The sequence below is a fragment of the Kryptolebias marmoratus genome, linkage group LG15 (assembly GCF_001649575.2).
Source record: "Kryptolebias marmoratus isolate JLee-2015 linkage group LG15, ASM164957v2, whole genome shotgun sequence".
NCBI classification, from domain to species: Eukaryota; Metazoa; Chordata; class Actinopteri; order Cyprinodontiformes; family Rivulidae; genus Kryptolebias; species Kryptolebias marmoratus.
The window spans coordinates 4,496,467-4,561,413 of record NC_051444.1 but is presented as its reverse complement, the minus strand read 5'-3'; the positions used below and the strand labels follow the sequence as shown (position 1 = coordinate 4,561,413).

Below are 64,947 nucleotides of genomic sequence, written 5' to 3'. Positions count from 1 at the left end.
GCTCAGGGCTAGGGTTAGGGTTTCCACCTGGTTGAAGGGGTAAGGGCATTTTGGCTCAGGGCTAGGGTTAGAGTCTCCTCAGGGTTGAAGGGGTAAGGGCATTTTGGCTCAGGGCTAGGGTTAGGGTTTCTGCGTGGTTGAAGGGGTAAGGATAAGGCATTTATACTCTTATTGAATTATAATTAAAACAATAAATTTTGTTACTCATTTTACTCAAGACTTAATTACTTGTAAATTATTATAAAAAATATTTAAACTTGAGTTTCATTTTAACTTTGATCCATATTTTTCTCCTCTGATCAGTGTCTTGGTTTTATCAGTCTTTAGAGTTTAGAATCCATGCTCTTATGAATCATATATTTTATGTTTTAAAACCTTGTCACATCTTACAGTCATCACCATTTAATCCTTTTGTTGCTTTTTGTGATTTTAAATGATCTTGTACGTAGTTTTTGCCTACCTGTAGATGCCTTTCTGTTTTGTTTCTTTTCTAGCTGCTGTAAAGCACTTTGTGTTACACATCACTGTATGAAAAGTGCTTTATAAATAAAGTTTGATTGGAAAGCAGCACAGTTTGATCACAAGACAATAACATAAACATCATTTAATGGATAGATTTTCTTATGCACCCAGTTTGAGTTAAATATCCACTCATGTTAGTCTCAGGTTTAGACTGAATTCTGCTTGAAAAGACAAATTATATAACTAATTGTTTCAACTGCTGCACAACCTTTTGAGTTTTTCACTTTAATCAGCTTTGTTCATGCATAAAGGTATATATGTATGCATGTATGCATATATTGGTAGTAAATTATCACATACTGTCTATTCCCCTTTTATGTTAATTGTTCAGCTGCTGCATCAGAAACATCTGAGGTGCTGTTTGGACCGGTTCCATCCTCTGCTGACGGTGTGAGCGGAGGTGTCGGTGGTTTTCCTCGGCAGCACCAGAACCTGACGTGTGGACCTGAGATATGAATACAGCCTCTCTGCACTTCAAGACTGCGGATCAAAGGCAGCTTTGGCTTTAAGCTGAAATCATTTCAGCGTTAATACTTTCAGGGGGGACTAGCACAGACTACAACGGACAATAAGATCTGCAGAGAAGATTATCGGTGTCAGCCTGCCCCCCATCCAGGACCTGTACCTGTCCAGAGTCAGGAAANAGGCTTGTGAGTCTTTGAGGCTTAAAAGAATAGTAGTTCAGGACTCATTACTCATTACTCATTTTTTTTTTTTTTAACAAACTGCAAATACTGTATATTATGTTCATATATATCCAGTTATTCATATGTATATATGTATCTCTGAGCATATACATCTATATTGTACATATACATCTTCATCTTCCACAGACTAAGACTACTCAAAGAGTGTTGTGAACCGGAGACAAATTCCTCGTGTGTGCCTACACGCCTGGCAATAAATCTGATTCTGATTCTGATTCTGATTCTGATTCTGAGGGGTTTCTCTAAAAGTTTTAAGTCTTTTCAGGGATTTTGAAGACATCACAGAGCAGTCAGGTCTGTTTTTATCTCACCTTTAAAGTGGAGGTTTTTGATCACTTTGCCTTTTATATTCCTTTTTTTTAGGAGTGTAAACACAAATAAGCCCTGCACTGCCTCATCTTTGAAACAAGAGCCACCTTTCTAAGGTGCTATCTGGATCTGTTTGAGCTTCTAGGTCAAACAAAGAATAGTTTCACTAAAAACAGAGTTTGTGTCGATGATGACTTTTAATCTCCCATCCAGACACCGAAGAAAAAGATTCTCAGAACTATGTAATGTCTCTAAAACTCTGAAATTAACTGCCATATTTCCACATTTACCAGCTGAAGCTACAATTACAACTCATTTATGTCGTATTGTGACTTTCATAATGACAAACAAGTATTAAAGCAGTTAAACAAATGAAAAAATACAAATCAACATGACACTTTTATATTACAAGTCCTGTAATTATGACAAAACAGTGAGACTAGAAGCTATAAATGAGTTCTCAGTCACACCACAGTCCACCCACATACAGAGTTTTACTTCCCATTTAAAATTAGATGCTGCAAAATCTAAATATTATTTAGATATAGACAGTTATGTTTTCTTAGCGAGCCTGATGAAATGATTGTTTTGGTCACAGATTTTGGAGGATTTTTCAGAGACTGAAGCAGCATTTTGTGATTACTCACAGATGCCCTTTGTTTTCAGCAAAGTCTAGGATTTTTAGACAGAGTTTACTGATAAAATATTCAGCTAATTCTTTATGCAAAGTGTTAAACGTAATTAAAAAAATCTAAGGAATCTTGCTAAAAACATAAAATACAATAAAATGAAACAAAAAACTGCAGGATAACAATGAAACACCTTTAATTGGTCTTGCAGTGTTTCTTCAAACGGACGTGTTAAACTTTGTTTGAGCTTTAAAGGGATTTTTGATCCTTTTTGAGCCTCCTTTTGTGTGAAACCAGAGGAGACAGATTGTTGATCCTAACAGGACACTTAATGCGCCTGATGTTACATTAAATCTAATGCAGTCCTGTTCAACAATGCTGCCATAAAAGCTTTCACTTCTCAGCCTCTGTTGGTGTTGAAAACCTTTGAAAAAGTTTAGAGTCAGCACCACAGGACATATAGCATCTGGGGGTTTCCTCATACTCTGACAGTTTGATGAATAAATATATATATGTGTCTATATGTGATCTACATTTTACTTTTTATTACCCGTATAGTCTTTTACTCTGTGTTTTTGTCACAGTTATATAGCTTTTCATTGTATTAATAATAAATTAAATATAATATTATCAGCATTACACTGTGGATTTCCATAGGTGGCACTGCTGACAAACTTTTTTCGACTCTGTGATGAAGCCTTCTTATGAGCATGTAACCTTTGTGACTGTTAATAAATAACAGAGGTAAAAAGTGGAGTTTGGGAAGATGCTGGAACACAGTTACATCATACTGTTTGAAGCTGATCTCAACTAAAATGTTGCTGCAGCACAAAACATCTGATGAAAACAGGCTTTGTTGATTTAAAGGTATTGTTGAGGACGAGGAGACGAACACTTGAGATCAGATTTGGTCAGAAAGTCGGTGGGTAATAATAAATATTTCTGATAAACAGCTTGGGTGTCAGTGTTTTTATTATTTGTGCCACCTTTTGTTTGATTTCTTACATTTTTTGTTTGTTTTGTTATTGTAAAGGTTAAACATTAAGACTTAATGATGAATTTAAAACATTACTGAAGAGTGTGGACTCGTTAGGCTTCTACATTCAGCCGAGTTTTATCTGAACGCTGCAGTTTGAAATCGTGGCAGAGGAGGGGCTAACGTTGGCAGGAGGTCCTTGAAAAGCTTAAAAGGCCAAACCGGACAGTTCAGCAGATGAGGATTATGTATCATAAAGTTTTAGAACTTTCACTGCTTTCTATGAAAACGACCAACAACCCCCGTCTGCTTTTTATGACACTGGAGTGATTTGCCTAAACAAAATAACTGTGCAGTGTGCAGCTATGCTTGCTGTAACATGTTCTTCATTATATCCGCTTCAGCCTCAAGTCCAGAAAGAATGTGGTAACGCCTGAAAATGTCAATGCAAAAGTTTCTGCAGGAAAAAGAAAATGTTTTGCATATGTATTGTAGAATTTACTTTTTTTTCCTGTAATGCACGTTGCAGCAAAATCCTTCTTTTAGTGACTGCATCATATTACTCATATATATATATATATATATATAACAAAGTAACTTACAACACATGAAACTTCTGAAACATTGCAGACTTTACAGATGCTTCTATTTCAGACTTCAGTTTATCTGATAGTTATCAAACAGAAAGGTGTAGAGGCTAAAAATGTCCTCATCCATGTTGCTTCTCTTGTTTGTTTTTTGCTGTTTTTTTTTACTTAACTTTTCATTAATAAAACCCAAACAAAGAATGCTAGAGGACTTTCCTGTTGTACAAATAGGAATGGTAATAAAATAATGTAAGAAAAGACAGATGAAAGTGGATTAACTGATCACATTCATGTAAAATTGCACCTCACAGGTTTTACAGACTTCCTTCATTCTCTCTTTGTAATACGAGGGAAAATGTAACCTTATCTGTTATATAATGTACAATTTTGATCCATTCTTCAGTGATAGGTGGTTTTGAATTTTACCATCTTCTACTGAGGGCTTTTTTACTTGCTGCTAAAATCACTAAACTGTTCCAGTTTTCAGAACTTGTATCATCCTAGAGCAAAGTGGCACAGTCAAAAAGAAGTTTTATGAGTTTGTTTCCAACAGGTTGTAATAATATGTCCACGATTGACCTCATGGATATGAGTAAATGACCTTTTATGATGGTAATACAAATAATAACAAAATATTTAACAATCATTTATGATTCGTTTCTCTAAGTTTCCGTCAGCTGTCCTTGTCTTATATGTAGTTTGACTTGATTTCATTATTGCACAATGAAGACAATTCAGAAGATTTATAATAAGGTTTAGGAATAAGTTACAACTTTTATTTATTCAAGATGAATGCAGTCAGAACAAGTTAGTAATTCTTGCCCTTGACTGGACTTTTCTACCTCCTAATAAATGTTTTATAAAAGCTTCTAGACATGTTAGAAATGGAAGAAGAAAACAATAACCACTTTGTTAAAATCTAGTAGTTGTTCTGTAAAATAGGAGAAGACCTGGGTTCAGCACCAGCATAAAGCCGGAAGTGGAGCGCGCTGAAGTGGAGTGTTACAGAGAGCCCCTGAAAGCCTCATGATGGGTTTGGTTTGTTCCTCAGAGCCGCTGAACGGTTAATAGCCTTCTCCTCCCACACAGCCAGCCCAGTATAAACCTTTCTGGAGCTGAAGGAGACTCCCCAACCGTCCGCAGAGAGGGAGGGGGGAGGCAGAGATGGCTCAGAACACCAGCCAAACTTTTCCGGACATAGTGGAGCTGAACGTGGGCGGCCAGGTGTACGTGACCCGCCTGGAGACGCTCACCGCGGCGCCCAAGTCTCTGCTGTGGGCCAAGTTCACCCAGAGCTGCCCGGCCGACCTGCCCAAAGACGGCAAGGGCCGCTTCTTCTTCGACCGGGACGGCTTCCTGTTCCGCTACATCCTGGACTACCTGCGGGACTCGGAGCTCTCCCTGCCGGACTTCTTCAAGGAGCGGAAGAGGCTCCAGAAGGAGGCGGACTTCTTCCAGCTCCCGGAGCTGTCGAGGCGCCTGGCGGCCGTCAGTAAGGACAGCTCGTCCACGGAGGACAGCGGGGAGCCGGAGGAGGCTGAGCTCGGCAGCCCGGTCACCTCCTCCTCCTCCTCGGACCGAGCCCCGCGCTCCCCCGGGGCCGTCTCCGGCTACATCACCGTGGGCTACAGGGGCAGCTACACCATCGGCAGGGACATCCAGGCGGACGCCAAGTTCCGCAGGGTGGCCCGGATAACCGTCTGCGGGAAGATCTCTCTGACCAAGGAGGTCTTCGGGGAAACCCTGAACGAGAGCCGAGACCCGGACCGACCGCCGGACAAATACACGTCCCGGTACTACCTGAAGTATAACTTTCTGGAGCAGGCGTTCGACCGGCTGTCGGAGGCAGGCTTCCACATGGTGGCCTGTAACTCCACCGGGACCTGCTCGTACGGAAGCAACGACCCCGGGGAGGACAAGCAGTGGACCAGCTACACCGAGTACGTCTTCTGCCGGTGAGAGGGGGGGGGGTCATCCTCCTGACCTCCGGCAGACAGCACCTGGACAAACAATCAGTCAGCAGAAGTGATTAAAAGTCATTCTCATTCATCTTCCTGTGTCTTTCTTGTTCTGTTCTGTGAGATGATCTGCCAACTTAGATCTCATACAGGCAAAGACAATCTGACTTCTCAGAGTTATTTCTCTGCCCCTCTGGCCTCATAACCTTTATGGCTTTCCTTCTTTAAGTACATGAGGAGAATTGTTCCCCAGGGTGGCAGAAAGGTTAGGAGGTGCAGACGTCTGACTCCGGACTCCGGCTTGTTATTGTGGAGAGAGGCTACAGGAGTCCTCCTTTCACCTGCAGCCCCTATCACCCCCCATGATGCTTCAGTCTTACTGTTGTGATTGTTTTGTTGTTTTGGATTATATCCACTTCACTTTTCCTTCCACATACACTTTGTTGCTCTGTAAACGTTCTCTTGTTTGATCTGCAGCAAATAAAGTGTGACTTTGCATAACCATCCGTGTCATCGTTCTTCAGAGTCCTCCTTGTAGAAGATGCAGCTGCTGATTGTATCTTTTGCTGACGTCTCAGGCCTGATATTGTGTATTTCTGCGTGAAGGTAGAGTGGTAATGTTTTTGTCCGTGTGTGTGTGTGTGTGTGTGTGTGCGAATGAATTTCAATGAAACTTTCAGAAAGTAATCATTGGGTTGCGTTCTAAAAGTGATTAACTTTTGGAGTCAAATTGATTCAAGATGGCCACCAATCAATATAAGCGAACATATAAATGTCTTTAATTCAGTCGATATTTCAGACACAGAGCTAAAATTGAAACTGGTAGTAGCTGAGAGTCATTCACAACACATACTTTAAGCGTGGCAACATTACTCATAACATTGTTTTCAAGCTTAGACCGAAACGGCTCATTTCTCGTTAAAAGATCTTAGTTTAAAACTGTGGCATGAAAGGCGGCGGGCGATATGCATTCCTTTCACGCATGAATTATGATACCTTCAGCCGGGATTTTTTTCCCCAAAAGTGTTCATATATATTTCTGAGGGCATAATAAAAATGGTAGGGGAAAATAACTGTAAGAATCTCATTTTTATTTCCTTAAATTCATCTTGAATTTCAGAAATGTTGGTTGCACTTGCAGTGGATCGTCAGTATCTTGCATGATGCACTCGTGTGCAGTTTAGTGGTCTATGCACAGTTATAACATAAAGCGCCATACATGTACAATAAAATGGCTTTTAAATAGCTGTCCACTGTAGTGGCCACTATGCATGAAAGGGTTAAGGAATGTGAGGCCTTTTATTTGATCTTGTGCACGATATGCAAGCAAATATTTTTACAATAATAATCATTAGTGGTGAGGAGGATTTGACTTAAATTAAACAAAAGCAAAATGTTTTTAACCTTAAAAGTGACAACTTACATATCACAAATGTCGAAAAATGACCAAATCAAGAAGAAAGAAAGATGACGTCATGGAATAAAGTAAGGTCGACTCCGATGCAAATTGCTATCAGCTCATCTGCGTTTTGGTTTCCTGTGTAAAACTGACATCAGACAACACGAAACATGCAAACAGGTTTTTGAATTTTTTAACCCAAACCGAGGGAGTGAGTCAAATTTTCTCCCTGGCTCCAACTAAAATTAAAGTTTGATGCTGCCAATAAGAGAACGTGAATGCAGTTTTACAAGAGCAAAGTGACACACAAGAGGTCTGTTATCTCCCCTGGGCAGGATGGGAAGAAGAGCAGGAAAAGGCAAGGGGAGAATGGGGGGCCTTCTCTTTGGCTGACATGTTCAGTAATCAAATGTCTATTCCCTGATGGGATCTGAGTGCACAAATCCAAGCTGTACCAGGATCAAGCCAAATACAAAAAGGCTTTGTGTGAGTTGTATTGAAGTGTACTTTAGCACAAAAGTGCAAAAGATAAGAAAAGAAAATGCAAAGTGACTCATTAGCAGAGGTATTTGCAGCTGCTTCACTAAAACAAGTGAGAATATTCCCCACATGCAGGCTTACAAACACAAAAATACACACAAGCATTCTTTTTTTTCCTTTAAACCACTACCCCCTCACACCCACACACACACACACAATTCTGCTCCGAAAGAACTTTAAAGATTGACATATCAAAACAAGAGGCCGTATATCTGCTGTCAGCTGATGCTGCCATCTGGACAGGAAAAAGGAAGGAGCGACCGCAGCTCTTCCCCTAATGTCATCTCCAGAAACAGGATATAGTGAGTGCTGTCCTTAACCCAAACAGAACACATAAAACTCAGCAAAACAGCCTCATAATCCAACTTTCACTGCAATATGACGCAAAATTAGGCCTTTAAACTGCTCTGAGAGGCAAAAATGCTCATTTTCACTGTAATTATATAAAAACATAAAGACAAGCGTTGGTTAAAACGTACTTAACAGTTTTAATTTTATATAATTTACCTTTTATGTTCTCCTGAAGCAATGTTGAGGTTTTTTTTTTTCTGGCATGCGCCTTTTTTCTAATATTATCTCGAGAGAGATTTGTGTTGATGGCGATAAAACACCTCCCAAGCACATTTCACTCATGCCGCTATTTTCTCTCTCCAATAAAGCCCCTTTCACCAAATGCTGAAAAATGCGCGCACACACGCATGTATACACACTCCTGAACACACAAAGCGCAGGAGGCAGACAGATGAAGGGAGCCAAATTAGCCAAATTACAGAGCTGCAGATAACGCCGGCCTGCTGGCTTTCTTTATATCAGCCTTGGTGTGTTAAATCTCTCACACTTTCCTCTCACAGCCTTTATCTGCAGCTTGGTGTGATCTGCGTGTCTTTAATTCTGTTTCATGTTTTAATTCAGCTGCTTTAGTACAGACAGATCAAATTCACACAAAGAGCAAGGAAACAGTTCTAATGTTTTGTTTTTTTTAATCAGTGCGAAAGCAGAAAATAAAATAGCGTTGCTTATTGGTGAATCTAAAAATGTTCGGTGACTTCTTTTCGTCACTGTCAAGTCCTTTTGCGTCTGTCTGTATCTGTGTGAGTGTGTGTTAGTAAAATATCTCATAAACCAGCGACAACTGGTGACTGCTACAGCCATCGGACCTTAGCGAACACAAAAATGAGGTAAAATTTGTGTGTTAAACATCCAAAAATGATCCCCAACACAAACTCTGAGAGCCACAGATTGATGACATCCACTCTTTTTGTCAACAACATATATCATGAGTCACTAATCAGATTTAGATGAAACTCTTAGAAAGTAATTATTGAATGTGCATCTATAACCTTTGGAGTCAAATCAAGATGACTGCCACAACTAATTGACCTTAGCCACCACAAAAAATGTCAGTAACTCAGTCAAATTTACATATAAAGAACTAAAATTTGTTGTGGTAGTACCTGAGAGTTATTCACAACACACAGCCTGAGAGCTAGCAAATCACACAAGATTCTGGAGTAACACATGAGATTGTGCATAATGTTTTAAAGGTTTTAACCAAAATGGCTCAAATTCTGTCACTTCCCAACAAAAGATGATCTTAGTTTATAACTAGGTGTTTATTTAGAGACTAGACATTAGAAGTTGCTCAAATAAATGATTGTAGAATAAAAGCTTCAGCTTAAATTAAAGTTTTGTTGTCTATAAAAGTATTTATCAGCAATAAAAACCTTAATAAAGTATGGAACATACAGTAGTAGGAATATGTATTCCCAAAGGAAGAGAGAAAAAGGCAAAACTGTTGTGGTTTACTTTCTGATAATGTCAACTTTAAGACTTCTGTTATAAAAAACAAACAAACAAACAAAAACTGCAGACTTTCCCACCATTTCCAAAGTCATAATACTGTCATATAATACTTTAAAGTTGGTTCTGTTTGCACACTGAAACAGCGTGTGAGCTGTAAATCTGTCTGTAGGCAAAATAAATTAGCTACATAAAACAAACAGAAACCAAACCAAAACAAACAAACAAAAAAAACAAGTTTAATTTAAAGTAAACATGCATAAGCTTTGAAATATAAACTCTTAAAGTGCAAAGAAATAGAGCAGCTTGGATCCCCTCTGATATACAGGATATATTATGAATTATATTATTAGAATATTAATATTAGGGCATTAATTTATAAGCAGAATGTGACTCTTGAAGCTGGATTTAACTTAGCTGGTTTTACACAGAAGGATTCCTGATTAACTTTAGGAAATGTTAGAAAATGATCAAAAGAAAAACAAAACAAAGTAAAATTAGATTTCTTTTCTCTTATTTCTAGTTTCTGTTTCAACAGAGAATTTTATGAACATTTCTGGAAACTGATTCCTGACACGTCGCTGAAATTATTATCAGGTTATGCATTGATTTGATTAATGATGTCAGAACTGGAAAATCAGGCCTTGAAATTGTGTGACCTTTGACCTCTTTAATATCAGCACATGTTGCAAATCAAATTATTATTTGTATTGCTTAAAAAAACACAATAAACACTTGTCATTATCAAGAATAACATGAGGAGGATTTCACATTTACATTTGCTTTTTCTTCCTTCCTCAAAGATTACGTGAAACATATAAATCTGGATTAAGAAACTTCAAACTCCAAAATCTTTGTGGGATTATCTGTAAATTTTACAGTTTAGAGTTTGGAAGCGTTTCCTTCCAGTTGAAGACCTAAACCTCTTTCCCAATAAATATGGATCACTTTTAATTAAAAAAAACAACAAAAAAACATTGTATTTCATATTGTACCTCACAGCTTACTTTTTCACTTTTCATGATTTTGCTCAATCTTCACACCAACCCACAAAACAGCTAAATGCAGATTTGTTGTCGATTTACACAAGAAGCCAAAGTCCTGTTGAGAGAACCATTGCACTTAGTCTGATACACCCAGTAAATTTAAAGATGAAATGACTGCTTCTTTAGACGAGAAACTGAATAAAAAGAATGTTTTTCCAGTTTAATAATAACAGTTAAAATGCCACCATTTATTTATTGGAGGTTTTTATTGGAGGTGGGACACAGACCACACGTTGCTTTGGGTGAAACCATGAAACTGTTTGTCTGAATGAAACAAAAATGACTCAATAAAACCAATACAACTCAGGGAAGGGGATAAAATAAATCACAACATTTATTGTTTATGCTTTAGGTAGACAACTTTTTTTTTACTATGTGGCACTTTTTAATTAACCTGGTCTGATTGTAGGGTGTTAAAACTGGATTGAATTACCAGTGTGAACTGAATTTGAATCTGGATGGCCTATAATATAAACTAGACTTGTTACTTTTTTGCACCTTGAGATGACTTTTATTGTGATTCAGCACTATATGAAATAAAACCTGAATTGAACTGAATTTAGCTTTAGATAAGACGTGATCAGCTAACTATTGTCGCTACAAGCTGCAGCTTTATGGTCACCAATCAGAACACGGATCATGTCTATTTAAACTCTGGAATATAAAGTAAATTACTATATTTGTTTAATTGAAACTATCAGTCTGAGTGTACATCAGAAATCTAAATTAGGTTTAAAAATGTGAACATCTCAACAATATTTTAGATCGATGTACCTTTATAGCTCACTTATTCATAACATGAATAAATACCTTTATATTAACCTTTGCAGATTGAAACAACAGAATGCCGTTTTCAAATAAAAAAAGTTAGTGAATCGCTGTCAGAGCAGACAACAAAGAACCAGGAGGGAACATCAGGACATATCGAAGGGCGTTAACTGTTAGAACTCTTGGAAGCAGAAACTTAAAAAAACTCTCTGAAGGTCCACATTTTTTTGCTTCTTCTGGAGTTTTTCCATGTCTCTATAATCTCTTCATTTATCCTGGTTTTAGAGTAAACACTTCACTGTTTGAATAAAGCATGATAAGTACTTAGCCACTGATGGCTAATGTAAAGTAAACGTTCTGTAACAGACCATTGCTGGCTTACATTAGTGCCGACTGTCAGTGCTTGGTTACCACCCGAACAGATAATTAACCATTTGTGTTACCAAGCAGTGAAACCATTAAGGGCCCACGCCATTCTTCAATCATTAACACTTCTTGGAATTGTTTTTCTCCCTCTGAATTTCATTGTGCACATGATGCATCACTGAGCTTCTCTGGTTCTCCTGAGTCCACTGACACCTTCGCAGGAGAACATCCTCTTTCATAAATCTTCCCCTGAAGCAGCAATCTCACAGAAACACTTTTTAAGCCACAATCCATCATTTTTTGTAGCTCAGATATTCTCTTGAAATGTGACACTCTAATCCACAGCTATTCCGTTCTGATATCTGTAACCCTCAGCTGCATCATTCACTCTTCTTTTATCGTCAGAGTGAGTTGCTGCTATAATTCACCATTCGGTTTCCAGAACTGACTGATGAGCTGGGAACTTCACATGCTTATGTTTGTGAAGAGAATGTGGCTGAATGCAACAACAGGGTTCCAGTCAAAACTTCACTTGCCCTGCGGAGCCTGTTTTCATCTCTAAAACTCTCAGCTGACAACTCCACACAAGAAGCTTTGGTTTTTTTTTTACAACCCTGCTTCTCGACTCTACAATCAGAGCTTTGTAACACAAACCAAAAGTGACAGAAACTCCAAATCTAATCAGATTTCTGCCCGTAATATAACGAGACAATGATTTATTTACTTATGGCATTAAAAATATGAACACCTGTAATTATAAGGCTCTTAGGCCACAAGTTGAAGTCGGAGTCAAGTAAAGAAGTTACTGATGCCTTGAAATTTATGTTACATCAATTTGATCCAGTTTATTTAAACAGCACCAATTCACAGCAGAAGTTATCTCAGGACATTTTACAAACAAACAAACAAAAAAAATATCATATCATAAATCCAAACAGATCTACATGAAAATCAAATTACAGTTAATTCATTCCATCCATCCATTTTCTTTACCGGCTTTTTCTTCTCCGGGTCACAGGGAAGCTAGTGCCCGTCTCCATCGGTTATTGTAAGAGAGGCGGGGGTGGGGGACACCCTGGACAGGTCTCAAGTCCATCACAGGGACACACAGAGACAAGCAACCGTCCACACGCTCACTCACATCTAGGGACACCTAACGTGCATGTTTTTGTTCTGTCTGAAGACACAGGAGTACTCAGAGTAAACCCACATGTGCAAACTCCACACAGAAAGACTGGGAGGCAAACCTGCAACCTTCTTGCTGTGAGGCAGCAGCTTTAACCACTGCTGTGCCGTGCTGCACAGAACATTACAGAACATTATTAAATTCCAGTTAGTAAAGTCATTTGTCTAAGGAATCCAGCAGATTGTGTTGAATCTTCACAATGTTGCAATCCCTCATCTTGAGCAAGCACTTGGTGGCAACTGATAACAATGACTTCCTTTTAACTTGATGAAACCTCCAGCAGAACCAGAACCAGAACCAGGCCCAGGATGAGAGCAGCGATCTGCCTGGACCTGCTGGGGGGTTTGAGAGGGCAGGAACGAGACACAGACAAAGGATCGGTCCAGGTGCAGATTTTACGGGAAAGGAAAACAAAGAGTAACAGGTTTATGGCAGCAATAACTGCAAATGCAAACATGGAGAGCAGAGGAACTAAAGACAGCAGCAGAGTGAGGAAATGTGGTCAGCTGTCTCAGGAAACCCAAGCCAACCCTAACTATAGGATTTATCAAAACTGAAAGTCTTAAAGGTAGACAGGGTGTCAGCCTGACGGACAGAAACTGGAAGTTAGTTTTGATAACTTAAAGCTCTGACTCCTGCAGCCTGAGAGCAAAGTGCTCAGTTAGGAAAACATGCAACAGTAAGATCTTTAATATAAGATGGAAGTCATTTTTTTGAGAAATTTGCATGTTAGAATTAAGACTTAAAACTCTATTATGAATTTTACAGGGAGCCAATAAAGTAAAGGTAAAATTAGATCAATAATCTACGGTGAATTGTATTCAGAGCTGAATTATCTACATTTCAAAGTTGTGTACTTCAACAAAAGGTCATTTGATTGCTTTTGCAAGACACTTGAGAATTGATTCATAAATGAGCAACACAGCAGCTGGCTGATGAACATAAAACTGCCATGACGTGTTTAAGTATTCCTCTGGATGTTTCTTCGGTGTTTCGACAGTTGCATGGAACTTGTTTGCTTTTGAAACGTCATGGTAACAGCCAAAAGAAGGACAAAAGCCAGGTGCAGCTGTGAACATCCACCGACTTATTCGTCTCCTGTAAGTTCTTTACTTCGGCATCTCTGAACACAAAGGTTTTTCTTCTTGTCGGCCTGCTGCAGTTTTTTATTTATTTATTTATTTTTTTGAGGCTGAGGGAGAGCGTAAATGTCGCAAGTCTCTGCTGAGCTGCTCTCAGCTCCCAGCAGCAGACCGGAGATTGCCACTGCTCCCAGTGACAAAGCCGAGCCGTGCACTGTGCTGGTAAACTAAAAGGTAAAAGGCTGCCAGCATCAATCAGCTGCGGGGAATAGAGAGGAAGAGCGGGAGCATCCTCCTCCCCTGCTGATGCTGCAGCGGGTTTCCTTTCACAAGAAGTGCAACTCCCCTCTCCCTTCCTCTTAAGGCTGTTTGAAAGGGCAAGACGTGAAAGAAAACCTAATTCAGAGTCTACCCATGAACCATCCCATCATACTCATCGAGTGTGATTATAGGCCTTTAGGACTTCTATTAAGGTCACATTAATTTAAACTTTTTTTTTTCTCTCTTATGAATTATAAGATGCTGCATAACTTTTGTACCCTGTGTAATGCATTTTATTAAAGAACAGTAAGTGAACCTGTCGTAGCTCCTTCTAATAATGAGATTTCACATGTTTATACCAACTGAACAAAGATTTCTCTTGAACAGTGCAGTCTTATGTGAACTAATCCTGTTTAACTATAAGAAAACAGCTCAAAGTCACATGATCAGAAAACAAAATGTTTAAAAAAATGCATAAAGACTCGACTATTCAACCGAGGAAAAAATAATAATCAAGCACTCTGAAGCAAGCAGGACTCCTTGAATGAAAAAGCCAAAATGGGAAGCTGTTTGGAGGAGCATATTTTTTTAAAAAAGCCTAAAAAAAGGCCGTCTTGCAAAACAGAACAAAACCTTTAATATATATTATACTGCCAAAAGACTGCAGAGGAACAGTTTGTCCACAAGTAACAAAATGTATCTCAATGCAATATCCTATTATTAGTACAAATTAAAAGCAGGCTATTTTCCAGCTCTTGCAGTGAGAACAGAATATATCAAGCTGAAATTAAATGCCTAGAATTGCTTAAAGGAATGCATATCACCCACGTCTTTCACATCAGAAATTTTAGCTAAAATCATCTTATATTGAGAAAGCTACTACATTGCAAGATCTCACATAATCTGTTGGAGCTCAGTGTCTGTGTTGGGGATGACTCTCAGCTACTACCACATTAAACTGTAGCTCAATATCTGCAGAATGAACAAAGTTACAGCCTTTTTTACAAAGGTCGATTGGCTGTAGTGGCAAAAAAAAGTTTTTTGGTTATTTATATACAATCATTGATGACTTTCTGAGAATTTAATTAAAATGGTTAATAAAGTACTTTGCTGACAGAGTGATGACTCCAACAAATACCTAAGTCTTTAAGTATTTTTTCGAGAACTACATCAATTTTCGCTCAATGTCAGTAAAACTGGGTTATTCACCTGTAGATGTTGTCTGAATATTTCTTTAAAATCTGTCCAGGGGTTCATTTGGTATTTTGCTAACAGGCAGACAAACACCCACACAGGCAACAACATTATCACCCACCTTTTTCTTTATGGCAGGGGGTGATTTTTTTAATTTTTAAAAGGGAAAAAGTGCAGCAGACGTTTACAAAAGGACCTTTAGAACATCTTATTGCCCAAAGTTGTTTAACTAAACATTTGAGTCTCAGTAACTGAGTCTTTAAAACTGTTTGTATTTTATGTAACTATGTGCTTTTGGACAATTTATTTAGAAAAAATAATAATTCGGGTCACCAATAATTCTGCCAAAGACTATTAAAGTTATTTTATGTAAACAGGTCTGCTTTATGCCCATCAGTTTAACTAATGACTAACCATAAACCACTAGATGGAATTTCATTTTAGGGGGAAACATTAAATGCTTGCAAACCAACATGCAAAATAAAGACTGAGGCATAGATCAAATTTCCTCCCAAACTGCAGGCATGTTAGAATACCCCATACCTCCTTAAACAGAGTCGCATCAAAGACATTTTTCAAACTAATCTGCTGTATAAACCATAAAATGCAAAAGGAAACTTCACATTTAATTATGATTAGAGCTCCAGTGAGGAATGGTAAACACATTCCTGTCCCACACGCTGAACATCTACAGTCGTCTGTTTGGGCTCTGGGTAATGTCTCTCCCACAGGACCCTCAGAAAACTGTAAGGCTCAGAGCCGCTCAGTTTGTCTTCCTGGAGTCAGCTTATTAATCAAAAGAAGAATGACAAAAGGGGTTTGTGCCACACTTGTGGCCTAAAACCCATTTACTCATGTCATCACGCTTTCCTGTGAGGATTTCGTAACGCAGCAAAATGTCAGCTTGGCTGCGTTTTAAATTCAGTATCCTTTATTTTTTAAATACGTGGTTTAAAAACTGGTGGGAAACTGCCATTAAAGATTCATTTGTTGTATAATGTCACAGAAATGCAGAAGTATTTGTTCTCCTTGAATATATTTGCAATCATGATAACATGAACACATGAATGTGCGACAACAGAGCGGCTTATCAGGAAACTTTTAATCATTAATAAAGAGGACAAAGAGCCTCTCACACAAACTGAGGGAGGACTTTAAAGAGATGAATCGTTTCCTGTTGTCTAATAAACTGCTTGGGGGCATTTCTGGGCTCCTCTCATGTGGAAAATAAAAGACTTTCCCTAAAACCTAAAGAAAGTAATAGGCCTTAAAAATTCCTTTGATTCTTCGGGGAAGGGCAGGGTCGGGATTTTCCCCCCGAACTGCAGTTACGCTTAAACCAGACCTCTCACTAAAAGATTTAAGACATACTTCTGCTCAATTTCTTCTTCAAAAGCTGAACAACCGAACTGCTGTCAGCGTGTTTGTCCTCAATATATCCGTGTACTGGTTATGGTTTCAGGCTATTCACCGAATTCTGTTCACATAAGCTAAAAAGGACAAATGGAAACTTGATTAGTTATTGGAAAATCTCAAGATTTAAAAAGAAAATCTGAGGAAGATGGATGATCCATTACACTGAAAGGAATGTTTGATGTTTGCTGCTCTAGAAACTTTGTCCACACGATCAATCAGTTTCTGTAAATTTGAACAAACGTCTGCTTGTTCGGTTTGACCCGCTGCCGTTTCCAGCAAACGGTGCTTGTGGTATTTAAATGGGTTGAGCCAGAGTCACCGGTGTCATCCTAAACAGATGGAGGATGTCAGACTGAAAAATGCTTCTGCCTGCGCCTTTGGGGACGTGAACTCTCTGTCGCAAAAGACCAGGTCACAGTCAACAGCAAAAACATTTCCATCCAGTAGGCAGACCGCACCGAATGACCAATGTTTGACTCTCTGTGTGTCTATCCACCAATCAGCTGCTGCTGTGACCCAAATTATATCTTTCTAACTATAAACTGAAATGTTGCTGCATTTTCTCCCCTCATTGGACTGTGGTAAAACAAAACCGTCAAGAGTAAAAAAAAAAAAAAAGTTGGAAAGTTCCTTTAGATTTGCATCACATGTAGAATTTGAATTTAATAACTTCCTCATTTGGGCAAAATGCTGCCTTGGAGAGCTTTGACTTCTGAGTTTAACACAATGTAGATGCATCGAAGCAATTTAATACCATGACTCAAACATCACCCGTAAATTTGAACCAGTTTGGGTTTTTTTTCCCCCATTTCCACATTTTTGTAGTTTGCCCTCTAAGCCACAGAACTCCAACCACAGACAGATTGTTGGCTGTCGATGCGAAACAGTACTTCTCTACTGACTCTCTTCCCGTTTGTAGCTTTGACCTTTCAGCAACTTCCTGTAAGTAAGTCACTTAACCAAAATACTTTCTCTTAGCTTCCTGCAAAAGGGTTTTTTTCGTGTGCTATGTAAAACATTTTTTTTTTTTTTTCACCTGAAAGAAAAAAATGTAGAATTTAGCTACATATAGGTAACGGTTTTATTTAGGTACTGTCAGACCTACCCGGTAAGTTGGAAAAAATTATTCTTCCATACCAAGAATTAATAATAATAATAAAAAACAACACTCTTCCAGCAGCTCACATGATCCAACTTCACTCAGCATAAACACAAATCTTCTGATAGAAACTCCTCTCTACCTGAAAGCAGTTAATCTGATTTTTGTTGTAGGAAAAAAGAAATCCCTCATCAAATGACCAAACAGGCTTCACAAGTTTTACCTCTTGCTTATCAGTAAATTGACATTTGCAATTAATAGTTAACAGAATGTATTCCACTGTATTTGAGGTAAAAAGTGAACTGAGGCTTCTGACAGAACCGCTGTTCAGCTTTCAGTACTCGTTTCTTTCAAACTAAACAACAACAACAACAACCCCTGACATTTGTTACTGAAATCTGTCTATAAATTTGATTCTGTGCAAAGTTCACAAGACAATTTCTTATTTGCATATTAGGAGAAAATTTCAGAATTCATGTGATTAAAAAGTGAAAGCGGTTCTTCTTAATAATCTGTTGATCTTGGATTTTAAAGATGTTTGCAGTTTTATAAAAAAAAGTGGATTGATGCAGTCTTAAAACAACTAATCTTAAAAACGCCATGTCTGTCTTTATTTTTTTAACACCTTTACATGGCCCTCAATATCACATTACACAGTTATTTACATAGAACTATATGGTTATTTGCAGCAGTGAGTTGTAGCACTTCCTGTGCAGCCGGAGGCAATTATTACATAATTTCTGCTGGAATGACCAATCCAAGACAGACTGATGTAAAGGTTTAAAAAAATAAATAGTATTTGCATGAAAATGTTCAAGATTGCAGTTGTTTAAAGCTGGCAGCACCTTTTTTTGGTCTTGGCTCCAAGCAGACTAGTCATTAGCTCATCATAGGCTTCTTTATGCTTAAAAATGCTGTTTGCTGGAAGCAATTATGATTTTCCTCAACTACTAAAAATGGAACAGAAATAAAAAAAATTTAAGTTAACAAAATTAAACTAGCACTTTGAACCTGAATGTTCAGACCTCTGCCCTGACAATGAGTCGCTCTATAACTAGCAGGTAAAAAACAACATTTTAGAATCCCGTTATACAAAAAAAACATTTTCAAGCTGATCAGTTCAGAATGTTTTCCTGAGCCACCTGCAGCGTCGTGCCTCAACACCAATTCCAGGTGAAGCTCCTCACATGTTACAACGAACGAAACGAGCAGAAACCAATCCCGTTATAGTGCTGAGAAATGTTGATGCATTACACAACCACAGCGTTGTTGCATTACACAACAAACTGGAAGACCGACTAAATTGTGTAACCTCTTGGCTCAACCAGAGCAGGCAGTTCTGTTGGCATCTCTGTAATTACACACTTCCTTCTTTTGATCCAGACTATTCAGCTGGTTTTTCACTTGGTTTGGTGATGAGTGTTAAGAGTTCACTGCACTCACATAAAGTCATTAATACATACTACAAAAACGGTTCATTAAAATAAATTTTTTTTTTTTAACAATACAAACATCTGAAGATCATCCATTAGTCAAACAGTGACCTGAAATAATTTGCATATATTAAAAAAAGGCATTTCCACCAGCAGCATGAGGCAGTTTCACAATGAGGCCAAGGATGCCACCAAGTGGTGCACAAATGAATAAATGATCAATTTTATTGGATTTAGTTTAGTGCACTTTATTTACAAAAAAGAAAAAAAATAAAGTTGCTTTTCATATGAGGAAAAGAAAATGCATTCTATATATCATTGACTCATCCTAATGTGCACTTTGTGACTTTACAAGGGAACAGAAAGTGCCTTAGTGCATGTTAAAATGTCTGGATTATAATAAGACCCTCTCAAGATATGTCTGATATATTTAATGCACGACTGAGTAAAGACTGAAGATAGGACACAGATGTGATAAATAGCAACAGTACCTTCAAAAAGAGGCCATGAACAAACTTAACTTGTCTGCATTCCACATATTAAATAAACATAACCTAAATTATCAAGAAAAAAAAAGAGAAGCTAAACACCATGTACCTGATAAAATCAACTTTTAAGATTTACTTTGCTTGTGTCATCAAGTTGTATAGATTTTGTATCACATATCAAATCTGAACCAAGAAAAGGGAAACAAGTCACAGTTTGGCTGAATTGGTACAGTTTTCCACACTTTTCCTCAATAGTGACAATCAGTCGTTCTGTTTACTCTTCAATCTGGAGTACATCATGTTGGTCACATGGTACCAGTGGCTAAAATGAAGAGAAGAATTTATTAGATTTTATTTTTAAGATAAAACTGCAAACCAACAAATTTAAAAATCCAGCTGTTTTGCACACTAACTATGCAAAAAATAGCATCTGCACTACTTGGGAGGGGGATAAAAGATATAAAAAACAAAAGGATGTGGTCCGAAAATTGTGAAGTACACCATTTCCAAAGAATCTGTCAGGATCAGTGCTTCACAAAGACGGATACTTACACTTGAGTTGGAAATAACAGCGCTCACAATAGGGCTTCCTGTTTCTGACACGGACCTGGACTCCAGTCTCTGTTCCTCCGAGATGTCTGCAGCAGCCCACACACTGAGAGGAAGATGGAAAAGTGAGAAAATGATGAGAGTCAATTTAAAAAAAAAAAAAAAAAGTCTAGCTGACTTTTACAGGCTTTTAGTGTCAAAATCAGTCCAGCGGACTGTCCACCACCCAAGCACAAAATTCAGAAGAAGCTCCATTACCCACATGAAACCATTTCACAATAATTAATACATGCATGTTTGCCTGCGTGGAACTCATCTGGAACAAAGAGTAGTGACTTTTATGCCTACATGCTAATGAACCTGTGGCAGATTTATCCCCCATCAGAGAGGCTTTTGCAATTAGTATCTAAAAGCGAAGCATAACAGAGGTCCACATTCGCCCACTGAGCCAATAAAGCAGAAATTCAAACACCGAAACACATCTGTAAGCATTGCCACAAGTCCAGAAGCTTCACAGACCGAAAACCAGACTGATTAGCTAAGACTGAAGCTTAAGCCACAACAACTTTGCTGAGGCAAATTGTGAACAGCATTCACAAGAAACTTTCCAAAGTGTTCTCAAACTCTGTGTGAGGCGCAGGGCATCTGTGTCGCAAGGATGTTGAGCACGTTCCAACAAAACTGCAAGCCAAACATGGTCCTTTAATGGTCGCAGAGATGCTGCAGGTATCTGGAATGTGTCTTGAACACATTTCCATTTCATTTCTGTAATTCTAGAGCAACAGCTGTGTTTCTTTTTTTTTTGGTGAATTGCCACCCATTTGTTTGCAGCTATTTGGAAAATTTGCACTTTGTTGTTTGCACTTGCAAAATAAAATGTGCATTAAAATATTTGTGGAATTGCTTAGCTGCAGCGTAGAGCTTCCCTTCAGCTCCATGACACTGGTGTTATCACACTAACATTACATTTAGTTAACGTTCTCCAACTCCTGGGATCTGTGCAAACCAGACAAACTGAATCGCCAACTGCATCTCCGACAATTGCAGCCAAGTGAGATACTAGCTTTAGAAAGGTCAGAAATCCTCATGAAAGCAAACAAAAGCATTATTCAGAACAAATGCAAGGCTCCCATTGACCTCACTAAAAAGGTAAGAGTGAAGTTTCCCCAAATGAAGCACCAACAATAAAAAGCTGATGGAGCCAGATTGACTATGGTCACAGGAAATGTGAGCATAGTGACCACACCTCACCCTCTCACCTGGAAACAGGTCAGGTGGAAGTAGAGACTAAGGGCCTCTATGACCATTGCTGCCCCACTACCCAGGACACGCTCACACATACAGCAAGTCCTCGTGCCACTGACCATCCTGGGGCAGCAAACGTTAACACAGTGAGGCCAGAACGTTTAAAAATGATGTAGAAAACAGAGAGGAGAACTAAATACACCCGAGTCGTGTACCTGGCATAGTGAGAGGAATCTGTGTATGCATTTCTCTGCAATGACATCGATCCAGTGCTATAGCGGGAAGCAGCGTTTCTGCTTGGGACAACGTAACCTCCGGCAGCCGAATGAGGGCGAGGGTAAGAAAAAGCTGCAGCCATGTTGGAGGACAATGTGTCCAGGTTATCCAGGGACTCGTATCTGCAGACCAATAACAGTCATGATGTAATATGTCAAAGTTCAAACCCAGCCTAAGTGTGGGACAAATACTAAGCCCACCTCTTGATGGAAGCACCGACATCAACGGGCTCCTTGTGGAAACTGTTGCTGCGCTGACGTATCCAGCTGTTGTCGGTCAGGAGCTGAGTCCTTTTTTTCATCTCCTCCAAAATCTGCTGCCTCTCTCGTTCAGCTTTAGTCACGGATCGCCCTAGTCCTCTCCTCGGATCGCCTGAACCAAAAAAATATAAATATTATAGTTAACGCAGTGCATTCTCAGAAAAGAGAAAAAAATATTATGACAGGAGGGTAACCTAACCTCTGCTTTGCTTGTAGGGTCCAGATAAAGCTGGGGTAGATGAGGACAGTGCCCTGTTAGAGACAGACAGGAAATTACTTTTGTGAATCCAAATCAGAGTAAACTGTTAAGTATACTTAATTCATGCTTATGTTATTTTTACAGTCTAAAACTGAAACCTGATAATAAAATCCACCTCCTGTTAATCCGGTGGATGTTACACCGGGCTTTGTGAACATCTTAAACCTATTAAATCTGTAAGCAGCAGAATTAAATCAAAGCACAGAAAATGATTAGAAATGAAGCCCAGCTCGTTCTGACCTGTGTGCAGGGGACAGCCGAGCGAAACCAGAGGAGCCCTCGGCCCTGATGTTCAGCGTTAGCAGCAAGAAGGCCCAGCCCAAAGCAGAAGCACCACATCAGCAACGATTTCAACTGAGAACACTTTCAAACCATGCACCGTCTGTATGACATCAGGACACGAGGAAAAGCTGCACTTACCAATTCTTTTCAGACATCTTGTCATTCTGTGCTCCGGGGGCATCATTCTGATGTCTTATCCCCACTTCTTTCAGATTTTCTCCATCAGGTCTCTGCTTGTCTTCTTGGGTTTTCTTCGTCAGTCCATTATTATAAAACAGAGAGCTGCAGAACCTCTCAGGACCACTGCTTACCTCACATGCATTCTCCTTTGAATACATAAAAAATGTTGTTTATACAGAAAATAAACCATCCCCTCAACAATCTGGAAAACTAAACCAATTTCTAAGACAAAACCATTTATTCATTTTGTTATTTTAGTGAAATTCAGCAAAATCTTACATCCTTTCCAGATAACTAATTCTCAAGATTGAACCATTATCACTCAGACTTTTAACAGAATCTAAGTTTAAAATAAACTGGAGTGTTGACAATCAATTTAATGACAGATCTGAGTGGACATCTTGTTTTAATGAAAGAAAAAAAACATTTATCAAAGTCTTAAGTGTATATTTGTAGCAGCAGACCCATTTAAGGAACGTCAAAGTTTTGGCTCCTAAACAACATGAAAACTGTTTGAATTTCACTGATTTGCAGCTGCACGGGCTGTGCACAAAGGGCGGGAATTCATTAGTCAAGTTGCCCTCAAGAAGGATGGTTAGAAACAAAGTGGGGATGAATAAATAATTTCCAATAGTGACCCACGGTGGTGGCAGTATAATGGTTTGGCTGTTGTGTTCCACTTGGGCACAGGAAGCTTACAATAAAAGATGAAAGAACTGTTATGGACAAATTCTAAAGATGATTTCTGTGGTTTTGATTTCAACTAAATCAGGGTCACACAGAAATCTGAACAGAAACATCCTCTGCTGCTCCAAGGAACAAACCTGAGACCATGCTGACCTGTCGAATTAAATTCCTCACTATGTTAACATAATTATTCTGAAAGGACGGGAGGGAAGTCGTTTATGTTGAGGAAATCCACCAACATTCCTGAGTTTAAATTGTCCTTTCGACTGATTGAGTAAATGAAAACATTTAGTTGAAATTACACTGTCAATATAAAACAAGAAAGAAGGCTGAAGCTTTTTTACATCCATCCTGTACAATAAAAAATAATTTCACTGATAGACTTTAAAATCTTCACATTATAACCCATAAGTAGTTCAGAAATTACACAAGATACTGTTCTGAAAGCAAATGCATACAACCATCAATTAGATTTGTAATATTAGATTACTTTTTTCAGGTTACAACTTAATTCAAATGTTTACTTCATCTACACTTTTGATCCAGTGTGATCTTTTTAGTTTATATTTATGCAGAAATGAAGAAACATTTCAAAGTAATCAACTGTATATTTTGAAAATGCTTGAGTAAACCATGATCAAGTCCAACAGGTTATCCTGAATATGTAAATATGCACATCTTTGAGTTATAAAATACGCCATGTAAAACAAATCTGAATTCTTCAAGCACAGATTAAATTAAAAAACAGCTTTAAATTACCTGCAGCTTCCTGCCTTCCACTGCATCCTGTTGTGCCTGTCGCCACTCCGCCTCCAGCCTCTCCTGATCCCTCTGGTACTGCTCCTAAAAGACAAACACAACAAGTTCTCTGCATCTATCCACAAACATGTTGATCACCGTGTTATCCGGCGTCTGTGAGAAGGTACTCGCCTGTAGGAGGCGCTCCTGTTCTTCCTGCCACTTCTCCTGGCGCCTGCGATCCTCCTCGCGGTCCCACGACCAGCTGAAGGTGGATGGGCTCAGGGAGGGCACCTGGAGCTGGCAAACGCACAAAAAGGTTCACACAAACACAAACTCACAGATAAGTGGGGGCCTGAGCATAAATCCATGCACTGATTCGAGAATGTGACAACTTACATCTGATATGGCAGATTCTGAGCCTCCTGTGAGGAAACATCATCAGTCAGCAGAAATAAATACTTTTTAAAGATGAGAAACATCATTTGATCAAACAAGCTCCACACAAAGACCAGGGACACAGAACAATAAGACATCAAACTGAAAAAGCAAAACACTTCATGAACACCGTCACCTCGTTTTTGCAGCATCTTACTTTGTGGCACAAACAACAGTTGGAGCAGCAGTCAGAGCAGACTTGTAGGTGGTTATCGCCCACTGCTGATGTCTGGGTTCATTTGTCTGAATGGATTTAATGAAACTTAAAGAAAATAAATTAGGTCGACATCTACAGCTGATTCACTGTTGGAGTAATCCAATTTAAGATTGTCAGCACAACTAACTAACCTTTGAAATGGCAAAAAAAAAATAGCTGTAACCCAGCCAACTTTACAGGTACTGAGCTAAGATGGTGTGGTAGTAGCTGAGGGTTGTCCCCAACACATACTTTGAGAACATCACATTGTGTCACATCTTGGCAATAACTGTTGCTGTTGTTTGTTAGCAAAATGTCTCATGAATCAATGAAACTCTCAGAAAGTAGTTCTCTGTCCGTCTACAACCGATTACCTTTTGGAGTTAACCCAATTCAAGATGGCCACCACAGGAGATCAACCTTAGCATGCACAGAAATGACTATTTTACAGACACCGAGCTAAAATGTGGTGTGGTAGTAGCTGAGAGTCATTCATAAGAGATCACAATACTGCACAAGATTCTGCCTAATGTTATTTTCAAGGTTTGGAAACAGCTATAACTCCATCGGGCTTAAATTTAATGTGCAATCACAGGAGGCCAAAATACAACCATGCTGCATAAAATGAATTTTGCCCTTTGTTGATTTATACCTGAATTCACTTATTCTTGTGACTGAGGATCAGAAACTTATGAGTCAGGCTGAATGTGAATCAGCACGCTGGTTAACGTATCGCCCAGCTCAGAGGTGCCACAATGAAGATGCTGAAAAAGAAAGTCTTCAGCAAAGAGCAACAGCACACACAAAGAAAAGTATCCATGCGGTGTTTTGACAAATGCCAATCTCCTTTGTTCATTTGCTGATGCTCAACAAACCAAGGACTTTTGCAGACTTTAATATCCAGCAAGCTGCTCGAAGCAAACAAAAAACACGCCGAGCAAACATTTACCACACAAATAAACCCAGGAGCTGATTCCTGCAGAGCCTGCTGAGAGAAGCCATTGTAGGACAGACGTTAGATCCGTAAACAACCACAGAAGACAGCCACAAAAACCCATCATAAATAAATCATGTTTGCCTTGAACATTTGCAAACCACAGAACATAGGATGTGACAGTAAAAGAGGCAACTATTGCACACAAGCTTTTAGATCAGTGGCTTCCTATTAATTGTAATCAGTGCTGTCAGACCTGTAATTGTTCAGGGAGATCATTTAAAGTGCACAAAGGCAAGCGCTGTTTTTTTGCTTTAATTTGCATAAAATATCAGCATGTTGGATCTTCTGCCTCCTCCATTGTTTTTTAAATGCTTTATTTAAAAACAGCTTTAAAAGTGGCAGACCTGCAGGGATTTGTAATCACAGCAGCCATCACTGTACTCTAAAGGCGATCTAAGTTAAAGATGATATCTCACTGGGCTGAGAGTAGTTCATGAACGGCATTCAAAAAGAGGAGTCTCCGACTGTTTCTCAACTTTCAGTCGCAGGTTGCAGAGGTGCGGTTCTGTTGCTTGAGTTTTAAATATGCGAGGAACGGCTAGGATACTACTGTAGTCATCCAGAAGCTCTTTCTTCCCACCCAGAGTGATGTCCCGGTCTAAAAACTAAACAATTATTGAAAAAAACCCTTCATATCTGAAATCTACTCCAGCAGATTAAATCATAAATGTGGATGTGGGGGCAAGAATACAGTTTTGCAGGTCGTGCACAAAATAAGGTTGCAACTTTCAGAAGCTGGCTGCTCTGCTGGCTGGTCACAGGATTCAGGATTAAAGTTCAGTGAGATTGCAATGAAAAATTCACGCGTTTTCTCAAAATTTTTCATAGATTTTTTTTTCCCACCATCTAGTCTCCCAACAGAAGCAGCTTTGTGAAGCCAAGCCAAGCTCCTGCCAACAAAGCAAACAGACGAGGAGCCACCAGTAGTTCTGGTATTTTACCTTTCTCATTGAAAAATTCTTCTCTCCTTTTCTGATTTTGCATAGTAACACTATTAGATTCTACATAAAAAAAATTACGACAAATGACAAAACACGAGAAAATACTGGTTAAAAGGAGGAGTTTGCTCAGTTCTTACGTAGCGGATTTTATTAATTTTACCTTTACTCCTGGTTGTACTGAAGCTCTCAGGAAGGACCCCATCCTTGCTTTTATCTTGTGCTCCCTGCATACGTCAAAAACAAATATTTCAAAATAATTAACTCGGAGTAGTCATGTTGCATTGATTTAATTAAAACAAAACCACTCACATGTTCTTTCTCCCAGCTGGATTTAGATGTTTTTGTGTCTGCAGGAGCCACACCGTTGGCATGATGATCAGGGTAGCCTATCAGAACGGGCGCTGCAGACGTCAAATTGAGGGTCATCCTGCTCTGTCCAGGCTGGTTGGGAAGACTTTCCTTACTGTTGCTCCAATCTAATAACACACAAGTAACACTAAGACTAGTCCTCACTGTGAAGATGTTTGAGGAAAACAAATTAAATTTCAGAAGACGATAAAGACAAGATAGACATTTTTTTACCCTTGATACCATAACGTCGAATGTCCATGGTCAGGCTGCCAGTTTGCAGGGAAGATGCCATTTTATCCTTCCACTGGTTGGGGGTCATGTGTGCCACTGGAACGCCATCGACTGCCACGATCTCATCGTCCACACACAGCTGGCAATGCTCTGCTGGACTAGCTGTGGGACGGACCGTCAGGAAACATGAGAGAAGGGACGAGACGAGAGCAGCTTCAGGAATGTTTATCATCAAAAAAAACTACATTAATTCTTTGCTCTCGGCTGAGAAGTAGGCCAGTAAGGCAAACTACAAAGCAGCAAGTAAGCGACACCTCTGAAGCATCTAAATTATTTATGGGTGAGTTTTAGGTCACTGGCAACATTTTGTTGGTTTCTGTTTCACAGAAAGGCTGAATAGTGCTCACAAAAAGTCATTTGAACCTTAGATAATACTTCTAACCAGCTATGGTAAATCAGATTGTTGTGGGTTTTTTTCCCCCCCATTAGCCTCTTTTCAAAAACACAATCCACCTCTTTCAGAAACAAAGTCATTTTGTCTCAAACTGGTCCACAAACATTTCCCATGCCTCTGTACTCTGACTTCACCTTCAAGTTCCTGCTGAGAAACTGTAGGAGCAAATTAAAGCCCAAACTGCCACCTCTGTCACAATTTTCTCACCATTTCTGAAAAATTCTAATCTCATTTCCCTTCAACTGTGATGTATTGTTTTAGTGAATTAATAAAAAATAATAATCTTACCAGGTTGGATGGATTTTACTTTCAAGCCTGTGGAGTCCCAGTAAGTTTGAAAACCGAAGTCTGGTACACTGTTGGGTTTAAGAGTCAGGCTCACTCTCATGTCACTATGATCAACCTAAAACACACACACACACACACAGGTGACACCGCGTGATCCAATGTCCTCTGCTTCCTGGTGGAAATTAGAAACCTGCTACAGTAACAGACATGTTGAATTATCTGTCAGTTTCTTGTCAGTGTCGCTCATTCAGCACCTCATACATGGATTTACGTCACGATGGCACAGGAGATCTTTTTAGATGTCAAGGCTGCTCGATTATGGAAACATTATTTTGATCAATATTGTAATCACAACTCATCGATTTTAGAAATGTCGCTTTCTTTGCACTTAAAAAGTGAATTGCCTTTTCTTGAGTTCTTATTCACTTCCCCTGAAAACAACAGTATTTATTTAAATGTAAGTTTCTGCTTAAAATAAATACATTCAGCAATAAAGTGCACTTCCATTATATTGTAGGACTATGAAATCTATGTTCCTCCCATTTATTTATTTAAATGTTTTTTGATGCAACTAGGTTTTCCCACCTAAAAATGTCTCAGTGAATTAATGAAAACTTCAATAACCTAACCTGATGATATATAAAAATTCATAAATACTGACCAATTTGAACAAAAATACAGCAAAATGTTTCAACTCAACAGAACCTCCAATACTTAAAAATCTGCCTTTATTAAATCAATAATAAACAAACAGTTTGTTTGTTAAATAAAACTTCCTCATGTTTGTTTCCTAGGGGAGTAAAGCAGCACTCTCCCTCTTTTTCGAAATAAAACTGATTTTAAATATGAACCCAAAATCCCTTTTTATTTCATAATTACTGCAGTAAATGTAGTGTACAGCTATGATGACGCTTCAGTCAGACGTTTGTCGTTTTGCTCATAAAAACTTATTTTACTCTAAAGCTCAGCTGACATGTAGAAAAAAATATGAGCTGCTTTATCCTGGAGTTAAACTAACAGATAAATTGTGCCTCGGAAACGTTTCAGGTTTTTTTTTTTTTAATAAAGCAGAATATCTTATTCTGCAGGTACAGCTGCAAAGACTGTAATAAATAATTATAAATAAATAATTTGCTTCTCCTGTCGTGTTTTCAGAGGCAGAGAGCTGGAAGTCATGACTTCAACGTCTCACGCACAGGAGGATGGAGCGCACTCATAAAAGAAGCCTGAATGTCAATCTCGTTATATTTTAATGTTAATATTTTAAGCAAAACAGGAAAAATAATTAGTTTTGCATCTGTTGATATATTCATTTTGGCTGCTGTAAGGAGAGATGTGACGCCTGAAGCCAGGATGCTTGGCTTCTTTCAGGTGTCCAGCAGAGGCAGTTTGATCGTTAAAGTTAATCTGTCTGAATTTACGTACCCATTATAGGCTTTAAAAGGCTGTAGTCTAATATGTACAGTATATGACTTATGAGAAGTCGTTTGCAGGAAAGAACACTGGAACAATAAAAACGACTTTTCCTTTTGCCTTTGAGGCTTTATGAACAAAAACTGCTCGAGGAAGATAAGACAAAACTATAAACTGCAGCTCTGGCTGGAATTACTCTAAATACCAGTGAGGGGGGGTGTATTCCAAAGACACTTTTTTGAATATTTTTTAAAGATGAAAAGGTATTGCTGCCATATTTTTGCTGTAAAATTCCCCTGCAAGTTGTTGGGCTCTCCGTCTGCTTCGAGGCCAAAACCTAAATGTGACTACAGCAGCAGATAAATCCAAATGTTAAAGTCAGTGGACTCTCATCAAAATGTGGCTGTAAAAATAAAAAAAAAGGGGGGGGAGATGCCTCAAGATAAACAGCTGGTAGACCTTATTTTCCACTCAGGTGCCGTTAAAGCACAACAGTTAAAATGGGGCACAGCGAGGGGTCATTAAAAAGAGCTGCCATCAAGCCTCCAACTGTGGGAAATGATGTGGAAAATACATTTTAGCTTCATTCAGTTTATCTGTTTAGATTTATGAATACACAAAATGTTGTTGGGCAAAACATACCAATAATAATAATTAAAAAAGGGGGTTTAGAGAGCGACACCTGCTGGCTAAATTTAAAAATGACAAAGGAAAAAGTGCCTGAGACAGATTTTAATGTAATGTTTATATGATTGGGAGATATGAAGCATTGAGTCACTGTTAATGAGCACATTAACAGAAGAAGTTTGACAGCAGGACTGGAAAATTGGAGCTGAATTACTGTTAAAATTATTGACATTTTATTTAGAATCACTGCAGATTCTAAAAATAAATACAACCCTGCATCAGCACTGGATAAAAACTAATTCAGTTGAAAAACACTCATCTTCACAGTCTTCTTAATTACACTGCTATATCGTCTGCTGTGAATTTTGCAAAAAAAAAAAAAAAAAAGCTGATTGTTTTTGCTGCAATTACTGCAGACTCATTACATCAAGCAATAACCTTTTCTAAAAGTTTCTTTTATTACCGGTTTCTTTTACTGCACTTTTCAGATCCTTATTTCAAAAAGTGAAATCGATGTATCTGCTACAGAACACTTTACTCGGGGGATTAGTAATTAAATCTGAATATAAAAGCAGACAGCCAATTCCTCTCAATAAGTGTGAGCTCTGATTATTTTAAGTATTTTTTCCTGTTAGAAATGAGCAGAGATCTCAGTGAAAATGAGGTGATTTGATGATGCCCACAAGGACAGTTTGATCATCCAGAATAAAATCAAAACATTGCTCGTTTTAAAAGTTTTACAGTCCAGATTTGACACGTGTGGTGTTTGTAATAAATAAACCTACCTTTGAGGAGTCGGTTGGCGCTTTAGATGAGAGAATCGGGCTTTTATTGTGGTAGGACGGCAGGTTTGGGTAAGGTTGAGGTAGGATCTGGCTGCTGGACTGAAGGGAGAACCTGCGGACTTCCTGTCTCTGTTCCGAGCCGTTCTGCCTGGCTTGGTTGGCTTTTTTCTGCCGGACCGACGCCTGGTACTGATCCCTCAGATTGGCAGCTGCGGTCTGCCTTTTGATTGATGATTTGGAGGATGCAGAAAGAGAATCCTCTTTCTCAGCGTTCAACAGCAAACCCTGATTGTCATCAACCTGGGAGATTAACAAAAACGAGACTGATGTTTAATTTGCACACCTGCACTGATGCAAAACAGTTGTTTTTAAATTGTCAATCAGGGAAGCAAGAATGAGAAAGTCAAGTTTTTAATCTTATTGTGATTCCTCCCTGTAACCAGTGCTGGAGAAAATCTCTTATCCGTGAAGGGAATCAATTAAAAAAGGTAACACTAGCAAGACTCAAATAACAGAATCACACCTAAACTTCAACTCATTTGGAAGACTTTGCCAATTATACATCTACCTGAGCAATAAAATGTCACTCAGTAACATTTAAAACATTGTAAAATAAACTCAACAGGTAAAAGTTTATAAAACATAAAATAAAGAAATGTAGTAGACTATACCAAGTGTTTAACACTCAACCAATGCAGCAACATTTACCAGTTTTTATACGAGACTTTGTCAATACAACATTTTGTAAAGACTAACAGGATTCATGGTGACTTCAGCCCTGTCAGAATAATTACAGATATTTAACAAAATACATCGTTTAGCTGCTTCTGTTCCTTTCATCCAAGTGAAACAGACTTTTTTAGTGAGAAAACATGATTTTATTTTATACTAATGCTTTCTAAAGTGAACATTTTTCAGAAAACTCTTGCGTCAGTGCATCTGTGTGTCCTTGGCAAATAGAAATTTCAGTAAAATGATCGTTCATTAGACATGTTGTCAACTACCATTGAACAGTAACCAGAATAACGGAGGTGTTTTTACAGACTTTCCACATCCACCTCGCTCCATAATGACCCTTTTGCCATTAAAATTTAATTGTGTTGTGAAAACGTTAATTATTGAAAGGTAGTTATTCTAAAATAAATAGCATTCTTGTCAGTGCTTGTCTGGAACTGAGTAACGGGTCAGTATCTGTGGTAACCGTAAAACTCACGCTGTAGAGTCTCGGTACGGAGGACATCCTGGCCTGCTTGGTCCCGAAGGGTCTGGCTGTGATTGCAGAGGAGATGCTGGAGGAACCCTCAGACCGACGGAAACCACGGGGAAGGCTGGCTGACCTGGACCACGTCACGGTTCTAGACACGTATCTGGAGTTCCCTGCAGCCTGCTGGGTTCTGTTACCCACCGCTGAATCCCAATCCAAGCCCTGTCGTTCTTCTTGAGCTTTCGGGATCTGATCCTGCAAATGCTCAGTGGTACCACCTCCTGCTTCATGAACTGGATCTGGACAAAAAGGTTCCGCTTTCAAATCGACGACGACCGGAGGTTTTTCATGACTTATGGATGAGGCAGGAGTCAGGCTGCTGTTTGAGGACAGAAATGTGTTTGAATTTTCCAGAACAGCAGAAGAGACTTTATTTGTTAAGATGTTTTGAGGCTGGGTCTGTTCAGGTGGAGACTGGGAAGTAGACTGGCTGCTGAAGGACTTGACTTGGGTCTGGGAGGTGAAAGGGTGATCCAAAGAAGGTGTGGTAACTCCTGCTCTGTCTGAAGCTAAAGATGCAAAATATGTCTCTTCTTCAAAGAGGCTCCCTGCAGAGGTTGGCATGGCTCCCACTGGCAATCCCTGAGAAAACAAGTTTAAGACTAGCTAAAGATGAACAACGTAAAGCATTAAATTAAATTTCTATTTTTATTCTGCAAAACGACAAACAACTATCAGCTACTCGGAGCAGGGCCCATTTCGGAGCAAGTTTCGTTTTCTGTTTTTGTGCATGCCAACTCCCAAATTTCTGAGCAGCCTGTAATTGTTCAGACTGCCGTCTACTGCAGGTAAGAAACGGACTGCTCTTAAGAGATACTTCACAAAACTTCACTTACAAAAAAACTGAACTATCCACTGAAGGTCAAAGACGAAAACAGAAAATATCTAATTGTACCCGAGCATGGATTTTGGGCTCCTCAGTGGCGTAGCTGTGGGCCAGCGGAGCTCGAGAACGAGGTCTGAGATCAGAACTCGAGGGTTTTGATGGAGAAGAGGTGGAGTAAGGACGGGGAGCAGCGCTGTGCTGCCATGGCGACTGGTCTCTGGAGAATCTTTCAAGGAAAGAAAAAGGAGACATTATGTCTAAAACCAAAACCATGAGAGGATCCGTCCTTTACTACAGGAGATTTACTAAAAAGACTGACATAGCTTAATATTTTATAGCAACAGAATTCACACACCTCTTTATGGGACCACCCTGTGATTCATACGTCTCATAGCTTGTCATGGTCCCGTTGGCCATCTGATTAATGACATGCTCCCTGTCCTGGGACTTCCTGTAGAGTTCAGACTTGGTGCTCCTGCGGCGATTCTTCCACTTTGTCAAGTCCTGAAACAAATGTTTATTCTGAAAACACTGCAGCTTGCAAGAGTTTAACCCCAGTGTTTACATCACAATATCTTTTGACTCTTGTGAGATTCTCCAAATTTAGTCTCAATAGAGCAGGGGTGTCCAATCCTGGTCCTCGAGGGCCGCCATCCTGCATGTTTTACTTGTTTCTCTGCTCCAACACACCTGATTTGAATCAATGGGTGATTAACAGGCTTCTGCAGAACATGAAGAGGTGATTTAACCACTGAATCAGGTTTTAGAGCAGGGAAACAAGGAAAACTTGCAGGATGGTGGCCCTTGAGGACCAGGATTGGACACCCCTGCAATAGAGGTTTAAAAAAACAAAAATACAGGAAAAGAAATGCTCTTTGAATGCTCTATTTTCACAGATCTACACCACACTAATATTGGGTTTGTAATGAAGATTTTGATCACATATCCATCATGAGTCAGTAAATGTTAATTGTAAGAAAATTACACTACTTTTCTTTAGAACAGCTAAAACTTATGGACGGCTGTAGTTCTGATGTGCTGAGAGAGAGAGAAAGAGGAAAGGATACCCTCAAAGATGTCCTGAACTCCAAAAATAGACCTCATAATGAGATGTGGTGTCAGAACTGACTTACATCCTGCCACTGAGCTTCACTGTCCTTGGCAGCAATACTCCGCTTTCTTTCACTTTCTTGGCTCCAACCCCTCGCCAGGCCGGTGTCCTGTCCTTTATTATAAACCGTGTTTCCATTTGAAACTTTACGCACAGGGTACACCATTGGGATGTCGCTGAGGGATTTGCTCCTGGTTAAAAGAAAAAAAAAAAAAAAAAGAGGAAGGAGCATTGAAATACTGATGACATGGGGAGCAAAAGACACTGCTTGTTATGCTGGACTGGAAGTGCAAAGAATGTTTCTACGAAATGCAACAAAAAGCATAGAAAAGAAAATCAATTTAGAAAAAAAAAAAGCATGTCAAACCTTTACAAGACATGTTGTGAAACATGATACAAAAAAACATTTTTCGTTGTTTTTGAAAAGGTCTTTAAAAGGTCTAAGTTTGACTTTTTGTTGCACCTCAAAGCCACAGCTGTATGTGGACAACACTGCAGTTTAATACTGCCTGAAAAGTGACACTCCAACACAATGAAGCAAAGCAAGAATGATCCATAGTTTTCCTGCACAACAGTGCGCACAAGCATAACCAACATGCTTGATGCTCTGCATGCTCCATATCGCTCTCCCTCACACACACACACCAGGCTGCAATTTTACCAGCTCTGACAGCACATTCTGCATTCAAACACCACAATCCTCAGCTAAGTGCAAGCAGGGAGTAGCATGCCAGTCAAGCAGAGCGGCAGGATAAATGGCAACAGATGCTGCTGTCTGCACAACACAACAGCCATAACTTGTACAGTAACAGATAATAGCACGGCTGTGGGCAACAGATGATCTCAGGTGTGACATTTAAATAACTTACAGCAGCATTTAGCAGGTGGTATAATCAAAACAGTAACAAGTCCGTGTGAGAACATGACTGATTGCAAACAATGCTGAAGTCTGTTGGAACTTCTGCTGTCATTTCTCCAATCAGGAAAAAATAAATAAAAATAAAAAATGGGGGCATTTATTAAGCTCTCCCATCTCTAGAAAAAACAAACCAATGAAGTTTGAAGCAAAAAACCTTTTGTGCACAAACTGAATGCAAAGACAAGACTCAAAGGAAGCCAAAGGGGTATACTATAAAGAAAGATTTTCTGCTTAGCCAGCTATGTTGAGCTTAAAGTCAGAGTTTTCAGCCTCATAACAAAGGATCTCTTCTAACCTGGCTAGATCTCCACAAGCTGGTTATGAGTTCGGAGCTCATTCACTGGTTTAGTTTCGAATCATATCCCAGGCAAAGTCAAATTATGCACATAATACATCTTTTTATGTGAACGGGACCAAAGCAGAAAGTCTTGAGTTAAAGTACCATCAGAGCCACCATAGTAGTACCTGCAATATCTTAAGAGTTTTAAGCTTCATCAAGCCAGGCTAAAAGAAAGTCCCGTTTTACTCAGCTTCATAGTATACCCCTTAATAGAAGCAGCAACAAAGCATTTCCTTTAAAAAACAAACCCAAGCACTTTTTGGACTCACCAAATCCAGCCAGGGTTGACCTGAACCGGCCTCTCAGGTCTAACCTGGATTTCATATGTTCTACAGAACCAGAGAAATGAATAAATACACATGAACACCATTTTAAAACCAAAAGAGGAGGCAACTGAACCAAATGCATTAAATGCAAGACAGGTAGGAGAATATATTCTCCACACACCTTATGGTAGATGTGAAATGCTTCAAGGTCTCATCTTAATTTAAAACCAGAATATGAAGGCTGGTGGATGTGCTTAACATATTGTGCAGCATAAAAATTAGACTGTTTGACAGTTTATTAGCCTGCAGTGACAATTTATTTTTCAACACCCATGTCACAAAACAGCAAACTGGAAAACAACACTGACAGGAAAAAAAAAAAGCTGTTATAAATAACATGTTTCTGTTACGGCTACAGAGATTAGACAATTCATGAGTCATGTTTAACAATTAGGAACCAATGAGTCACTCAGCATGGCGCTGTTAAAATCTCTTCACATCATCAGCACAAGAGGTGAAAGTATAAATAATAAAATGCAGCATGAAAAAAAAAAAAAACCTAATCATAAAATACTTCAGACTGAAAAAAGAAAATAAAATTTGAGTAATTGCCAAAAATGAGACAGTGAGAAACGAGTCGGACAGAGTGTTGCAGCTTTCGGCAGCCGTCATGTGTGGCATGTAATTAGGAGTATGGGCCTCATGTGGGAGTCATAGTTCAGGCTTGGAGAGACGTTCTTCAGAGTTTGGAGATTCTCCAGATGTGGCAGTAGCCGGTCTCACATGTCGGGAAATCATGTCCAACTCTTCAAAGGCCAAAGCTTTCTTGCTACAGTCAAAGACAAGGAAAAGAAGGTGCATGAAAGGAGTGCAGCATAATTAGCAGTAAAAGACCAGATGTTACATTAACAAGAAACAAACTCAGATTCTAAGTTTCTTGTGCAATCCATTACTGGCTAATTGCCTGAGCTGAGCAAATTACAGTTTAGTTTGCATTGTTTAGCATAATAGTTAGCTCAAGTCCTAAAGTATTGTTTTAGATTACACCACAGCCATTAACGTGTTACTGTTTCATGGGTCATTTTAGCATAAACAGGAAAAATAAAAAAATGTCATGCTCCATCAGCTTTAAAACATTAGCTCACACTCAAGCCTGCAAATACAGCTACTTATGTCAGGTTGATCAGTATTACGATTTATTTAACAAGTCGTTAAGAACAAAACTGAAAGTCCAGTTTTATCTTGCATTAGCTTTAAGCAGGTCTGCGTTCATGCTTTAAAAATCAGAAAATACAAAACAGACCTTAGGCCAAGTAATTTACGATACCAGGGTCGTTTCTGGGAGCCAAGGTAGATCGTCCGAACTCGACTTTCCTCTTCCGGTGTCCAGTATCGAGGCAAAAAGCGGTTATACTCTGGGTTGGAGGAGGTCTGGTGGAGGGTCTGCTGCACTCGCCGGAAATACAGATCATCAAGGATTGGGTCGGCCTCCGTTTGATCGTCTTCTGAATCTTCTTCACACCGAGCTTGCAGAAAAAGCTCCTCATTGACGGGGCTCTCAGGAGGAGTCATGGGGAGTTGTGACGGTGGAGACAACGGGGAATCTACAGCTCTGCAGTATAAAGTTATAAACCTCATGTCTGATCATGAAGACATACATTTAATCTAACAATGATCCGAAAGAATGAGCTCGCACTTGGTCCAAATGTTAGGAGGCAGGGCGTCCAATTATTAACTGCGGGCCAAAATGTCTGTTAGAGATGGGTTTAGGGTTAAATAATGTTTCACTGCCTTAAAATAGAGTTGTTGTGATGTGGTTGAGCAATGGTAGTTAAGCAAGGTTAAAAGCCTGATATGCATCAGTTAATGTTAACATCCTTCTATGGACACCACACTTATTTTAAACAGGACGAAATGTGCAATTTTGTCATTTGATTAGTTCAAATTATGCTTGTTTACACACGCAGCCGATTTCAGATCTACAATTGTAGACATTTGTTTTCTCAAATTGTACATTGCTTTAGAATCTTCATTCCCAAATGCTTTAATACATTAAGGCCCAAACGCTCGTTAAGGTCAGCTGCACCCCAGTGTTCAATTCATCGATTAACAGGTCTATAGCTTCACAATCCACCCTAAGTGGCAATGATGCACTGATCTTTTAACCATTCGAAAGAATAGTAGAAGAAATTCCAACATTTTTTGTGGCATGGTGCCTGAATACCAGCAGTCTTTTCACACAGCATTTCCTCAGAACATACATATATCCTTGTTATTTTGCCTCAGTGTCACTAGATTGGGCACATTCCTTTTTATTCCAGCCAGGTTATGACATGGCTAGAAGCAGTGAAGAGCAACAGGGGAGAAGTTTCCTTCCTAAATGGAGGGTAAAGTGTTTGCTGGCATGAGATGGTGTCACCTTAAATCGAGGAGGACCTGTCAGAGCGATCAGAGTTTATTACGTCATTACTAGCTGACAACATAAATGTCCAACAGGAAAAAAGAGAATACTCGAAATGTAACCGACTGGTCAACACAAAGACTAGTTCAACATATTCAGAAGATTCACTGATTTTAAATCATGTTTGGTCAAAGTAAGCATGTGGAGGGACCTGGTAGACCTGCACAGACAAATACAGATGACTATAAATTATGCAGAAGACTCACAGCCAAACAATTAATAAATTGAGCTTTAAAGTCACCTTTGAAAAGCCCAGCCAACTACTGATCAAAAACTGAGTCCAAGTTGCTCCCTTGTTAAATTAGATTCAAAGCAGCAACTAAAATTGGCTGTAAAAACAGCTAATGTACTTTAACAACGAGGAAAAACAGGCCCCAAGTGATCCAGAACCAGGTCTCTATAAATACTACTGCAACTTAGTGACTAAAGGGTAAAAGGATAAAATTAAATAAGCAGAAAAATTAAGTAGAATTGTAATCGGGATTAGTATTAAAACTTGTTTATGTCCAACATAAACTGAAGATTTTTGTTTTTAACTAAAACTATAGTCCATCAAAAAGCAAGTTAGATACCAAAGATCCATGAAGATTGGATGCAATAAAACTTAAATAGTGCAGCTTGAAATCAAAAGATTTTTTACAGCACATTTTATTCCCCAAACAAGAAAAAAATAATCATTTTGATCTTAACTCTGTTCACTTTAGCTTTGTCCTGCTGTAAAAAAAAAAAGTTTTAAAGGCCCAAAAACAGACCAACACATCATAATTAGCTTGTATATTAGACAGATTTTTATAATAATCCCAAAGTAGCAACAAGTTAGGACAGGTCACTGAGTTTGCATAAACTGGAAATTAACTAGATCTTCAAATTACTCAGACAGATGTAATAATCAGATTTAAGTTGTTGAAAACAAAATAAAAATAAACCAAGAGCACATTCTCCAGTAAAGCTAATGCCTCAATTTTACCATTTCTATATCAAGACCAAAGAGGATTAGGTTTCCCAAATCCCAAACAGTTTTCATATCTAAAAATGAAAACACTCCGAACTAAACAATTTACTTTGCTGTAAAAAAAAGTTACTTTCCGACACCTTTAGTCACAGATTGATGCCCAACAGGTGTGTTTTTGTACCCGTTTGGTTCTGTTGCTAAAGGCTCAATTTGTCAACAGGATTAAGCACCACGAAAACCGAATGTTAATCATTGAACTGAAAGCCACGCTTTGTTACAAACACAAGTTTAAATATGCCGTAAAAACAGCAGCAAATCCAATCCTGACAGTGGGAAGGAATGCAAACAGCAGGCAGTTCTCTCGTGCAAGGTCAGCTCTGGATAAGCGAGTTCGCAGCAGCGTGTGAACACGTTTTCTGTACCTGGGGAGCGGACTCGCAGAGGCCCCTGCATTCCCCTCCCGTCCTTGTTTTCGGCGAAGCGGTGGTGGGATGCCGCCTTTGTTTTGGTGGGCTGAGAGCCTCGTATTGTCCATCTTGAACATCTGCTCAGCTTCAGCGTCGCTTCCACAAGCTAGAGATGACACAGACATATGAAAAATAAACTGGAGGGAAACCAAAAGCTAAAAAAGGGGAACTAAAATAAATAAGAGTTCATGAAAGCTGAAGCAAAAAGAGGCTGCACATCAGACTGGAGAGAGAAACCTTTACTGGATGACAGTCTTCACACAGCTGAGCCTCCGGGGAGCATCAAGCCAAGTATTATACCTTCTCCCATCACACACACACACACACACACACACACACACACACACACTTCTATCACCACAGTGTGGAACTTGCCACATGGAAACTCTGACGTACACCGAGCCTAGCACAGCTATATGCAGACAAATGATAAACTAAAAGGATTACCATATGAAAAATTGATGCAACTAAATTAAATTAAGCACAATATGCAAGACTGGCGTCATTTGCCTAAAACTGACGAATGTGTCACCCAAACCACATTATGGGTTTAATAAGTGGTTTCACAAACTGCAAACACAATAAGGAGTTCACCCCTCTTGTGGAAGGACAGGTCTGACAGGCGTGATGTGGCCACTTCTTTAGTAGGACAGTGAACACACACACACGTACCTTCTTCATTTGGGCGGAGAGCTCGGGTGTCCAGAGACTCGAAGCCGTCCTCCAAGTTTCCTCCAACAGAAATCTGTGTTATATCCTGACATAACTCTCCCTCTGAGGAGCGGTACTCTTTATATCCTCCATCTTTCACAAACACATTACTTCCTTCTTCTAGAGCCTGGTTTTTAGAAGACAAGGTCAATACAGGCAAATAAAAAAAAAAGGAAACAAAAAAGACAAAACTGAAGGCCAGAAAGTATGTCTCACCTTCGACAAAGCTAAACCCAACAGCCCCTCAAAAGCCTTGAAATTAAGCTGCGGTCCACTGTAAAATGGGTCCAGTTGAGCCTTACGACCCAGCCAGTATATGGTGACAAGAACCTACGAGAGCAGAGAAAACCACACAAACATTTCTCTCTACTACAAAAAAGGTAAAACCTTCCTAAAATTTGAACCCACTTTCACTTCACATTAATTTAGGTCATCTTAAAATCAGTAAAGTTGAAAAATAATGCTTTTTTTAAGTCACAAAAAAGGGAGCAATTAGAGGCACGCTGCATCAAAAGTTGCTTTAAACTTTGTGGCACAGAGCTATACTGATAAATTCTCCTGGCAGCTTTAAAAAAATAAATAAATTAGCTTGCTGAACTAAAAGCAAATAAATATAAACTTACATTTTTGACTCTTCTCTGACTTTCATCACGCCTAAAGAAAAATACACAAAAGAATTGTTTAAAAAGTGTGATACTTTATGACTGCATTTACAAATTATCGACTAAACGAGCAATAAATAAGCGTCCAGTCAAACACAGAGCTACACGGACGTCTCGGTGCTTCTCATTTGCAACTTGCCAATAATCAGCTTATCAGGTTTTTCCTCCATAAAGGAGAAGTTAGTCAGGCAAAGCATATACCGTTATCAATGCAAAGCAGCTCATTCTTTTTACCTTTTCCAGTACAGGTATTATAAAACTGATGCTGAAAGTGCGTGGTCATCACACAGAACATTACAGAGTTCTTGTCAGTTTATGTGATAACTTGAAAGTAAAACCACTAACAGGACCTTTATGTCTTCTAAATGAATAAGTGAGGTGTTGTTGACTCACCTGAGCGTCACTCGAGTGGACAGGTCCTGAAGGTCGCCTGGATGAAACAGCTGAGACTCATTTAGGCCGAGTTTTCCACAAGCTTTCAGGAAAACATTCACATTATCCTAAAGTATTCAAAAGAGAGAGAAAGAGAGAAAAAAAGTCAAATGTTTTAAAAACTGGCAAAAGAACAGCAGGAATGAGCTCATATTGAGTGAGACTGCAAAATGCTGGAAGCAAAACTGAACGCTTGAAAAATGCATCATCCAAAGCAAATAGAATTGTGTTCAAATGCAGCTCCATTACGGCTGAGACCACTTGTCAATAATTACTGATTTATCAGTAATTACAAGTTTGCCAGACACAGCAGATTTTAAACGCAGAGAGTCAATTACCATTAATTAGGAATTGACAAAATTGGCCATTTGAAAAAATCCTCTCGTTCTGCTCCAGGCCGAAAAAAACCCCAACTATTTTAGGTAAATAAACTTAAGTTTTAAAAGGAAACTTTAGCAAAGAAGACTCAAATACACATAATAAGTTGCTGTTGTGGATAATTTGGTTATGAGAATTTTTTGCGTTTTTGGAAGCAAAATGCAGCCGAGTGATGAATCCAGACAGAGTTTGTTAACTACCTGAAATTAGTTCAAATCTTTTCAACTGGGTCTTATAAAATCATAGATGTCTTACCTGTTGCAGATGGCTCTTTGAACAACCTCAGTTTGGAAAAACAGTTTTAGCCTGACTGGTTTGACGAGCGAACAGCGAGTCCAAGGCCCTGCTTGGACTCGCTGTTCGCCAAAATGGATTAATACCAATTTAATAAAAACACTAAACTATTCCTTTACATTATCGCCAATTTCACATATGATTTACACTGAATTCTATGATTTTTTGCAAGCACACACAGCAACAGCAGCTGGCTGTAGCACTTCTAGTGCAGCCTGAGGCACGTTGGCCAGGATCATCATGTTTTTGATAAAATAACCGTGCATTATGAAACTGACAGAAATGTAAAATCACAGCTGCTTTTTGTTATTGGTTTTAAAAAACATGCAGAAACCTAGTAGTGACACGTCTGCCATCATAGTTTATTTTGAAAGGATTATTAAATGGAGACAATGGCTCGACTTTACTGTCAGAACGGGCATTTCCTTCCATGTTGATCCATTGGACCGGTGAATATGAAAGAAAATAAAGAACTCCAGTGGTAGCATTTCAGGGTGAAACATTCAAATTTGTCAAGTAATGGTTCAATTTTTCTTCCAAATATTTTTGCCTTAAATGTATATCCCAGCAGCAATCTACTTTGGTCTTGGTCAGACTAGACATTAGCTTTCAATCTGGCCAGAAATATTTTATTTCTTTAAACTGAGGTTGTTCAAAACAGCCATCTCCAACAGGTAAGATATTAATTGTTCACAACCTTTCCACAAACAAAACCTGTTTCAAAGCTAAAACTAATTTGTTAAATGCTTCAATTTCTATTTCCAAGTGTAAAAAGTCATTTGACACCCACTCGTTTTGAAATGTAATGCATTAAAACACGTGAGCCACCGGTGTGCTCCTCCAGGCTGTAAAAATCAACTCCTAGACCTCAGCTGTTTCTGCATCTCACACCTCTCCACCACAACCAGCACTCCTACATTCACCGCTACGCCCCAGCAGTTCGCTGGCCCTCTTTGGGGAGGTCGAAATTGATCCTCCTCTGCTCTTGCTTTGGGCTGTTTCAGTAATTATGCTTGTATGGCGCCACTGAAACACAGCCTGAAGCCAAAATAAGAAAAATCTCCATCTGCATTGATGCTCAATATAACTTTCCATATTCAGCAGTTTGGTTGGTTATCGCACTGAGATGCAGTTTCAAGTTCGTTTGAACTAGAGGCACTTTGTTTCTTGGCACCTTAACAGGAAACCACACAGCCTGTCAACACTTCCTGGCTAACAGGTGCCTTGTGTTATTTTTTTTTTTGCCTCTCTCTGTCGTGCTGTGATTATACTTGCACTGACACACACATCCGATGGCTGAAGTGTGTCACTCACCAGGCCAGCGATGGGGGTGGAGAGCCTGTTCACCCGCTTGATGATGCCAGGTTTCAACTGGTTGATTAGGCTTCATGGAAAAACAAAGAATTAACAAAGAATTATTCCAGCTGCAAATGTTCAGACCCCATCAAGGCTTGATTTTAAAACTATTATTTTACCGTGTATCCGTTTGTCTCCAGCATGGGTTAGATTGGTCTAACTTAATGTTTTCTGTAACTAATGTTATGAGTCAGTTGATAAAATGATAAAATCAATTCCTCTATAGAAGAAAAATGACTTAATTGATGAGGAATACAGAGCAGACAGTGCAGTTTTGAAGAAATATTTTTAAACTTGGTTCACAGCTGCAAGTCAAAAGGTAATGCATGGTAATCCTGTTTTATTTGTTTAAAATGAAAGGAGTGGACTTCAGATGCGAGTTGCAACAATTTGCTCGAGTGGCACAACTCACTCGCAGAGCAGGACTCCATTCTCCAAGGCTGCACGGAAGTCGCCGCAACCAAAGGATTTTCCTGTCACTTCCTAGTAAAACAAGATTAAAGAGACACCAGTTTAACCCACTGACATGTAAAATGTCTCGTCACTATTTAAATAATCTGTCTTTTTAAGTTTCTTTGCATCTTTAAGTCCACCCCAGCATCCTATAACATTTCTTCAAACTAACTATACAAAGAAATGACAACATGAAAACTGAACTTCAGCTTGTTACATAAATTTTAATAATAATAATTATGTCTTTATGAACTGTTGAGATGGATGCTAAAGTAGTTTTTAACCCTTCCAACAGATCCATAAAGTAATAAATTTAAACACAGTGGATTACATACATGGCTGTATTTGTACACCACTCATGGATGAAGCAACATTTCATCATGGTTGAACATTATATTTGCTTCACAACTGAAGAGTAAAGACTGAATTAAAGGCCTGACATCCCTTAAAGAAATGCAGATCACCTGCTGCTTTTCATGCCACAGTTTTAAAATGAAATGTCAGAGTTTACTGAGCGTACCACCACACCCCAGGTTTCAGCTAAATATCTGTAAAATTCACTGAATTATAGCCGTGAAAGTGATTTCAAAGATCTGTTGGCAGAAATCTTGAATTTGGCCTCAAAGTGCATCAGTTGTAGATTAAATCCAATGATTACTTTCTACAAGTTTCATTAAAATTCATCCAGATATTTTGATGAACAGACAAAAATATAACTTTTGCCTTTCAGCGGTGGGTGATAATTATTAGTATCAACACATAGTCCAGTATCAGTCATAATCTTACAATTAATACATCATCCAGTTTGCCTTAAGTGGCATCATACACTGCTTCAGTGTAGATCCAACTGGGACTGGTGGTGAAAACAGTCAAATTTACTACTGATGAGAGCAAAACAGGCAAGCACAGCCCAGGTTCAGGTAAATTAAAATGATCCTTATGCCCACATAAATGCATTCCTTTTTATGGAACTGTCAGCTGTAGAACAAAAAGTGACTCAAAGAATCTCTGAACAACAAAGTTTCGCCTCAAAATCTGGAAAAAATGAAGAAAAATCTTCATTTAGGAGATACAGAATTACAACATTATTTGCAAGGGAAGAAGAACAAGACATTTATGTAGATGATTATTACCACAAACATTCAAAAACAGGCCCTTTTTTGGCCAGAAAAGAAACTTCATGATTTTATTTCATCGAAAGCAAGCTCCGGGCAAGAGGGGCTTTGTAATGAGGACATAAAAATGGGACTATTAAAGCCTGCCTCTATGACTAACCGAGGGCCCCAAAAGGCTGTTCTTCTCCCTAATTAGTCCCCCCAGGAATCCACAATCACAGTTCAGTTTTAGTTGAACTGGGCATTCACGGATGCTTCTCAGTGGAATCAGTCAAACAATGTAGTGCGAGGTTAACTCGGCCAAACACAATGAGCCAACGAGAACGAGCGCGCAGCGGCGCTTCAGTTGGTCGTTTCAGTCACACACGCGCGCACACAGAGGAGACTTTTAGCATTCATCCATCCATCGATCCATCTACAAATAAATGCATTTTCATTCTTTGTTTTTTTTTTTAGGTAAGTTGGTTGTGGCAGCCATCTTGAATTGGGTCAGCTCCAAAGTAAAGAAATGGTAGATTTTACACTCTGTGATGATTTTTTTGAAGGTTTCATTAGAATCAGTCCAGTGAGATATTTTGCAAACAGACGAGATTTAGTTAAAAAAAAATTTTAGACAAACATTTTGTACAATTTGTTGGCACTCAGGATGCCAATTGGGGATCAGTCTCAACTACTATCACACCAAATTTTAGGTCATTATCTCTAAAACTGACAGAGCTATAGCCATTTTTGTGTTTTTGAAAGTTAGGTGGCCATCTTGGATCAGTTTGACCTCAAAGTTATTCAGCTGTAGATGGTCACGCTATAACTTTCTGCACGTTTTATCAAAATCTATCCAGTGTTTCAGGAGATGTTTTGCTAACAGACAGTCACACTGGAAGAAACAGTCTACTTTCACTGGCTGGCAAGAATTCCTAAGAGTCCATGATTTAAGAAATTTACCTTAAATGTTATTAAATGTTTGACTTGCAAACATTACTGCAATTTTGTGATAATCAAGTTAGTCAGAACTAATTTTTAAACAGATGTACCTGGGTAATAGTTTATCAAAACATTCTTTTATAAACATTTTCAAATCAGTTAAAAACCAAAACAAACAAAGAAGGTAGTGTTAGTTGCTGCCCGATTAAAACATACAGGATTGCATGTAAGATGCTTCCTCTTCCTAAAGAGATAAGAGCACCGCTGCACAGCAGGAAACACTTGGTGAACAGTTTGACTTTGCTGCCTCACTTTTACCAAAAAGTGAAAGCAAGAGAGGCGCTGATTCACGCTAATTACGAGAGCAACAGGTCCTTGTGCAAACGTTTCCACACACTCGCAGCTGCGATGTATGGATTCAGGAAGCCTTTAATCCCGCTGCCTGTAGCCGGGGATATCAGTGATACCACATTTACATTGTAATTTGGCACAAGGAGAAGCGAATGAAACAATTTGAGAATCAGCACGCCTCCCTACATTCCTGTCAACCCCCCCACCACACACACACACAGCTCATCATTGTTCGCCATCCTTTCATCTGTCAGTGCAGGAAAATAGACGGGTAAAATTGGCATGGGCTCCCTGCCAAGAGAGCTCTGGACAAAAAAACTCTCATAATGATCTCCTTCGACACAAGTGACATTAATGGTTCCATTTAGGGCTGATTGACACACCGCATCCACAGTCCATATGTGGCATTCACCGGTTCTGATTTGAGGAAGACAAGCTTCAGAAATGATTGGACAGAAGCAAGCTGAAATATTTAGAAAATGTTTAGCTGTTAAAAAAAACCCAACAACAACATCCTCCAAAAAGTGTGTCATACCGTGCCTAATGATGTGTGGCACCAGAGTGTGCAAAGCTCTTGTGCAAACCTCCTCTGCAACTTCAGCTCATCCTTTACAGGCAGACATTAGGAAATTACACACATAATCAGGCTGTTATTTCTGCTTTGTGTGAATGCTGGTTCAACTCATTCAGCATTCACACAACTGTTTTCTTGGTTTCTTTTGTTTGTTTGTTTTTTTTGCAGTCGAACCACTTCTGCATATTTTGTGTTTTTATAGCCATTCTGATATGAAAACCTTCAGCTCATTCAGGAGATGGATGGTTTGATCTGGGTTTTGTAACTTTTACACTTTTCAAAATAATTTTAAACCCGTTTCAGCATACTTGCTTCATTGTTGTCCTCGGCTAGTTTTAAAATTTAGCTTCGGTTTTGCAAAATAAAGCTTTTGCATAGTCTTTTGCTTATTTTAGCTTCTTCATAGAAAGCGCACTTTTTTAACTCCCTAAACATTAACCTTCTCTTCATTTGAATCATGCATTCAAATCCTTTTTTATCTGAAACACACTGAAGATTTCACACAAGGCTTTTCTGTCAGGAGACAAACTTGTAATTTAATTCTTATCAGAGGTTTTGCATTTGTCCTCCCAGATAAGTGTGGAAAGTGACCTTCTGTTCAGTCTGACAGCTCTGACGAGCTTCAGCTGGGAAGTTTGGAGCCACAATAAGCTGCACGAACCTCGAGCCAATTCATCCCAGTTGTCCGCACAGAAATAAAGTGAGCAGCAGCACAAGGAGCTGCACGTCTCTGCACGTCTCTGCAGCAGAGATGAGAAGTGAACAGACCTGAATCCAGCGCCGAGCCTCGTCGAAGGCGTCCGCACAGCTGAGGCTGCTCTGCTGGCGCCACTCCATCCTAATCTTCTGAACAAGCGCGAGACACAGCAGCTCTAATTAAAGGGCAAAAACAGGCAACGTTTCATTAATTACGAAGCGCAGGCGTGCACCAGCAGAAGTTCAGCTGATGCGCGCAAACATCAGTCCAACCTGAGGCAGCTTCAGCTTCACAGCGTCAGAGCTGTCTGTCTGATCGTTTAACACTTCTGCTGCCGACTTTCACCTCTGACACGTTCCACTTATTAGGTAAAGTGGAGAGAAAAAGTCTCCGCCCCCCCCCCCACACACACACGCAAACTACACGCAAACTTTCAAAGGGAAATGAAAGAGAAGTTTGACTGTTCAGCCCCTGGTGGTCAGTCAGAGAATAACACCTGCTGCTCCTCTGAAGGCCTGCTGATGTTAAGGTTTGGGCCTGAAACAAAGAAGTTTATTAAAGAACCTCCTAAATATTCCTGCACCTCAGAGAATGCTGCATGAGGTGAGGATTGAGTCTTTTTTAAAGCACAAAACTAATAAAATTAAACAAATTCACACATAAAGGAAAATTAAATGAAGTTCAACTGATGTGACAGAAACAATCCAAAGTAACAGACTCTAATTTATCTAAATAACATTTAAAAACTTGTGAATCTAAGAGAACTGATAAGTTTTCTCTAGAGTATCTAACAATGCATAACAGAGAACGATAAATCCGAAATGTGTTTGTTTATCTAAATATTTGTGAGATGTATATTGTATTTGTCCTTGTGCAAAAAGAAAACAACCATTTTAATAAATTTTTTATTGAAACCGTTTTATGGTATGTTTGTTTGTTTTAATTTGGACTCTTGGATAAAGATGATTTAAGCTCCAACAACCAACCTGTCCACAACTTTATATTTCAGTGACTTTTGCAGAACAGATAAAATGCCCCGCATGTTCTCCCTGTTTCATATGCAAAAGATGACCCTCCTGACTTTAGCTCCTCTCTCCTTTTTTTATCACCTGCTGCTAAACGATGAAGGCGGAGCGATAATGCTTTTCCGTGTGTGTGTGTGTCTGTCTGGTACTAAATTATCTCATGAACCACTAGATAAATTTTAATCAAACCTTCAGAAAGTAATTATTAAATGCACATCAACAGCTGATTATCTTTTGCAGTCAACCCAAATCAAGATGTCTGTCACAGCTAAATCAAAAATGCCTCTAAATCGGTGAACTTTGCAGATATTCAGCTTAAATTTAACGTGATAGCAGCCAAGAGTCTTCCCTATCAGATCATGTAAGATTTCACAATATTGCATGAGAGTGTGCGTAACATATTTATCAAGGTTTGACCTAAACAGCGACAACTGCATTGATTTTCATTTTACTAAGACGATTTTAGTCTAAAACGCTGCCATGAATGGCAGCAGGAAATATGTATTCCTTCAAGGAAGGCTAAGCCTTTGATTTATTCATGAAATTAGTTGATCTCACAGCTAACAATCAGGTAGGGAATGTAAGGCATAAATCTAATCAATTTGAGACAATTATAAGCATTTTAATACACAAAGATCAAATAAAACGTTTACGGCTACAAAAGCATATATACAATAATTTGCTTTTCCTAATTTTATTTTCTTCCCATTCTTCATCTGTCTCTGAAGATATATCTGAAGAAATAAATGAGAGCATATTTCCAAGGCAGATTTCTTATCTTTTATTCTGAAGAGATGAAGGATGGCTTGTGACAATTTCATTTCCACACATAAACCCCGTTGGTATCAATGGAAAATTGTTTTTATCTTACTCTACGCACACCTGAAAACATAATGAGAAGCTGCTGGATGGGTCTCATCCTGCATTAACTTCATGCTCACTCCAATCCAATTTCCTGCCGAATGCCTGAGGATTTGCTCCGCCAATGAAACAAGGGCAACGATGGAATCACATAATTGTAAAGTAAAATTAGGTGCAGGATGCTGATGCAAATTTATTGAATAATCAATAATCTTCATACACCTTCGATATATGAGCTAAACCAAAGAAAATAGGAGATTTCTTTTGTTTCTAGAACAACCCTATATTACAAATTAACATTAGAGATTTTCACCAGGCTCTGAGATTTTACAGCTTCTAACACAACAAATTTTAGCTGAATATCTGCAAACCTTGATGAGTTGTAGCCATTTTTGTGTTAGCTGAGACTGTTTTGCTGTGCATTGGGTTGACTCCAAAAGGTAATGAGTTGTAGATGGAGATATGCATCCAATAATAACTTTCATGAGAGTTTCATGAGATTCATGAGAAATTTTGCTAACAGTATAGATACACATAGACCAAAACACCATCGCTCCACTTTCGCCTTTGGCTGTAGATGATAAAAAGTTGTTTTTATTTATGAAAACAGAAGGATACCATGAAATAATCACATTAATTCTCTGCTATTTCAACACATTTGGTAATTATGCCAATAAAAATGGTGATTTTTTCTGTAATTTTAATTTTTCAATGATCTAAGGTTGTTAAAATATGACAATATCGTGGTTTTATTCAACCCTTTGTCCTCAATGTTGTTTTTTCTTTAAGAATAATTTTAAAATGTCTTTCATGTTGGATTCAAATGGATCTTCAAAGTGAAAGAGAGACAGACTTCAGAAAACTCGGATGGTTCATTGTTGTTATGAGGGTTTGCTACACATACTTCCCTATTGATCGGATAAGAAGCCGGATTAGCGTCAGGAAGACCCGTGGAACAGCTCAGAAACAACATTGATCACAGATCCTGAGGTGGTTTAACCAGAATAAACATAATGTGGTGTGATGTCTGCTCATTGTGCTTAATTAAGACTGATGTCGATGAATAAAGTCCCTAAAACTACATTTTTTTGTCTGTGTTGTTTGTACCGTTAACAAAAGATCTCATGAACCAGTTCACAGATTCTAATGAAAATCTCTGAAAGTAATCATTAAATGAACATATTCAACTGAATAACTTTTAGAGTCAGTTCCATTCAAGATGGCCGCCACAGCTAAGCGGCCTTAGCAAACACAAAACTGGTTATGAGCTCATTTTGGTGTGGTAGTAGCTGAGACACATCCAGATCACATTCTCTGAATACTTACTGGATGTGTGAAATTTTTATTTCCATTCACCCTGTTTGTTAGCAAGATATCTCATGAACCACTGGATGAATTTTAATAATGAAACCTGCAGAAAACAATCATTGGGTGTACATCAACCTAATTCAGTGTGGCCACCACAGCCAACTTGCCTTAAGAAATACAAAAATGACAAAGTTATCCAATTCTTACACGTATTGCGCTGAAATATGGCGTGGTAGTAGCTGAGAGTCATGCCCAACATATGCACTGAGCACTACACACTGCACAAGATCTTAAACTTGTTTTAACTTTTGGATTTGCATGAAACTCTTAGAAAGTCGTTATTAAATTAACATCTACAACTGATTAAATATTGAAGTCAACCTAATTCAAGATGGCTGCCACCACTGATAAACATTAGCCAATACAAAAAATAGCTGTAACTTAAGTCAATTTTACAGATATTTTACAGATATATAAATGTTGGTGTGGAAGAAGCTGAGAATCGTTCTCAACACAAACTATAACCTCTATTAATTGTTTAATATTTTTGCTTAAAACATTCAGAAACTAATCACTGGATGTGCATCAACAACAGACTGACATTAGGAGTCAACCCAATCCAAGATGGCTGCTACAGCTAATATACCTTTGCTCAGAATTACAAATATCGAGGTAATGTTTATGTAGCAGTAGCTGACAATCATCCTCTCCATTTATTCAAAGCATTACATCAAAACTCTGACCTGAAAGGCTGCGGGCGACAAGCAGTCCTGTAAGATATGCTAGGCCTTTAATTTTATATGGCTTGTAAGTCAAATATTCTCACCAATTTAGACTAATTGCTTCATAATAAACAGCCTGCTCCCTGTTCACAGGAATATTTTACAGTTGGAAATGAAAGTGAAGAATCTTTCGTTGTTTCTGTAACAGCTGCCTCCTCTCTGATAGGAAACCGGTTCAACAATGAGGGCGAAGAGCAAAAAAATAACGAAACAGAACAGAAAACATCACAACACAGAGATGGAATGTGATTCCATTGTGGCAGGGTTTCCTATGAATTCATCACCTTATCAGAGGTGAGAAATGCTTTTTTTATATATATATTTGTACCAGTAGGGGCTGCTGTAACGCTGTGTTTTTTGGAGGGTGGAGGTGGGTGGAGGGTTGAGAGTGAAACGGACAGTGACGACAATCTGATTTGCCTTCACATGAAGCAGTTCTCTCCCATATTTTCCATTTCTCCATCCCCCTGGGACCAGTCCACAGCGAGGTGAAGAGTAATGTGATGCTGCTCTCCGCAAAATACTCAGTTTTCAATTACAGCCTCCATCATTACAGTCGTCAGCAGCAGCAACATCAACAACTAATCAGCTTCCCATTATGCTCCAGATAAAAATGAAAATATTCCAGAAAGTGACTCTGACACCAGTATAAAAGATTACACTATCTGAAGAGTGAAAAAGGCCATTTGCATTTCTGAGCCATGATCGTAGACAAACATTTTCATTATCAAAAGACTTGAGTTTAAGTGTTGCCGTGTCGGCAGAGTTTGATGGATCACGGCTCAGTCTAAATGCTGCACACTTACAGCCTTTCATCACAACCACAGAAATAACCATAAAGGAAGTGATTTTAAAAGGCAGCCTGGCTGATTTTAGGAAAAACATTAAATCATGCAGACATTTTCAACATCAATATCAGGTTATATTTCTAATGTAAACAACAAACTACTTTTAAACGCTTGTAACTGTGTTTAAAAGAACTAATTAAAGGTTTTGAATTCCTTGAAGGAATTTTCATCGCCCAGCTAAGATTATTTTATGTTGAGAAATTTTAGGCAAACCTTGAAAGTAACATTGTGCACAATCACATGCAACGTTTTGATTTGTTGGTGCTCGGTGTATGTGTTGTGAATGACTCTTAGCTAACCACACCAAGTTGTAGCTCGTTATCTGTCAAATCCATTGAGGCAGGCTTCATCAGATGCTTAAAAAATATACAAAAAGTTCTGCAACATTCCTGGCAGGGACTGTGTTAGCAAATCAAGTGATTATGTGTCAAATGGGCAAAAAGTGAGTTACAAAAAGATAAAAGCTTCTAATTAAACAGTCCGGGCTTATTAGCAGATAGAAACTATGCTGCTTGTGTCACACTTTTACAAAATACAGCATATTATGGATTTTTTCATTTTTACACTCTTCGCTGTGAAACTGTCAGGATTTTTATTTTTATTTGATGAAAAATCACTTTCATTTCTTCTCGTGTGGACTTTAAACATGTTACGATCTTGTTTGTCTGTGTAAAGTCCCCATTAGCAGTACGACTCTGATGGCTTGAAACTGGACTAACAAGAGCTGCCAATTAAAAAAATACAGACCTTATTTTGTCTTAAAGAACACATTCATTAAATACTTTACGATTTAATGGTTACAGACCAGCAAAAACCCGTTAACAAAGCAGTTTAATTTGAAAGAAAAGAAAAACACACAGGGTTTTGGAAAGGCCTCTTTAGCTCCAGGATTCTGGTTTAGGTTTCCAGTTTTCCAGTCTTCGCCCCCACTGCTCCCTGCTCCCCTGTGACTGATGTGTGTTGTCCCAGCCAAAGTCTGAAACACAATCACAACAGGATGTGGGCTGGGATAACACCGAGAGTGCTTCCTCTGCAAAGCCAGTCACCTGGGAGATTCTCCAATTATCATTGCATTTTTAATGTAACTTCTGAGACTGATCCTGCTGAAGCTAAGGCTGAGAGTCTTACACGGAGAAGTATTTATTCTTTGTCCTCTTTCTATTTGTTATTTAAGTGCTTTTTAAGTAATATCAACTGATGCACTAAGAAACAGCCTTCCGTTTGTTCCTAAAAATACTCTAAACTGCAAAACTATGAATCATGTCTCCTCAGTACAAACATCTTGGTTATACAATGCTTTTTATGAATTAGTTGGAACATTTAAAGGCAACTCAAATGAACAAATCTGTGATTTTAGTCACATAAGTGTGAGTGAACCAAATTTAGAACTTATCACAGTTAACGTTTTGTGAAACTCTCAGTTTGTCATTGGGTTAAATGGTTCTTTACCAGAAAAAATATAAAAAATATGCACAAGTGCTTCAAGTTGCTTAAAGCTGTTTGTTTAAAACTTGAGCTTTTCAACTGATTTTATTACATTTATATCTAAAATCCATTTACATCTGCAAAGACCCAGTATCTCACTTAGCTGTGACTTTTGGATTCTATCAGGAGACACAAAATTGTGAGAAAATAGGCAATTTTTTTGATGCAGTCTCCTTGAATTCTGAGTGTTTGCAACCAAGGGAACAGCAAGACGTGTGGATGTGTTTTGAGCAGCCAATTTTTGAAAAACACAGCTTTTTTTTTTGCCATGAGCGCAGTTAGGAAGATTGTATTCTAGGCTGTGCACATTAATTTGTTGCCCGCTTTTCCCCACATCATAGACAGCAACCCCCAAGTTTATGAATTAATCTGCTGGAGTACACGTTTAAAATAAAGATACCCACATTTGGAACAGAGCTTTAATATTATTTCTCATCAGTGTGGTTTTTAGAACAAGACATTAACCTTGGCTGTTTTCTGTCAGAGGAGAGCTCACTGCAGGAGTCAGAATAAAGCTCCGGTGCTCTTCAGATGGGTTCCTGATGACCACACCAACTCTGTGACTATTTTGAAAGACAATTTGTTGCACATTTTTTTTAACATGTTCAAAACTTTTTTGACTGATGCAAGGACACGGAGAACCCCTCTGAAAACATGTCAAGACATTTTGGAGACTCTTGCGACTTGTGTTGTTGCCAACAATCACATCTAAAAACCACTTTTAGTGTCACACAAATCATTTGGGTTTCACTAATCAATGAAATAAAAAGTCTGGATGTTTATGAGCGATATCAGTCTAGAATTGCGCCGCTCAAGGTGGCTGCATGTTGGAGTAGCTGTTTCATTCATTCATTGCTTTTGAAAACTTTATTCCTCTTTTTTTCTTGATGTAAATCACTTTTTTTGGATGATTACTTCCTCTGGTATCGGATGCTGTGCAGCTGGAAGGATTTTTACTAAAACCTTTTTTACTTTTGGACATTTTGTTATGATGCGTAACCATGACAACAAGTGCTGAACGTGAAGAACCCTGAAGTCCAGTCATGGCCAAAACCAAGCAGATTGCCCGTAAATCCACCAGAGGTAAAGCTCCCAGGAAGCAGCTCGCCACCAAAGCTGCCTGCAGGAGTGCCCCGGCCACCGGCGGAGGGAAGAAGCCTCATCTCTGCAGGCCCGGGACCGTGGCTCTCAGGGAGATCCACCGAGCTGCTCATCCAGAAGCTGCCCTTCCAGCACCTGATCCAGGAGATCGCCCAGGACTTCAAGACCGACCTGAGCTTCCAGAGTTCTGCCATCATGGCTCTGCAGGAGGCCAGCGAGGCTCACCTGGTGGGGCTCTTTGAGGACACCATCGAGACGGACCGCTACAGGAGACCCTTCCTGCCCAAAGCCATCAACTCTTTACCAAAACCAGGATTATGAGCTACAACAACATTTAATTTCCCTTTGGGATTAATAAAGTATTTTTGAATCGACTTAAGAATGCAAGTTTGAGTCACAGCCATCCTAGAATTTTACAAAAAATAAAAAAAGCCAAAAGCAAAGGTAGATTCACAGGAGCTTAATGTGTTTTTTCCAGTTTTGCTTTGAAAGACTGTGATGCTGTGATGTCTCATCCTGAGGTGCAACATTTTGATTTTTGTCTCTTCACATGCTGAAGGTGTCACTTAAAAAGGCAGGTAAGAAAACTCATGCTGCCTTTATCTAAATTCACCATCATCGGCCTTCATGTTTATAGTGTCTAACATAAAAACGTACATAAAGTCATAATTCACCTGCAAACAATCACTGTCAGCTGAGAGATACTGAGTTGCCATCCAACTAGATTTTTTGGTATTGTTAGATTTTCATACCCTGTTCACCTTTTCTTTGTTTTTTTCTTATCATTTTTACTGTTGAAAAAAGTTGAACTGAAAGGATGTTTTGCAAAAAAAATGAAAGAAATTTCAAATTAAATATAAACATATGAGATCTCTGAGTTCAAAATAACCTTGTTGATGTAAAAGGTGCGGATTCTGGGTTTGAGTTGCAAATATCTGTGGGCAAACAGACATCAGTTATGGATTTTAAATTTAGTCTAATGAAGCTGATTGGGATAGAGCTTTTAACGATGACTCAAGCCCATACAGTATGCAACATCTGATAATGTAGATAAAACATAAAAATAAACAAAGCTTCATCAGTCAGTGGACGAGAAGAAGCTAAAATAATGTGATCCTTTCCTCTGCCTGAACTAAGATTGTCCAGAGCAAACCTCAGTCTGTACATGGAATGAAAACTAGCAGACATCATTAGTAACTAACCAGCTCACCTGCACCTGCTGTTACACAGACCAGGGGTTCTCAGTGTTGGGGTCGGGACCCCTCTAAGGGTCGTGAAACAACAAGTGAGAGGTCCTTTAGACAACCTCCACAAATCAAATATAATATAAAGACAATAGATAATGGCACCTTTTTGCCATATATGTCAGAAAATAATGAAGAACAGTAGTCATAGTTACTATAAATATTAATTTAGTTGTCAGGGTCTTTTCTGCTTTAATTATATTCTGTTTTATTGACTTATTACCAATGTGATGCTGTTGTTTTGTGGGTCAAAGGCTGAAAAGTTTGAGAACCGCTGGCATAGATAGTTTTTTTAAGAGAGGGTTATAAAGAAAAACAATTAAATAGACCCGTTTAGAAGTAAGTAAGTTTTTTTTGTTTGATTTCTTCATCTTGTATTAAAGCAGACTTACAGCGGTTTGTCCTTTTTGCCTTGATGACAACATTTTAATAGCTGTGGGCAAATTTAATTCTCGTTTTTTTTTTTAATCGTTATCACTACAATTTCAGTTTGTACTGTTATAAAATCTTCCTGTGATTTGAGCCTTGATGCTTTTTTATTTTATCTGTGCATCATTTGGCATGCTGGAGTTCCATTCGTCTGGCTCCTGTGATTACCCAGTATTTGGGCTTTGAGCAGTTTTACCATCTTTTGTTTATGCCATGAAAGGAGCCTCTGTGGACTTTGGTTTTCTGTCCCCCCCAGTGTGAAAACAGCAGGAGTTTCAAATCAAACAACTCAAGTCTGATTCTGTGCCTTCATCTGTATTTTCTCCTAATGTCTCTGAAGGAAAATTGACACAGTGCAGTCTTTTATGTAAAACAACCACAGTCAATAGTTCAGTACCTGCATTAAGGAAAAGCAGATTTTATGTCGTAAAATAAAATTTTCTGAACAATATCCACAGCTATATATTTTCCTTTGAAATGGTTAGTCTGAAGAATAAAGGCTTTATGCTTTTTATTTCTTCTTTTTTTGTTATCTGATTCATCTCCTTGAAATTCAGTGAAACACATTTTCAAACAAATTATACCATGATGTAACACACTGTATTTTCTTTTTGAGTTTGGTGAAACTTTTAGAAATCTGCTGTATGTATTCAGAATTCAGTGACCCCTGAATAAATACATTAAAACTGATTATGTAATTAATAAGATAAAATTCAGTGACCATAAATTAATTTTAGGTGCACATATGCAAACTGAATATCAGGAAGAAAGTGAAAGGATCTAATTTTTGTTTCTAATCTTAGCTTGCCAGAAATGACACTCATAGCATGATCACCTTGAGGATGTGTGATGCATCTTATATTGTTGTAGTTGCAGCGCTGCATAATTTACTCTTTCAGCTTTCATCACTTGCAAGTGGTAGATTTTCTTTATTGAAGACGTTTCAACGTGTCACAGGGAGGAGAGATGGAAGGAATTAACAATGGCTCAATCCCAATTATGAGGGGTCCTGCTTTGGTAGATTCTCGGTCACTGTCATGCCTCAGTGGGGCTCCCTTCTGGAGTCCACCTGTTCTGTCATTTCTGTGACAAGTCAAAATGTCTTCCCTGAAACATGAGGCAAGGTTTCTAACCAAGAATGAGTAAAAGCGCTCAGATTCTCTGCGATAAGGAAAGGAAGACTTCAGCATAAAATACTGTAGCCAATTATCTTTAAAAACAAAGTATAAAATTATTCTTTCTGTCATTTTTTTTGCCACTATAACTTTAAAGCAGTGCTTGACTATTTTCAGTTAATTAAAGTAGACCAGAAGTCTCTGCATTGTCTCCAAATGTGGTATTATGAGATAATATGGTGACAATTGGTATCTTGGTATTTCCAGCCGCTGACAAGAAAAAGAAAAGCAAAGGAAATCCAAGATGTCTAAATGAGACTTTTATTAGTTTTTTTATGCTAATGGTTTTATAAAAATCTAACACAAATGCAAACCAGTATTGGTACTATAGATCAAGCTTTTACTGACTTATAAAATCTGTAGGGTTTTTCAACAAACCTTCACAGTTTTTATCATTTCCAGAAGGTTCATACATACAAGTGCAAAATCCTTATTTTGCCATGAATACTATGCTAAAGCAGGGGTGTCCAATCCTGGTCCTCTTTGGGCCACCATCCTGCATGTTTTACTTGTTTCTCTGCTCCAACACACCTGATTTGAATCAATGGGTGATTAACAGGCTTCTGCAGAACATGAAGAGGTGATTTAACCCTTGAATCAGGTGTGTTGGAGCAGGGAAACAAGGAAAACATGCAGGATGGTGGCCCAAAGAGGACCAGGATTGGACACCCCTGTGCTAAAGCATTATCATTTGTGCCTGAATAGCTTGTCTGTATTTTTTTTCTTAGTCAGTGCAGCAGAATAGATCAAAAATGACATTATTTCAAATCCAGATTTACTACTTTTGATTTTAATCCAATGCAACATCGGGCTAGACCAGAATAGGCTGGAATATAGGCACAGCCAACCCAAACTGGCAACTAGCTGCATCCGTTGCCTTCAAAGTGACCCCCACACAGAGCTCTGAAGCAGAAACATCAGTGCAGTCGGTTGAATACACTGAATACATTGATGACAAACTATTTATGCTGATCCAATATGACTGAAGCTGCAAACAAAACATGACAAATCGCATCATTTTGGCAAAGATGTAAAAGAAAAAGCGTTTATAAGATTAAAAGAAGGCTATATACTCATATAGAAACTTAATGCCCTGTGCAACATTGTCTGAAATGGGGACTAGAGGTTCATAAGATGTCTTGCAGTCCTTCCAGAGGCAGAGAGTGACGACATCTCTGAGTTAGCTTGTAAGAGGACATGTATGGAATGATAAGAAAGGTACTGCTCCTGCTCTGGGACTGTAAGAAATTGATGCAAATTCATTATGACAATGACAGACCTGCAAAGAGAGGCAGAGGAGCCACAGAGAGGTGTCAGCGGCTTGTGTCTCGGTTCTAAAGATGTCGAAAGAGGCTGTGTTTAATCTGAGGTGATTCTTTCAGCTACAAAAAGACAATGAACTTCATCTAAGATGAGCATTAAAATGATGCATAAAATGTAGCTCATCCAGTAGATATAGTTTCTTCATTTTATGGTGCAACACTCACATCCCAACTCGTAAAGAACCTCCTTTGAATAAAATATTAATTTCTTCAACAGCATGCAGAACTTTAATTAGCAAGACCGCCTGTTTATCCAATAGAAGTCATTTCATGCATTGAATTCTTATATTCTGAAAGCTAACTAAAATTAATGGTACATGCTGATGGGAAAAGAAACATGCAACATAAAGCAGGCCCTGTGAATGTCTTTATTTTCATTTTTAAACGTCTCTTGCACTTATATGTGACATGCTGTGACATGCTGTATATGTTACCCACTGCACATAGACATGACAAAGTGTCAATGCAACATGGACACTCAGAGTTTGGTCATTTGCTTTTATTATTGGCCACATGGAAAAAGTGCAAATAAAAAATCTATATAATTTATAACTTTTGCCAAATCTGATACTGATAAAGTAAGGCAGCTACTGATAGAGGAAGTGATCATCTTGTCACAAGCCTCAAAACATCTGGTCTTGACATTTTTGTGGATGTACCTTTAAACACAGCACCCACTTAGTTGTTGTTGGAGAGCAAGAACATTTCAGCCATGGCGAGAACAGTGTGCCCTGTCACATGGCAAAAAAGCAAAAAAGTGTTGACCTTTAAACACCCCACATCCCGATCTGATCGAGTATCCTGGGGACAGCTCAGAACAAACCCGATATATGAAGGAACCACAATGCCCAAAGGTTATGCTGTCAGGCACAACAGAACGTCCTGGTGTTCCTGTGACCACTTCTCTGTGGGGTGAAACTTTTTCTGCACTATCAGGGATTACCTGCACGACATGAAGCAGGTGGTTTCAATGTTTATGGAAGATTAGTGCATCTGCGAGATAAAGCAGGAAACTATTTTTGGGCTGCGATGACCTACAGATGTCAAAACCTATCTGAAAAGATGAATTGGATAGATTTTCTTGAAGATATCATCATTTCAAAACCACTTTTGAAAAAGATGGAACATCAGAGCACAGAAAATTCTGCTTAAAGGATTCATTGTTAATTTAATTGGAACTACACCCTTTAAAGACTATATAATGAGCAGGCCACACAGCCACTAAATGCCCTGTTCGCAATCATAAACGACAAATTAAAACTTGTAATAATAAAACCATTAGAAGCAGGCAATGCCATAAAATAAGCATATTGTTCTCTGGATGTTGAGGAGCATAAACCAAAGTTCAAATTAACAATTTAGTTACACCACTGCTTGTTTTTAGTGTTTTAGACGTGTTTTATCTCCTTAAATGAATGAACAGGTGTTCAGTTTATATGTATTTACCCACAAGTGAACCGTAACTTTTACCTGTCAGGGTTTTATGCTCGTGTCACTTATCTACTCTTCCCTGACTGTCTTTATCAAAAAGGAAACATGCATCACTGTTAAGGCATTATGGATTGGAGAAATTTGTTTTTCACATCTAAAAACTGAGGCACGTTTTTCATTAAAGCTGGTGATTCATGCCACAGATTTGGAGGCTGAAATAACTCTGTGGCCAAAATTTTGAAACTTCTCAACACAACTAAAATAATAAATATTTACTTAAAAATAAAAGCAGTGCATTGCAAACCTGCAGATTTCAGAAGGAAATCAAAGAAAATGATAACAAGCAGTTCTATCTGCTCAAACTAAGTATGAGACAATAATGCAAGGGTTATGTTTGTGTCACACTTTCATTTGTTTTCAGCTCCTTACTCACTAATACGTGCACCTGAATTTGATTCATCAGTGCCTGCAGATGTCTCCAGATGTTATTCCTGTATGATTAAGGGTTTGAAGGGGAGCATGAGCCCAAAACAACAATAAAATTGGTATTTTTTTGGGGTCAAATTACATGGTGAGGAGATGAAGCCTGCATCTATTTCTTAGTGAAGTATAATATGATTACATGCAAATTTATTAAATATTTACCCCATTTTTAAGACGGCTTTAAACTAAGAGATTTAAAAAGTGGAATATTTTTCTCAGACAAGGCACAAAAACAATCATTATAATCCCATAAGAGTCTAATGCAAAATGAACCTTGTTTACCTCTCAGCCCTGTATTTACCAGCCATGTTGTAAATGCCAGGAATATTAGCACAATAATGTGTGGTCGTTACTATTATCACCTCGCAGCAGAAAGGTTTTTTAGTTATAATCTGAGTAGGCCTTCTTTGTGTGGGGGTTTTCTCTCAGTATTCTGGTTTATTTTCCCAGCCTAAAAACATGGTTGCTTGGTTAATTAGTTATTTTAAACTGACCTGTGAGAGTGTGTGCATGGTGTGTGTCTGCATTGGCTCCGTCCGGCCTCTATCCCGTCTTTCACCAGGCGACAGCTGACATGAGGCCTTCCACAAACCTGAGCAGGACGAAGCAGGTCGAGAGGCGTATGGATGATAAAAACACTTCTTTACTGTCTAAATAAAGAAAGAATAAAATAAATCAAAGAATCTCAAATACTTTTTCTTTAGACCACAATTCGACAGTTCTAAAGTGAACCAAATCTATGATGATCATTAACAAAGTTCAAAGATACTGTGTCACTTTGTATTTGCTGCAAATTAAAAAAAAACTTTATTATTGCTAGTTTACCCTACAAATGTTTAAAATAAAATAAGACACTGATCATTTAAACTGTAAAGAAACAGCAGCTAGAAGATGTGTCTGCTCAGTGTTGTAAAATAAATAACTTTTTTTTTTTTTCTTGTTTCATCCACCTGGTGTTAGCAGTGCAGGCTGAGGCGGTGCATTAATCGAGAGCCGTGAACAGACAGCTTGAATGGAACTGTACTCAGTAGGTGTCCATTATCAGGGATTAATGGACACCCTGCAGCCAGTCAGAATCGAGTATTGACCCACATCACTATAAATGCTATTAATGGTAATATCTGTCCACCTGATAATGGTTATTGATTGTCAGGGGGGGAAAAATCTTGTAAAATAAATTACAAATTTTAAAATGGGCTCTGTAATGGCTTTGGGGTGCAAAATACTTTATACATCTGACATTAAAGAAAAAAAAAATTAAGTGAAATGTATTAGTTGGTTTTTGCAAACTGTTTGAAATTTTTATTAAAATTTAATCAAAACAGTAATGAGTTAATCAGAAACCCATTTACAAATTGAAATACTTGAAGACGTGCTGTTTTTATTAGTGTAATGGTGTTTTTTTTAACCCTACTGTGGCCTTCGGGTCAAATTGACAGATTGATGCCTCCTAATGAGCTAATTTATTCCACTGAAATTAATGCTTACCACCATGAGGGGTGGACAAGCCTGTAATTGTGTGACTTCATTAGTCTGTTAGCAAAATATATCATGAACTACTTGACAAATTTTAATGAAACTTTCAGAACATAAATGCTTGGTCTAACACTACGACTGATTCGCTTTTTGACTGATCCCAATTCAAGCTGGCTACCAAAGCTTAGATCTTAGCAATAAGAAAAAATGACTATAACTTTAGAGATATTGAGCTAAAAGTTGGTGTGGTGGTAGCTGAGAGTCATCCCCAACACATACTCCAAGTGCTGAAAGATTGCACCAAACCAGCATTTTACCAGCACACAATCCAACATATTTAATGTTTATATATTGTTATAGAATCAGCAACAAAATCACAGTTATCTGTTGTATGCTCTTATGGCATATGTGGATGACATATCAGTGTCTGAGCAGGTTTATTACTGGTGTGTGTTGATTTTTCTCCAAAAGTTGAGCTGACCTCTCACTCAGAATATTCAAGAAGCTTGTCGCAAACTCATTCTGTGCAATAACTACTCTGCACTCCTTTTTATTCCTTTTTGCTTTGCATGGAAGTGTCCTCTAAATCAAAGTAATTTATTAAATACACACAAGAGAACACCGTGTTCTCCGTGTCCCTGCAGCTTCGCACATGCTGCAACGGTAAACAGCTGATTCCATTGTTGCGAAAGGGTGGCGCCTGCGGTGAAAAACAAAGCGGAAAAAATACGAGATTATTGGAAAAATGCTATAAAATTGGGCAAATGACTGGAGAACATTGGTGGTTTTGTACAACCTTTGTAGCTATTTTAGCCAAATGATTCCGATTGTCCTTTCATAGCAGACAGACATCGTTTGTTAAGAGGGGTGAACTAGCACAGATGGCTAACTCTAAACTCCAGTCGGAGATAATGTATTTCTTTGTTAAGCTTTTTCTCAGGCTTTCATCTTCAGACTGCAAGTTCCCAATGAAATATGTTCTCTGCAAAACAATGTTGTCTGATGCCCTCATATAGTCAGGAACAATATGCTTTTTGTAACAGAGTTGTGAAGAATAAATAAAACTGCTATGGCACTAAACAACACTGCTGCTTTCAATAAGACAAAAAAGTAATACCAAAGGTAACAAAAAGCACACCTTTTTTAAAAATACAGAGCAAACACAAAAGGTAAGCTTCTGTGACACTACATAAAGCACTTTACAGTAACCTCTGAATGATAAAAAGTTGATCATGAATTCAATCAGCAGCACCGTCCCAGATGGTGACTTTAGTTACTTTAAAAGTTTAAAAACAGCTTGCAGGTTTGGACGTTTGAGCTCTTTTCTATCACATTTCAAAGGAAAAATAGAAATGAACAAATTTGATCAATATTAAAAGCTAGATATTTTTAAAAGGCATCACTCAAATAAAAGCATACACAGCTGAAATTGAAGCTACATTAAGGAATGTCTTATACTTTTTTAAATGCCGTATTGATGCTTCACAAAGAGCTTCTCAACATGAAGAATATTAAAAAAACAGCATACATGTCAATACAAGTTATAAAAAACATCAGTCACAGATTTTTCAAATGTTATTTTTTTAAAGACACATCTGTCTTTACCTGTTTTATCATACAACAGAAATCAATAACAGAAACAATTTCCTCCATGTTTATGTGACGACCTCGAGTGCTCAGAATTTGTCAATTTAAAGCTGTTCGTAGATATTTAGTCGATCATTTCTTATCCAGGGCAATAAAAAAAGACTAACACCAACTACCTGAGTGAGCACAGATTATTTACATTCAATGAGGTGAATCGGAGGTCAGCGCCTCACGTGTGGAGGTGGATCGACGGTGGTTTGCAGACAAAAGGGTAAAAAAAAACCTTCGTAATGAAACAGAGTTACTAAATGTAGGGTTTAATTCTTATTAGTGGCTCTTGTGGATAAAAATTAGCTTCTTCTTTTGAATTTAGACTTAAACTCGAGTTGCAGTGTGGATACTGAGCGCTGAATTACTTTGCTGAAATACTCTAAAGAAGTTGAAACTGAGTTATTTAAGCTAAAATAAACTAAATAAACTATTTTGACTATGACTAAAAATAGTAAAAAGCACTAGCTAAAGGTATCAGAATGGAAGCTACAAGCCAAGAAGACAAAAACACAGCCAAAAAAAAAACAATCTTTTTGAAAGAACTCAATGTATTTCCATGGGGAAAAGTTTTGTAAATATATTTTTTGTAAAGTATAAAAGTTACAAAAACCAAATAGCGCACTTATTTACAGCACCAGTGCATCATAGCACCAATTTTCCAAACAAGCTGAACGTTTTGATACATGAACGACTAAAACAGCACAAAATATGCAGAAGTATTTAGACTGCAAAAACGAACACACAAAAAATAAAAAAAACAGGCAAACAATGGTGTGAATGCTGAGTCAGCAATCATAAAATAAAAGTGTAATGAATTAGAATATGT

General features: G+C 38.5%; 2 protein-coding genes and 1 pseudogene across 6 annotated transcripts; 2 read left to right on the top strand and 1 right to left on the bottom strand.

The window, feature by feature from the left end:
• Positions 1–4,735: 4,735 nt before the first annotated feature.
• Positions 4,736–6,192, top strand: kctd12.2 (potassium channel tetramerisation domain containing 12.2). The gene has a single exon (XM_017440934.2). The coding sequence runs from the start codon at positions 4,895–4,897 to the stop codon at positions 5,687–5,689; it is 795 nt and encodes a 264-aa protein (XP_017296423.1). The 5' UTR covers positions 4,736–4,894; the 3' UTR covers positions 5,690–6,192.
• Positions 6,193–19,485: 13,293 nt separating this feature from the next.
• LOC108250140 (LIM domain only protein 7) lies at positions 19,486–47,902 on the bottom strand. Of its 5 annotated transcripts, none has more exons than XM_017439881.3 (30): positions 47,786–47,902; positions 47,585–47,688; positions 43,815–43,885; positions 43,361–43,430; positions 41,336–41,442; positions 40,904–40,934; positions 40,497–40,610; positions 40,242–40,407; positions 39,525–39,675; positions 35,693–35,752; positions 34,187–34,355; positions 33,409–33,557; positions 33,123–33,279; positions 32,177–32,809; positions 30,964–31,263; positions 28,139–28,253; positions 27,397–27,558; positions 27,124–27,290; positions 26,975–27,038; positions 26,815–26,874; positions 24,642–24,667; positions 24,435–24,542; positions 24,264–24,347; positions 22,776–22,963; positions 22,596–22,640; positions 22,296–22,348; positions 22,037–22,208; positions 21,776–21,958; positions 20,319–20,421; positions 19,486–20,088 (listed from the first exon to the last, which is right to left on the bottom strand). In XM_017439881.3, the coding sequence occupies exons 2-30, from the start codon at positions 47,651–47,653 to the stop codon at positions 20,041–20,043; spliced, it is 3,825 nt and encodes a 1,274-aa protein (XP_017295370.1). In that variant the 5' UTR covers positions 47,654–47,688; positions 47,786–47,902; the 3' UTR covers positions 19,486–20,040. The 5 variants fall into 5 exon arrangements, with proteins under 5 accessions (XP_017295370.1, XP_017295379.1, XP_037835900.1 ...); XM_017439890.3 differs by having other exon boundaries at positions 47,585–47,662; positions 47,786–47,835; XM_037979972.1 differs by lacking the exon at positions 22,596–22,640 and having other exon boundaries at positions 47,585–47,850.
• Positions 47,903–54,865: 6,963 nt separating this feature from the next.
• On the top strand, positions 54,866–55,166 carry LOC108251115 (annotated as a pseudogene).
• The last annotated feature ends 9,781 nt before the right edge of the window (positions 55,167–64,947 follow it).

What these genes read in the sequence shown, in the direction of transcription:
- kctd12.2 (XM_017440934.2), top strand. Translation starts at nt 4,895, where the DNA reads ATGGCTCAGAACACCAGCCAAACTTTTCCGGACATAGTGGAGCTGAAC.
- LOC108250140 (XM_017439881.3), bottom strand. Translation starts at nt 47,653, where the DNA reads ATGGAGTGGCGCCAGCAGAGCAGCCTCAGCTGTGCGGACGCCTTCGAC. An exon ending in AATGGAGTCCTGCTCTGCGA is followed by an intron (nt 43,431 to 43,814) that starts GTGAGTTGTGCC and finishes TTTTCCATGAAG; the next exon opens with CCTAATCAACCAGTTGAAAC. An exon ending in GTCAACCCTGGCTGGATTTG is followed by an intron (nt 34,356 to 35,692) that starts GTGAGTCCAAAA and finishes TCTTTTAACCAG; the next exon opens with GAGCAAATCCCTCAGCGACA.